Source organism: Panicum virgatum, chromosome 2N (assembly GCF_016808335.1).
Source record: "Panicum virgatum strain AP13 chromosome 2N, P.virgatum_v5, whole genome shotgun sequence".
NCBI lineage: Eukaryota > Viridiplantae > Streptophyta > Magnoliopsida > Poales > Poaceae > Panicum > Panicum virgatum.
The window spans coordinates 54815262-54883924 of NC_053146.1; the positions used below are offsets into that span (position 1 = coordinate 54815262).

Consider the following 68663-nt stretch of genomic DNA (forward strand, 5'->3'; position numbering starts at 1 on the left):
AGAAGCTAATGTCACGTGACGTCTCATGTCTCCTCGTACGATGGCAATAGATCACCAGCATGTCCTGCCTCTATGCATGCAGAGAGCTTCTATTTTATTCTCAAGACAAGATCATGAAACTTTTTTAGAGCACCATACATATAATTTGACGAGCACTGCAATTAATAATCTAAACAATTTTAGACTCGCAGCTTGGAAAATGATCTTGTCCTTACTTGTGAGCATAGATGAAACACACTCTCACGTTGGCTAGTTCCTTTACATGGGGGTACAATAATAATGGTTTTTGTGTTGCAAAATAGAACTCCGAAAGTACAGTTAATCATTCACCAGTTTTGCATGGAGATTCCAAAGGCAAAGCATGTTGTTAGCAGTGACAAATATTAAATGCATGTGGTCATATATGAGTGCATGCAACTCTTCTATTATGTACCATTGCCTAAAATCCTGAAGTTAAGGATAAATCAGAAGTATATAGGAATCATCTCTAAGCTGTAAACTGTTGACCAATCACTCTAGGAAACATCATCTAATTATAAGAAAATCTCGCCTCTTGCATGTTTGGTCTCGTCAAAGAGCATCAAACAGTTCTATTACTAGCCTATATTTCTCGCCTTGACAGCGATATCATCTCCTTATTAGCCTCTAGAGCATGCACGGGCTCGAGCTACTCTGAACTTGTGAGATGATGGATACACTTGGAAAAAATTCCTGTCCTTCTGTTTTAATTACCAATCAGTGGTGGGCGACAGTTCTTCTGCTAATCGAGTGTGCTGACAAGCAACCTTGCTACACTTACGTGCAAAAGAGTCCACGAGGGGTTTCGGTTATTTCTTCGCAATGATAGGTGACATGTGTACTGGTCCGGTCCTTGGTCAATAATCGATCTAGTTTACTTTGTTGCTCGACGTCGACGGATCGGACGACGCGCGCACAAGAAAGCATGCGGTAGTTTTGCTCAAAAACATGACCTTGGTCAATAATCTCGCCAGCTTTTACTACCTACGCATATTACGTGTACGTATGCCTTACAGATGATCGTGTAATCATGAGCATATATATGTTGTTTTCTACTTATTGTGCAAGCTCACGTACGTGATCCTCGTCAAGTTAACTGGCGCGTGGTTTGCGACAGATCACATATATAATTCAACAAGCTAAGCTAGTACTCTTTCTGTTCCAAATTATTAGCTGTTTTGACTTTTCTACTTACGTGAATTTTACTATGCATCGCGACATAACGTATTTCTAGTTACATAGCAAAGACCATGTATCTAGAGATATCAATAACAATTAATAATTTGGGATGTAGGGAGTATTTAATTATAATTTATATGAGTATATACGTGGCATAATGATGTGAAGTACCACCGAGACAGATATAGTACGTGTTTCTCGCACCTACCGTGATTACCAAAATCATACGGTGCACAGCCAAACATCTTTTGTACTGCCCGGCCGGATCGGGAAAATGTCGTTCTTCGTAGATGGATATGGATGCATCGATCCAGAGACGAATGCATGCATGCATATGCATAGCGCGTGGTGGATGCATGGATGGATGCGAAATAATGAAGGCACCTGTTGCCGAGCTTGGCGTGGAGGTCGATAACGGCCTGCTCCTCGGCGTCGGTGAGGAGGCCGCGCTTGAGGTCCGGGCGGAGGTAGTTGGTCCAGCGCAGGCGGCAGCTCTTGCCGCAGCGCAGCAGGCCGGCTAGCTTCGGCACCGCGCGCCAGCAGCAATGGCCGTTGCTCAGGATGAAGCTGATGAGCTTCCGGTCCTCCTCCGCCGTCCACGGCCCCCGCTTCACCCCCAGCTTGTCGCAGCACGGCTGCCGCCCCATCTACCCCACCGGCCGCGCGCCACCTAGATATATATATGTTCTGCCGCCGCCGAGAGCACAGGCAAGCAGCAGCCCGTGAGCTCAGGGCGAGGTGCCGTTTAAAAGGCCGCCGCGCGCGGCGCGCGCACGCGAGGCCGGCTGGGCCGGCCGGCGTCCAATCGCGGTCGCGGCCTGGCCGGGGCAGCAGGGCCAGGTGGTAGACGACGGGCCGGCTAACCAACAAGCAGCTGCATCGAAAGAAAAAAGGAGGGCCGGAGTGACAGGTGCCCGGCAACCGCAGCGGCGAGCCGAGGGGAGCGTGTGCGTGCGCGCGCGCGCGCGGTGGGGTGTTTTTATAGTTCCCTTGAAGCCTGTTCCTTTTATCTGCTGGCGACGGCGACGGCGACGGCGACGGCGACGGAGCGCAAGTGCGCAATGGAAAAAGAGGGGGGCAGGCCGCGCCCACAGGGGAGGCCGGCCGGGCGGGCCTAGCCTAGGGTGTTAGTATTTGCTTGGTCGATCTTGCCAGCTTCGCCTACCTGCCCTTGCGCGGGACAGGTAATACTAACAAACTTGGGCCTTGGGTTTGCATTGGGTGATAACTTAGCCTCTGGACCAAGCATTAAAAGACGCCACCAGCGTTTTCCAAGCACGTCATGAATTGTTTCGCGACTTTTTAAACGATCCTTGTGTCGTGTTTGCTGGAGAGTCCTTATTAGGCACACTGGTCATTGGGTGCCTGCTGCTTTGAATGAATGAATACCAGCGAATTCATAAGAACCAGTCCAGTTCACTGCACATACGGGTTATTGGTATGCAGGGGAAAAAATGTCACATTCTGAATGAAGCCTTCAGATACGAATCTTTACGTGCAACTCTTACATATGAATTGAACCCTATGGAACGCCGGCTGGAATCCCTATGACAGAAAAGTTCAGTAAAAATGACGTTTTCCAACCAAACCTTTCGAGCTTTCTTCCCTGTTTCGCAGGGTAACTAAAGCAGGTGTACGCCCCTGCCTGCGCGCGCGCCCCACCATGCACGATCGAAAGCTACAGTTTGGTGTGCCACGAGGCTTTGCCGCCCCCGTTTCCCACGGGCCGGGGGGGCCCTGCCGGCCGCCTCGGCCGGTTGCATCCTTACGCAAGGATTCCATCAACCATTCCGTCATCCGGCCGCAAGACCCCCTCCGATCCTCGTCGCCCGGGACACACGACACGACCTCTCCCCCGGCCCCGGACGCCGCCATGCCTTTTGCGCGCAAGGCGCTCAAGCAACCCCGCACGGCCCCCTCCCGCTTGCCATACGGTGCACCACCCGTCGTCGTCTGCCGTAGAGAGGGACGAGGGGAGCGCCGGCCGGCGGCGACTCCGTCAGTGCATGGCGGGGCTCACCTTCGGCTGCCCTGCCGACCACCGGCGAAGCTTTGGCCCGGCCGGCGTCGGCAGGCAGCCCCGCCACTCGCTGGTTTCCTCCTCCCTAGCTAGCTAGGGGTGATTTTGCTGGACGTGACGACTGACGAAGGAAGCAGCGAAGTGACATGAGTTGGACAGGGTCTCATGTCAGCCATACCGTCCGTCGCCTTCCACCCATCTGTAGTTACAAATTGACTTGCTGTAACCGGCAAGCCAACCAACCGAGCTCAGAGTCGGACGCCCCCTAGTTCCTGCGTCGATGTCCAGAAACAAACGTAAGATTCGGCAGAACAGTGGTTAAAACTTAGCCGATCAGATATTGGACACTACTGTAGGGAACTATTCTAAGTTTTTTAGCCATGACGTTCCATCGGAAGATGAACAGGATGATGACTGACCGCACCAGGATTAATTCAGGAAATACAGGGCCGGGACACAATTACTACTGATCATTACCATTGTGTGGATGAGGAGCGGAACTCCTGGTATCAGTGTATGAGCAAATCCTCCCCAGCAAGGATATGGGAACAGAGAAGAGACTGGAGCCACTTCTGGACAGATTCAATGGTTTCAGCGTTCATGTCTTGTCAGATAGGGCTGAGACCGGGTGATGTGTCTAAATTCTAAAAATAGTGGTATGTCGGCACTTCTACTTTGTGCCTATGTTTCACTAAGCTTCTGCATAAATATATTTACACGATGGCAATGCCAGCAAGAAGGTGCGAGGGACCATGAACGGACAGGGTCACATATCAGCCGCATTGTCGATTACCTTGCTCGGAACTGTAGTTACTAGTTGGCATCCTGTAATCGGTGAGGCAACCACGGGCCTGGCCTCTGTTCAGCTGTCAACAAAACGATGATAGGTTTATGAGGAAGCAGTAACTGGAAGGATGTATTGAAGAATATAAGTAATTTTTTCAGATAAACTATCCATCGAGGGTGTCAGTCTAGGGCAAAGTCTGTGCCTCTGGCGATCACAAAAGAGTATCGATTATAATGCAACTCACAAGGTGAGGCAGGCAGCTTCATGAGCCAGAAGAAATACAGTGCTCAAGGATTTGCCACTGAAAGAAACTCCTAACTCAATGGCTCGACACAAATTTTCAGAGGGGAAGGTGCGGACAGGCTCACTTCTGGTCAGAAACATGGTCGGCAAACAATGTAGCCTTCTGCAGGTATATGGCTCATTCTGATGACAAGGGGGGACGAAATGACTAGGCTCTGTAACAAAGAAAATGTCAATTCAGTGATATGTGCTTGGAAAATTTAGATGATAAGGCACTCTCAGGACATCCTTGGCACCATCATGGCATCATGTTGATTGATGTGATTCAAGTTCTGGACCAATCTGCAGCTAAAGCCTAAAACTATATACTATTGAGCATCACAGACCTTGGTAATCTTATGTAAGTTGCAAGAAAAATGTAATACAACACAAAAGGATGCAGAACTATTGATTGAACGAGCACTATATCCCTGTTAGTGGCTCTGCCCATCCTTACCAACACTCTTAACTATCTAATGCAATAAAGATGCTTTTGAAGTACAGACAGATAAGTCGATAGATACATTATGAGCCAAAGCCTAACCAAGTTTATGTTGCTTATTCGTACATGTCTATCTACTGTAAGAATTTCCACAAACCATGATACCATTGTACAATTTATTGACTTTCAGAACATACGGATAATACGGTTAATACCCCCTCTTACTGTCAATTAAGGAGGTAGATAAAATGACCATCTTACAACAACAACAGCAACAACATAGTCTTTTTTCCCAAACAAATTGGGGTAGGCTAGAGATGAAACCCGAAAGAAATAAGTTCAAGGTTCAGGCACATTGATAGCTAGTCTCCAAGCGCTCCTATCCAAATCTATCTCTTTAGAGATATTCCAATCCTTAAGGTCTCTCTTAACCGACTCATCCCACGTCAATTTAGGTCTACCTCTACCCCTCTTTACATTATCGACCCGCTCAAGAACCCCATAACGTACCGGCGCCTCAGGAGGCCTTCGTTGGACATGTCCAAACCATCTCAGCCGATGCTGGGTAAGTTTCTCCTCAATTGGTGCCACCCCGAGCCTATCCCGAATAACTTCGTTGCGGACTCTATCCCTCCTTGTGTGCCCGCAAAACCACCGCAACATCCGCATCTCTGCTACACTCAGTTGCTGGACATGTCGCCTTTTTGTAGGCCAACATTCAGCACCGTATAACATCGCCGGACAAATTGCTGTCCTATAGAATTTGCCTTTTAGCTTTTGTGGCACCCTCTTGTCACAAAGGATGCCAGAAGCTTGCCGCCATTTCAACCAGCCAGCTGAAATTCTATGCCTAACATCTTCATCAATGTCGCCATCCTTTTGTAGCACCAATCCTAAATACCGAAAAGTATCCTTCTGGACCACCACTTGCCCATCTAGACTAACGTCTCCCCCCTCATGCCTAGTCGCGCTGAAATCGCACATCATGTACTCGGTCTTACTCCTACTAAGTCTGAACCCTTTCGACTCTAACGTGCGTCTCCACAGCTCTAACTTCCTATTAACCCCTACCCTACTCTCATCAACTAGCACCACATCATCAGCAAAGAGCATACACCAAGGGATCTCACCTTGTATATCCCTTGTGACCTCATCCATCACTAAAGCAAATAAATAAGGGCTCAATGCTGACCCCTGGTGTAGACCTATGTTAATAGGAAAGTCAGCGGTGTTGCAATCACATGTGCGGACAAACGTCGTCGCATCCTTGTACATATCCTTAATGAGGGTAATGTACTTAGTTGGGACTTTGTGCTTCTCCAAGGCCCACCACATAACATTTCTCGGTACTTTGTCATATGCCTTCTCAAGGTCAATGAAGACCATGTGCAAGTCCTTCTTCTGCTCCCTATATCTCTCCATCAATTGTCGTATTAAGAAAATCGCCTCCATGGTTAACCTTCCAGGCATGAACCCAAATTGGATAAAATGACCATCTTACTCTCCAATAATCTTCTCTATAGTTTGCATGCACAGAGAAAGAAGTTAATGATGCAATAAAGGAAGGGTAACACTAGAAACAATTGGCTAAAGTTGCCTAGAAGTTGTAGAATAACAAATGAGTACTCATAACAAATATTTGGCCATTGCCCATCTGTATGAAATGGAGTAACTATCCTCAAGATCATTGAAGACAATTATATACGGGGGTAATGAATCTTGAAAAACCTGCATTCCATTGATGAAAAGGGCTTGAATGCTATTTGTGTATCCTACAATCTTGAGAGATTAGTGTATCCTGCCATCTTCATTGAACCAATCATCGCACCAGAACATGACAAATAGTCTTATTTTGCTACCATATATTATGGGGGCTTGGTCCTGCAACCTACATGTATGGTGTCATTCATTCCTGAAAATGTCTGTTATTAGCCTATTAGATAGGGTAAACTTGTTGATGTCAAACATAAAAGAAACAAATAATGCTTAAAAACATCCATGTCAGGTAGAGATGTTCTTCAACAGGATATTTCCAGTAGTCAGGGTAAATTGCTAGAACTGTGATCGTTATGTGATAGCAGAGCAGATGCCCTTTTAAGCATCTAATAGTATAGCTAAGTCTCAATGCAAACATTAGCAAATGTTCATGAGCACACGATCTGATCATAGTACATGGAAATTAGAAGGCGGAAGTCTGATTATGTTTTCCCTCCTGCATTTTGATTGGACATTTTGCATCTGTACCAATTTGAATTTGTGTGTGTCCGGGAGAGAAAGGGGGAGTGGGGCAGACTCAGCTTAACAAAACGAAATGTAGATGCCAAAAGGGTGACTTAAATTTTCAGAGATTATTCTAGGTGGTGGGTCGATTCCATCCTGTCTGACTTGTACTACAGGATCAATGACAGAGACAAGAAATTCATGTTTACTGTTTGATTCCCTGTAAACCCCACATCTATGTTGGTTGACCATAAGAATAACAATAGCCAATCAATAATGTTAACTTATTCCATCGGTCACTTGACAAGAACTGTACTAGATCACATGTGTCATCATGTAACCAATGATGCAAAGATGTTATCCGACATAAACTCATATTAGCTAATAGCTAACCTGCTAGCAAGTTCTAGGAACTTCATTTGTAAATGGTAAGCTTGAGCTAGAAAGTGACAGGAAACATCTCATAACACCAATTGATATCTCTTGTTCCTGCTCTTACCGACAAGTGCAACAAGATCACAGTGAGATATCTTACAGCTATGCACCAATATTTTTTTAAAAAAGTTTCAAATTAACGCCAAACCTAATGGTTCGAGCCCATGTTGCGGAGATTACCTTTTGAAAAGACTGCTAGATTAGAAATTCTGGACGAAAGTAATTGCCTGGTGTTTCCTCATCAAATTCTGTCAGTAAATTCAACAAAAAACCACCTGGATTACAAACCATCCAGCTAGAAACCGCGTAGCCCGATATGGATTTGACAATGAGAGCATATTTGATTAGAAGAAATAAACCAATCTTGATTCCCTTCCCTTAGCTTATTTGCATCTTCCTCAGTAAGGCATCCCCCCACAAACCTAATCACAATAATTAACTATGCTTAGAAAATGCTGACTAGTAAATATTTGAGTGAACAAACAATGCATTGCATTCCAGGCAGAATCAACACTAAATGAGATAAAAAAATTCCTGAATTCAAGTGGTAATTGCAATAAACTTCAAACTCCGCCCATTTGCATCTGTCGCATGTAGTACAGTACAGCGCAATATCAGTGGCGAAACTGGGGTCGAATAGTGAGTGATAAGCACAGGCAGGCAATAGCCAGGAACAGATAGCTGTATTTCTAGGGATAAACCGAGATACAGATGAAGTTTGATCTCCTCAACGACCAACAAGATGGCCAACTACAGCTGAATGACCAGACTCGGTCCAACACCTATAGCACAATGGCCAAATGATTAACTTATAAGACCAGCTTAATATTCAGTAAACACTGTTTAACAACCGATAATAAGACTTAGGTGCTAAACAGACCATTTATTGAACAATGGCCATTGGATAGCAGGTTGACGCTGCCACCGACTCTACTCTGACGAGCCCCTTCTTGTGAAGAATAAACCCAGGTCTCTGTCGTTGCCTGAATCCTGATAGCTATGTATGAAGAAAAGAGTAGACTGTATATCCGCAACCCAGGAAGGATGGGGCCTCCATAGCAGTCTTCAGGTGAGCACTAAGCTTCCTCTCCAAATCTAGCTTCCTCTCCTCCAAAACCTTCTTTTTGGTCTCCAAAAAAGTTAGGTTAACCTTCCACCAAGCTTTCTGAGAAAGTTTGTCACGGTTTATTGCGGCTGGTCTATCATTAACATTGAAGGCTTCTCTGAATGGTAGGACAGGATTTGGAGCATATTCGTAACTGGGAAACTCTCCATACTGAAAAAAAACAAGCAACGCAATTTAGAAAGAGAAACTCCTAAACTAAAAAACAGCAATTTAAAAGAGAAAAGAATTAGAAAGAGAGGTAAAAAAAATAGCGATTTATAAAGAGAAAACTCTCCAGCAGCAATTTAGAAAGAGAGGTAAGTTACCATTGATGGAAGGTACATCACTTGCTGGATGCCTTGATTCCGCTCATTCGCTGGAGGTCCCATTTGTGGTATGTCCTCGTTCGGAATGGCAAGGCTTCGCTTCAAGGTCGCTATGTGAACAAGGCTTCGCTTCAAGCTCGCTATGTGAGCCTCCACAGTGAGGAGTTCGTTGTCGCACTGCTCCATACAGGCTTTAAACATACGCTCGTAGGCCTCCTCCAAACTTGTTTGGTGCGGCTTTTCCAGTCAAGGAGCTCTGGGTTTACCAACTCAAATCCATGCACTCCTGGACGGGTGATGTTCTGGATTTCAGCTGCATTGACGAGCGAGGTCTGCTCGTCCACTTGGAATGCAACCTCATCGATACTCCGGCCCTGCCTGTTATCCTCGGCCTCGAGGAGGCTTGAGAAAGTCACGATTGGCCGAGCTATCGCTACGCGTGGAGTATCTGGCCGAGGAGGCTTGAGAAAGTCACGATTGGCCGAGCCATCGCTACGCGTGGAGTATCTGTCGCGGCGGCGAAGTAATGTGGATCTGCGCAGGGGCGGGCCAGGCCTAGAATTTGGGAGGTGGTGTTCAAAATTTCAAATGGTGTAAAAAAAATTCATTGTGATACGGCATTGTTGCGAAATTTTCATTAATTTCGTTAATTACAATGACAGTTTATACAAAATACGGACGAATTTCACGATAAGGGCTCGGTTGACCTTGTCACTGTCGGCTTGCTCGGTTGCCCCTTGCCTGCGCCGCTCCCGTAGTCCCGCTCCCTGCCTTCCCTGGTCCCCGGCTCGCCGGCCGTCGAGCAGGGCCGAGGCCGAGCAGCCTCTGCGGCGTTGCCCGTCGCCCGCGCCACGTGGCGGCGCGGCCCCTCCGCGGCTCCGCCTGGTCGCCTGTCCTCGCCGGCTCGCCGCCCAACCCGCCCTCTCCGCCAGCCGCCGTGCCGCACTGCCGCGCGCCGCCGCCTAGGGTTGCTGGTTGGGATGGGGAATTGGCAGGGGGGATAGGGCGCGCGAGTGGGGTGGGCTTGCCCGTGGGTTGGGGATCGATCGGGGGAGGGCGCGCGAGTAGGGTGGGCCGTTCGGTGTGGAGGGGAAGCTGTGGGCTGCTTGGTATTTTTAAACCCGTTTATATTATGCTGTTTTTTTAATTTTTATTATATAGTTAAAATACTATATATAAAAAAGTTATCTAAAATAATAGATATTTAATTAAATATTACTATATAAAAATTTATCTAAAATAATAAGTATTTAACTAAATATCCTTTGAACAATTGGTATTCAGGAGCTTCGGAACGCAACGTGGGCAGAGGTTGCCTGCCCCTAGGAGGATTATGACGTTGCATCCCTTTGCGTCTGAGCTCCACGTCTAGATGTGGTAAAAAGGTCTTAAATTTTAGTCTAAATAATTTAAGAGTCAGATTCTAAAAGAACTTAGCTATAATCTTATATAATTTTAAACCATAAATATATAAGAGCCAAATTAATTAAATTATGAAGAGACCACTGAGAGACCATGATCCGTTTCACCCACGCCGCAGTGAGTCGGCCAGTTCGCTTCTTCCTGCAGCACTCTATAAGGCCCTGTTTAGTTCCTAAAATTTTTTCTATAGTACCCATCATATCGAATCTTCGGATACATGCGTGGAGCATTAAATGCAGTTGAAAAAAATAACAAATTACACAATTCAACTGAAAATGACGAGATGAATCTTTTAAGCCTAATTAGTTCATAATTGAACACTAATTACCACATAACAACAAAAGTGCTACAGTACCCAAACCCAAAAATCTTCATGAACTAAACACAGCCGTGGATTGTGAGCCTGAGATGTAATGCACAGAATTATTGCTATTGCTTCTTCCTCCGATTGGAGCTGGAGGAAACGTTGTAGCTCATTGCTTGAGGGGTTGACCTGATGAATCCAGCTCATGAGCTCTCGTTTTTTTTTGCGGTATAGTAATTAGTAGAAGAGGATTTTGACTATCCGTGTGCTGTCTAGTTGGCAGATGCAATTTTAGGAGAGCCAAGATTATAACTGAACTAGGCTTCGTAGTTTCATGCCAAGAAGAACACTTCGGACTGGAAAATTGTGGCTTAGTGACAAATAGCATGTTTTAAAGGAAAGGATGTATCTTAATCCGAGTTTAAGTTCAGAGTATTGGTTTAACGATAACGCAACTAGTGAATGGTTAGTTGAAGCGTGAATCACGATCTAATAACACTAATACACATGGTAGTTTAAATGCTATCCTTTTTTTCTTCTGATCGAGTTTGAGTGCTTCCAGTTTATTTATGTCATCGCAAACTTTGTACCCTAGACTTTGCTTCTCCTACTTAAATCACATGGTAGTGCTCCTACCACTTCTTTAAAAAAAACAGTAATACACATGGATTCAGCTAGGTCCCTATTTTAGTTACACATGGATTCACATGGTAATGCACATGAATATTTCTGGCAAAAATAATTTGAACTGAGTTGCTATGTCCGATGATCTCTTGAGCTCAAAAATAAACAGGATGGTCCCTATTTTAGTTACACACATAACTGAAAACTACTATTTTAGAATCCATCTGCATGCTGTCGAAGTCCATGCACCGTGCAGATATGATGGTGTGATTTGTGGTTGACCTCTACGTGAAATGACTACTCCACCGGTTGCTTTTCTCTCCTTTTTTGCTATAGTACCAATCACATTGAATCTTCGGACACATCCATAGAGCATTAAATGCAGTTAGATAAAATAATTAATTACATAGTTTAATTGTAAATGATGAAACGAATCTTTTAAATCTAATTAGTCTATAATTAAATATTAATTATCAAATAATAACAAAAGTGCTATAGTATCAAAACCCAAAACTTTGTGAAAACACAGCTTGTAGGGCACTGGCCAAAATCTTAGCGAGACACGCACGACATTAGTTGTATGGGCTTGGACGGGTGGCATGCAGGGCACTGGCCAAAATCTTAGCGAGACACGCACGACACATGTACAATACATTTTTATTGGTTCTGCACGTGCGGCAAAGACGAGAGCTGGCACGTCAAAATACACACCTCCGTATAACGTCACCCGATGACTCGATGGGAACGACCACACGGCACACAGCTATTGGATAAAAAGCAGCAACAGCAGATGGCCTAGGAGGCCGCGGATTTCTTTAGCGATAAGCTGTTGAAGTCTATGCACTGTGCAAATATGATGGTGTGATTTATAATTAATCGCTACCTGAAATGACTACTTCACTAGTTTTTTTTCCTCTCCTTTTTTGCCTAGCACGGGCTTGGATGGGTGGCACGCAGGGCACTGGCCAAAATCTTAGCGAGACACGCACGGCGCAGTACATTTTTATTGGTTCTGCACGCAGAGGCGAGAGCCGGCATGTCAAAATACAACCGGCGTACAATCTCACCCCTGGTGAATGATCACGCGACACATAGCTATAGCTATTGGATAAAAAGCGGTAACAGCAGATAGTCCGGGAGGCCACGAATTTCTTCGCCGATAAAAGATTTACTTATTTTATTCGTGATCAGCTAAGACATGGGGTATGTGGTGGGTTGTCCTCGTCACCAATCCCCTGGCACCTTTGTGATGCAAAGTCTCCGGGTACATTCACGTGCAAGTGGGGGTGGCCGAGAGGACAGCACAGGGGCAGCGGCGCATATAGGCGCGCGAACCGGTGGGAACGAGTGTTCAGACGAATGCTCATCGCCGATACGGCGGATGAGCGAACGGCGAGACCGGCTGCGGCGCGGCGCGGCGCCGAGGTCGTGCACGGTGCCGGGTCCGGGCGTGGGCAGTCGCCAGTGGCACTACGGCACGGCAATATAGATGTCCAAACGTGCTCCCCGATCTGACACTGCACTAATACTATTTGGCACTGACACTATTCGGCACTACACTACTCAACACTAATTCTTAGTCGTGCCGTGCGGCACTGTGTGCTGGCCACTCGGCCCAGGCACTACACTATAGGCACTTAACCGTGTTGTGTTGTGCCGGCGGCACTGTTAGCACGCTGTGCTAGTGTCGGCCCAGGCATTACTACCACAAAAAGTCTCAAAACACTCAAAATTCGGATTTGGGGACGGATTCGAGAAGACTGGAGATGGGAGAGGAGGATGAAACTAGAAGGGGAAGAAGTCCTACGGTAGTGCCGGGCCGGACCGACGATGGAGGCGCAATGCAGCTTCACCGGCCAGACCGCAGCTCCTATCTAGATCTCTGACAGCCAAGTACGAGAAGAGAAGGGGGGTCGAGCAAGAGGACGACAGTGTAGCACAGGAGCAAGACTAAATGGCTCACGACAACGATCATCGGCGGCCAACGGCGCAGATCGGCGGCCGGAGCGGGAGAGGCGAGAAGTGAGCGTGAGAGGCGTCGTTCGTGGCATATATACGCCGATCGCTGTAACGGGTCTTAAGTGGGCTTCCAGTCCAGTAAACCTGTAAAGCTAACGACTAGTAGATCAGATCTAACGGCTAATATCAAATAGGTTCCGTGCCAGGTCTGTGACGGCCCATTATCCGTGTCGTGCCTGTGCCAGCACTGCGTACTGGGGTTACAACCCACGCACTATACTACACCCGTGTCGTGCTGGCACTAACACTAAATCCACCGTGTCGTTCCGTGTTCGTGTCGTGTTTTTAGTGCGGTTTTCCGTGCCGTCCATCTAACCCGGCCCATTTGGACATCTATACACGGCACCAGACATCAGGATAGGTTGCCGTATGATCAACAAAAATCAACGGTCGTCTAATCTAAGGGGGAAAAAATCAATTGCCGCTCGCAATAGGTATCAGCAAGAAGCAGCAGAAAGAATTATGCTCAAATTGCAACTAGATTCATAACCAGCATATAGTCATAGTGCTGCAGTGGACCCTGCAACAGAGACTGCGGTGTGGGTCCGAAGGAATCCAAACTCCAAGCATCAGTCAGATTTTGACCTTTCCACCCCCTGGGTAAATTTCCCAGACTACCAAATCCTCGCATCCCTTCGTCTCCACCCCGGTGGGCGATCGAGGAGGCCACCGACCCGCGCCCATCGCCGATTCGCCGTTCCCCGTTTCCGTCGCGCGTGTTTGGTGCTTTCGATCCCCGCAAAGGCGGCAGCCGGCAGCGCCGAGCGCGCCGCGGGAGGATTTTGGTTGGTGGATTGTTGGTGGCGGCTCCACTCCATTCACTGCGCTGGTCCAATCCAAATGGCGGCCAATAATAGCGACTCGATCCAGGAGGAGCTGGGGGAGGGAGGAGTGGGCGTGAAGCACGAGGCGGAGGAGGAGGCGGAGGGGGCGCCTTCTTCCGCGGCGCAGGCGACCGCGACGACGATGCTGCCCCGGTCGAGCTCGCGGCCGCAGCTGGACCTCAGCGGCGCGGCTATCCACGGGACGCTGGAGGACCGCAACCCCACCATCCTGCTGCCCAACCAGTCCGACGACATCTCCCACCTCGCCCTTGATATCGGCGGTACGTGCGTGCGCCGCGCGCATCTCCCGCCTCCACTTCACTGTTGGATTCACCAATTAACGTCATCAACAGAGTGTGTGCTGCTTGGCACAAGTGTACTTGTGTGTCCAGGTGGTTAGTCAAAGTAAATGAGATGCCAAATAATTAGCAACTTAGCTTGTGAACCCGAAAACCCAACTGGTCGTTGTTAGTGCCTCACTGAGCCGTTCCAGGCTGCCGCAGCATCTCAGAATGACTACGTCACTTAGTGCTGACCGTTGTGAAATGTCAAGTACCTTACTGTTGTTTTCTTCAAAAAAGAAGTACCTTACTGGTGTACCTGCAAATTGATCATGGTGATAACCTGCCATCTGCAACAGTAACACAGTAAACTGTCGTGGTGGGACTGTGCATGTGGCCTGCAACTCCTTTTGTTCCCTGTCAAATTAGTTTTTGAATTGTTATTAAGATACCAGTCGATTTTCTGTATTTGTTTCAGAAGTTATATTTCTCACTGTCAATCTGAAATCCTCCACAGTATTGCCTTCATTATCAATTGTACTGACATTTTGTACTTTGAACTCTGTGTTTTGCATCTAGGTTCTCTTATAAAACTGGTATACTTCTCGCGGCATGCTGAACTTTCAACTGAGGATAAGCGTAAGATATCCACCAAGAGAAGACTTGGGATGTTTAATGGTGGCAGGAGAAGCTACCCAATTCTTGGAGGGAGGCTCCACTTTGTCAAGTTTGAGACTGGGAAGCTAAATGAATGCTTGGACTTCATTTCTTCCAAACAACTACTTCGTGGTGGTATGCAAACAATGCTTTGGATTGTAAACAATTTGAATCTTGTATCATCTTCAGTTTTCTATGATCCTTCAGTTGATTCTGTGCACCTATAAACCATGGTTCACCTGTATTAGTTGTATCAGGTGTTGATTCACCTTCGTGGCGCTCTGGAGCTCAGCCTGATAACATTGTAATCAAGGTAAAAACCAAGGAGACAACATGATTGATACATCTGATGAATACTATATAAATATAAGGCACCTTAGTCATCCTAAAATAAGAAAAAAAAGAACAAATAAAAAATGGGGAAATACCCCAGATTCTCTCATTGATTGAAAGGAAAAGAGAAAAATCCACACCTATTATTTTTTTGGGGGGACCAAACTGCAGTTTGCCTAAATTAGAGTCTTTACAATTGTTTAACATATTGAATTATATATGCAATTGTAGATATTAGATCTGTATAGTGAATAGAAGTGCATTTATTTAAACCTTACTGTACAGATGTGCATGCAACTTGGCTAGTTTGTTAAACGTACTGTTTGATAGTGTTCAATATCATAATACTCAAATACTTTAGCCTGCAATCAAATCTTGTTAATGGAGGTAACTACCAGTAGGGTTTGTGTAGGAGGAAATGATGGCTTGTATTACTCCAACCCTAGAAGGGTGAGTATATATAGATCCTATACATGGGCCTCTAGATGGGCCTCTATACACATGGGCTCAATATACTCCAACACCCCCCCGCAGTCTGAACTACCGGCGCAGCGGTGTTCAGGACTGGACAACAAGAAAGCTAACACCCCCCCGCAGTCTGAACAACCGACGCAGCGGTGTTCAAGACTGAACAAGAAGAGAGTACAAGTAGAGTACAAAGGGCTAATACTCCCCCGCAGCCACAACTAGCCACCGGCTACGTTGAGGCTGGATCGAAACTCCGAGAAGGTCGACGAGGGCAGCCCCTTGGTGAAGATGTCAGCAAACTGGGAGGTAGTCGGGACATGGAGTACCCGAACATCGCCGATTGCGACTCTGTCGCGCACGAAGTGTAGGTCGATCTCCACGTGCTTCGTCCGCTGATGCTGGACGGGGTTGGTGGAGAGATACACGGCGCTGACGTTGTCGCAGTAGACGAGCGTGCTCTTGGCGAGCGGGCTGTGGAGCTCCGCCAAGAGCTGTCGTAGCCAGGACGCCTCCGCCACGCCGTTAGCGACAGCACGATATTCCGCCTCGGCACTGGAGCGGGAGACAACCGGCTGCCGCTTCGACGACCAGGAGACCAGGTTGCCGCCCAGGAAGACGGCGTAGCCGGAAGTGGAGCGACGAGTGTCCGGGCAGCCAGCCCAGTCAGCGTCGGTGTAGACCACCATCTCAGCAGAGGAGGAGCGGTGAAGTACCAGGCCGAGGTCCACAGTGCCACGGACGTACCGGAGGAGACGCTTCAGCGCAGCAAGGTGTGACTCCCTGGGATCATGCATATGGAGACAGACCTGCTGAACAGCGTAGGTGAGATCCGGCCTAATGAAGGTGAGGTACTGCAAAGCGCCGGCCAGACTCCGGTAAGCAGTAGGATCATCCACCGGAGCACCCAGATCAGCAGACAGTTTCGCCTGAGTGTCGACTGGAGTGGAGCAGGACTTGCAATCAGTCATCCCAGCCCGCTCCAGAATATCGAGGGCGTACTGCCGCTGGTGAAGGAGAAGACCAGACGGGCGAGGCTCAACAGTGACGCCCAAGAAGTGGTGGAGCTGACCAAGATCCTTCATAGCGAACTCCCGCTGCAGAGAGGAGATGACACTCTGAAGCAACTGCTGACTGGAAGCTGTGAGCACAATGTCGTCGACATATAGCAGCAGATAGGCAGTCTCATCCCCACGTGGGCCTCTAGATGGGCCTCTATATGGGCCTCTATACATGGGCCTCTAGATGGGCCTCTATACACATGGGCTCAATATACTCCAACAGTTTGCACTAATAATTCTTCCTTCTTTACATCATACTACACACTTGATGTTTTGCACGCACAATTAGTTGTCCTTATTTAATTTATGGCATTAGGATTATTTTTGTTGCTGATTGTAGTATTTTGTGGAAAGGCAACAGGTGGTGGAGCATACAAGTATGCGGATCTCTTCAAGGAAAGATTGGGAGTCAGCCTTGAAAAGGAAGATGAAATGGACTGTCTTGTATCTGGAGCAAACTTTTTGCTTAAGGTTCCAATTTTAGGATTGCATTATCACTATTTAGGATATATTCTACTGTGCAATTCTATCTTGTATGTGATGAAATCATTGGAGATGTATCAAACTAACAAATGTTTCTTAATAATCCATTAAAGCATGGTAATATTCATACATCTGAGTTTCACATTACAGGCAAGTCAATCACACTGTTTTTCTGTGCTTGGCAGGCTATACGTCATGAAGCTTTTACACACATGGATGGCCACAAAGAATATGTTCAGATTGATCAGAATGATTTGTTTCCCTTTCTTCTTGTTAATGTCGGATCTGGTGTTAGCATAATCAAGGTAACTTTGAGGTTAGCTTTGTATTTTATTCTTCTTGTGAGTGTCACTGGATCTTTTCTTACTGTTCTTTTTCAAAGGTTGACGGGCATGGGAAGTTTCAGCGTGTAAGTGGTACAAATGTTGGTGGTGGTACGTACTGGGGATTGGGAAGGCTAATGACAAAGTGCAAGAGGTGCTGTTTTTCTGCTCATGTACATCTGTTTCTGTATACAAGTTTGATTTCCCCTAAACGGAGTAATTTTGTTTCAGTTTTGATGAGTTGCTAGAGTTGAGCCAGCGTGGAGACAACAGCACCATTGACATGCTTGTGGGGGACATATATGGTGGTCTCGACTACTCCAAGGTTTCTGTTAGCATAAAATGTGGAAATATTCTTAAAACATTTTAATGTTTCCTGTAATTTATTGTATGCACTGCTTGAAGCTATTAATCTGACTTGTTATTGGGATGATATTCAGTGTATATAGTGTTGGACCAATTGTTCTTAAACTTCTTGTCTTCTGTGTATTAATTATTCATGCTCCTGCTGTATGGCAGATTGGCCTTTCAGCATCTACAATCGCCTCTAGTTTTGGGAAGACAATTTCAGAAAATAAGGAGCTATCGGATTATAGACCTGAGGATATATCACTCTCTCTGTTACGGATGATTTCGTATAACATTGGCCAGGTATGATAACGTTGTCAGTATGTGCTATGGTAAAGCAATAGTGTATGCCTGGTGAGACAACTGCCCAAAACAAATGGTTTGGTGCTCTTCATCTGAACTTTTCTATAGGTATGCACACTTGGCAAGTTTGTCTAAAGATTTTGAAACTGTGAACAAGTAAGCCAGACTGAAGCTTTCAATAAAAAAAGTAAGCCAAACAGTGAATGAAGCTTATCTAAACATGGGGCTTTTCTTTGTGTGCGCTTGCGCTTCATTTTTCCAGGAAACTTGTGCAGCATTTTTTTTTTTGAAGCAAATTGGCAGGAGTTCTGCCTTTCATTATAGGTAGAAAGGGAGTTCTAAAAACAAAATATCTCAGGTCAAAAACCTTGGTCTGGACGCTCAGGCACCACCACTTGCCCAACATTGAGTGGCTTTTCATGGTGCTTGTTACATAAAGTAATCAGTTATTTTTTTGTGCTTGCTCTTGCATGCTAACTTACTAAAATGCAAATCTTAGTGTTAGATCATTTGACATGTCCTGGATTTTGAATTTATGATTCAGTACGTTTTTTTTTTGTCGGAAGAAGTACACTTGATTTAAAGCGCCAAAGTCCCATTGTTTTGTTGTCTTTGTCACTGAACTCTTGGTCTAAGGATGTACTATAGTAATTTATACTAAGACAGGCGTGTTTCACCTTTCTCAATGGCATAGAGGGAATTGCCCAATTCCCTCCTTGCCATTGAAAAATATAACTCATCCCTTGTGTGCCCCTGAATGGCATATAGGGGAATTTTTTTATGATTCAATTTATTTTCAGCTCCTTTGAAGCTATGGATTCTGTTTCTTTTTTTTTTTGTAGATCTCCTATCTTAATGCACTTCGTTATGGACTCAAGAGGATATTTTTTGGTGGATTCTTCATCCGTGGCCATGCCTACACCATGGACACAATTTCTTTTGCAGTGAACTTTTGGTAGAAATTGGAAACTATTTTTCCTTTCATTTATGCTTTGCTAATTAGTTACATTGATTTTGAAAATAGTGTCCTCCCCATTGTCTTCATTGATAAAGGTCAAAAGGAGAGGCACAAGCCATGTTTCTGCGCCATGAGGGCTTTCTAGGTGCCCTTGGTGCATTTATGAGTTATGAGAAGCACGGTCTTGATGACTTAAGGGTACATCATTTGGTTGAACGCTTCCCAATGGGTGCTCCATATGTTGGTGGAAAGATTCATGGGCCACCTCTTGGAGATCTCAATGCGAAGGCAAGGCATCTTCTTCTGATCAGGGTTATGTTGGTTTGGTCCTTTTTTCTGATTATGCCATCCATTATTAAGACAAATCTGATGCTTGATAAGTTGCACATTTGAAAACTTGAAATGGATGTCACTCTGTCTAACTACATAACTGGCATGTTCAAACACCATAAAAATCATCCAAATTTTTTTACTTATTGAAAAGGCTGCTGGAATTAGTTGATATCCAAAACATTTTCTTATTGTTTGGCATTTGTTTATTAAATCTAGTTCTCTTGGATAACAAGATTGTTTTAAAATTCTACAGATATCATGGATGGAGAAGTTTGTGCAGAAGGGTACCCAGATTATAGCCCCTGTACCTATGGGAGTTCCAGCGACAACAGGTATGGGAGGCTTTGAAAGGCCTACTTCCAAGGGTGATATTTTGCGGTCAGATGCAAGTGCGGCGCTAAATGTCGGTGTCCTCCATCTTGTACCCACATTGGATGTGTTTCCATTGTTGGAGGACCCAAAGACGTAAGACAATTATTTAGCTCAAGTGTTTAATCTCTAGCATGTTTGTCTATTCTAAAAGTTGATGAAATTTCAGATTATATAAAGGGAACTCTTCCTTGATAGTTTAATCCGATTTTTCAACCCAGAAAATATCAGTAATACAAAACTATTGCAGTAAAAACAGTACAAAAATTGGAGTTCAACTTTGAATCCCTAAAAAGCTCCAGAAATTAGTGGTGGATGATTTTTTCCATATCAGATAACCAGTTTGCTAAGTATTTCCTTGTAGTTATGATACCTAAAGTGACTAACGAATTTCTTCATACTTTTTGTCCTAGAATGCAGAAACTTTCAGCATATATCTAACCTTGTAAATTGTTATATTTGGTCTGTTTTTGCAGGTATGAACCAAACACAATTGATCTTGACCAGGATGAGTTTAAGTATTCTTCTATTTCTCCTATTTATAGTCATATAATAGCAATTGAGTCTTTTGATGATATCTGAGATAATTGTGCTAGGTACTGGTTCAAGGTTTTGTCAGACCATTTACCGGACCTTGTGGACAAGGTATGATCTAATTCTTGCAAAGATATCTTCATGGTTCCTTTTGTTTTAGTCTTGACATGGTGTAAAATATGCTTTCTGAATGTCTGTATGTCATTCTCTCTCGCACACTACAATCATCGAGAAATCAGAGACTGTGTTTCCGTACTTGCCAACTTAATTAGATGTATCTCAGTTTCTGAATCAGAGGCTATGAAATGGCACATCTGATACAGTCAGCATAGAGCAGTCTGTAACCAAATCTCATATGGAGCAGAAATTGTATCACCTTCGATCATATGTTATCCAATCCAAGTCACTTTCTAAAAAAATCTATCTGTTTTATTGTTGGGCCCCTACAAGTATATCAGGCTGTAAACTACCCGCTACTTGTAACAATTTTCAGCACTTGATATGCAAGCAGCAGCACCCCCCCCCCCCCACCCCCTGGGCCCGGGGGGCGTAAAGTGACTAATGGTTGCTTCCTTAAGTAGCTAGTAGTTGTTTCCATAGCTTAGACTGTCGGCACTAGGACCTGTAACCGGTCCCTGTCGGTGTTTTACCGCCAAACCTACCGTTGGTATCCCCAAGGTAGTTGATTCCGCGAGGTTAATGCAACCTTCAATGCTGCGAGAGACCCGACCTACTCCATCGAGTAGTTTGGTGTTGCTTATCCTTGGGCGCTTGATGGACTTGAGATCTTGTACATAATTCCCGATTAGATCAGACGTTTGAGTTTTGTCGATAATGGAAACCGACTCATTGTCGGAGATGGGTGCCTCCCGCGAAACGGTGACTTCCTGCTCCCCGGCCTCGAGTAGTTGATCCAAATCCTCCTCCAACTCGAAGAGGGATTTGGATTGAATCGGGTTCTGTATGTGAACCGGAAGTGGGATCTCGTCGAGTTGATTGACGAAATCGTCGACGTTGTTGCATCGAGTTGGAATAGGCATCTCCAGCTCCTCGGGATTGGCTAGGCGGTTGGTGAAATCACCCGAGCCATTGGCAGTGTAGACCCAGTCTCGGTGTTTTACCGCCAAGCGTACCATGGGTATCTCTAAGGTAGTTGATTGTAGGCAGGGACTCGCCAAGATCAGGAACACGATGATGCAAGGAACACAAAGATTTATACAGGTTCGGGCCGCCAAGTGTGTAATCCACTAGGTCCTGTATGGTTGTTTGTATTGCTTTGAGGGTCGATCAATGATCGTGTGCGGGTTGTATGTTTTGGAGGGGTCCCTGCCCGCCCTTATATAGTCTGGGGGGACAATGTTACATGGAAAGTTCTAGCCGAATACTAGCAGAGTCCTACTCCAATGAGGTCGGGTAGTTTCCTTCTATATCGACTAGTCCTACTTCTATGCGAGTAGTTACAGTGTAGCAAGGTACAATAATGCGCTATCCCTTACTTTAGAATATTCTACGCATCCTGGAGGATGAAGATAGCGGAAAACCCCCTGCACCAGAGTACGCTAAACGCAACGGTAAAATAGCGCACGCTCGCCGATCCGCTAGATCCAGCAGAGGTAGAGAAGTGCTACCCACCGACGTGGAACGGGGACTGGGTGGCCCGACCTCCGTTCGCGCCAGGAGGTCCACTTGCCGCCGCACCGGGTACCGGGAGCAGCGTCGGAACGAGCGCCGCCGGCCACTGCGGGCAGGCGAGGGATAGGGAAAATGGGAGGGAATGGCATGGATCTGCACGCTCCGAGGAGGAAGCCACCGCCCGCCGAGGGCTCCGCACCGCACGCTCCGGGAGGAAGCCGCCGCCGAGCCGCAGGCCTCCCTGTCCACGCCGCACGGGAGCTCGCCGAGCTGAGGCGGACCGCGTGCTGCCTATGCCGGGGCAGGAGCTCGCCCACCACCGCGGGGACGCGGGTGGGGTGGAGCTTGACCGTCGCCGCAAGGGAGCGAGGCTGGAGAGGAGCGCCCAGGCGATATCCGGGAGGAGCATGGCCGCCGCCGATGGGCGACGCCACGGGACAGCGAGGCCGGAGGTGAGCGCCACCGTAGCCCCACAGCTTGCGGCGGAGGGAGCAGGGGAGGGGCGGCGCGTGCGGAGGTGGCGGCGCAGGGAGGCGCGAAGGGGAGGGGGTGGCGGCGGCGGCGGCGCGCAGGGAGGTGGGGGTTGGGGAGGCGCGAAAGGCGCAGAGGGAGAGCTGGGGAGGGGAGGTGGAGAGGATGGTGGGAGTAGACAGGGGTTGGAAGGTGGGCCCCACTCATTAGCCACTATAGAAGGGGTGGGTAAAATAGATTTGAGTAGAAAATGTTGATGACTAGGATATAGAGGATGAGATATAGAGTATGACAAGTGCAGGAGAAATGAAGATAGAGTAGAGAATCTCGATGATTAGGATGGAATATTCTTTTTAGAGGATGGATTTAGAGTATGATGAGTACGGATAGCCTTAGCTCCTTGGCTGTAATTAAGGAAACATTTTCCACGTGTGCATGTAAGTATGATTCACTATTATCACAGTCAAATTTACCCTGAGATTGCAAATTTTAGGCTGAGACAGTATATGCACAGTTTTGCATTTTATAGTAACTATTTACGAATTCGGGATCCTTACATTTCCTGAATATGTATTTTTTGTCTGCTAGGGAGTATATGGAATCCTGAGTAGTATATTTTTTTAATACTTTGTGCATTTTATCATTTGTAGGCAGTTGCTAGTGAAGGTGGGACTGATGATGCCGAAAGGAGGGGAGATGCATTTGTGCATGCCTTTTCTGCTCATCTGGCGAGGTAATAAATTGCTTGCATGGCACTAGTTCGTAGGCTTTTTCTTTTTTTTTTTTCTGCTGTTATTGTGCATGGATAGAATGCTAATCTCTTTACATGTCAACTGCGCTCTATCTCGTTGCAACCTAACTTGTGTCTAAGTCTAGATTGATGGAGGAGCCTGCCGCTTATGGAAAGTTCGGTTTGGCCAACCTGTTGGAGTTGAGAGAAGAATGTCTGAGAGAATTTCAGTTTGTTGATGCATATATTAGCATCAAGCAAAGGTTAGCCTCCTCTCTCTCAATGTGCTCATGCACAAAGACATGCTCCTATTTATCTATTGTTCTGATTTTTTCTGCATGAAGGGAAAATGAAGCTTCACTGGCTGTTTTACCTGATCTTCTGATGGAACTTGATACTATGAATGAGGTATGTGACATATTGGCTTCTTCCTGCTTAATTCTGCACTTAACAGAAGGCATCTTAATATATGTTTGTATGATATCTTGGGTTATCATACTTACAATCATGCCATTTTTCTATTGGCAGTGCATGTACATAAAGCATCAGAAACTAGGTTCATACCAGAATCATAAGTCCTTATTAACAAAATACCTCTTAATGTGTTACTGGCAAAACTGGCCACTGTCACAGTTAGGATATTTTGTCATTGTTGTTGTTTTCTTTTGTCAATGTAGTCAAGAACTCTCGAAATTCATCTAAGTGTACATTTCATGCATGATATCCAGGAAGCTAGGCTTCTTGCTCTAATTGAAGGTGTCCTTGCTGCAAACATATTTGATTGGGGGTCTCGAGCTTGTGTGGAACTTTATCACAAGGGAACTATAATAGAAATCTATCGCATGAGTCGCAAGAAGATGCAACGTCCTTGGCGGGCAAGTATTCCAAGTCTGAACATTTAAAATGTTACAGTTGCATTGCAACTTATGCAAGTTATCCAAATTGTTTTTACGAGTTGTGCTAGCACACACTAGATCAACCACTGTATATACTTTTCTTGCAGATTGATGACTTTGATATGTTCAAAAAGAGAATGCTTACTGATAGGAAGGACCAACCATACAAAAGAGCACTGCTTTTTGTTGATAACTCAGGTGCTGATGTGGTTCTTGGGATGCTTCCTTTAGCTCGGGAGCTTTTACGCCATGGAACAGAGGTATAAATTGAAATGCTGATAAAAAAAGTTTGTGCATTGTCAGGCTTAATCCAGATTTAATTTAAATAGATAGAGCAGATGAGATGTTTTTTTAAAATAAATTCGAGGCCAACCCATTTCCATTACTTATAATGGAAATACAAAGGAGTTTTGGGGAACAGACGGAGAGCGAGGGAAAAGTTTTTTCTACACCCAAACCTGATTCAAGCAAGAGCCTAGGAAACAAGCCTCATAAGGACGGAAGTTTAAACTGTTTATTACAGACCAGGGATGAACTACAGAATCCATCCAACAAAAGGGGAGGAGTTTTCTTCCCATCAAGGGGTGAAATATGATATTACTTGAAGAGATTCAATCAAGGGACGATATATTACATATAATGCATAAGTTGCATTTATGTTTATTGTTTTCCTTCATTTGCATGACAAAAATGAAAATCATCTTTCTTGGCGCATGTTGTGATGATGGTTAGTTTTCAAACAACTTATCTGTGACAAGACTGGTAATAGAGATGATTTTAGCTGTCTGATCTTCCTTCTTAAATAACCATGGAACTGAAGCAGACATTTAATATTGCCCCATTTTGTGATTACATACTGAATATCCTATTGCCATAAATCTTCTACTGATATATTAAAATTCAACATGATCTGGTAATGAAATATGGATCTACAGGTGGTTCTTGTTGCAAATTCATTGCCAGCTTTGAATGATGTTACTGCTAATGAACTTCCAGAAATTATAGCTGAAGCCTCAAAGGTACAATGTAAATACAAATTTGCACTCCTTTGCAATCTAGTTGTATTATCTGTTCTTCTTAGCTCTAAGTTCACGTAACTCAATGTATCACAGCATTGTGGTATCCTTCGGAAAGCTGCAGAAGCTGGTGGATTGCTAGTCGATGCAATGGCTGGCATCCAAGATGATCTCAAGGATGCACCAGAGTCGGTGCCTCTAATGGTTGTTGAGAATGGATGTGGCAGTCCATGTATTGATTTCCGGCAGGTTAGCTCAGAACTAGCTGCTGCTGCAAAAGATGCAGATCTGGTAAGAAGGCTATATTTTGAACTGGATGCACTTTTTCGTGCAATGATCATTTGCAAAGTCCTGTGGTTGTAATATTGGTTTGGTTTATCACGCAGTTAATTTTAGAGGGCATGGGGCGAGCACTGCATACCAACCTCAATGCACGTTTTAAGTGTGATGCTCTAAAGGTACTTGTTTCTGCAAACTCTACTCACTAGTTGCTTCACAGTACAACCTTGATCGTTCTGAGGTAGAAATTTCCTCATTTTTTTTTAAAAAAAAAGAGAAACTGTATAGGTTTTATTCAAGAGGGGGAAGGATGTGCATTAGTCTCCGTGTCATACTGCACATAGGGCTGTATTGTCATGTCCAGATGCGCGGTACAAGAAACGAATGATTTAAATGCCATTGCAGCTTAACTCTACAGTAATTATTAAATTTAGCAAGATTAAAACATTGATGTAGTGACGGTTTGCATGTTGCATATACGACTTTGGCTGAGCTGGAACAAGCTAAAGAGCAAAATCTTTGACCAATATTTTTACACCTAATCATGTATATTATCGAAAAGCTTACAAGAGCTTTATATGCAGCTTGCTATGGTGAAGAATCAGAGATTGGCAGAAAAGCTTTTCAATGGAAATATATACGACTGCATCTGTAAATTCGAACCCATTTCTTAACAATATGGCAATGACTGCGGAGGATTTGGTAACTCCCACCACATTTTCTCACGACATTGCTAAAATTTGGTAGTATTAGTAAAGTGGAATCTGTTCTTCTGGCCGGGTAATATATAATAGCTGTTTCTCACAATTTTTTAGTTTTATCATCTTGCAGCAACTTGCAGAAGTGAGTTGGTTCATCTGCACCCAACTGGATGAAGAAACATGCATACGCCGAATGATCCGTCCAATGTACCAGGAAACTTCTTACCATATCTGTGATAGTCTTGAACAAGATAATTAAGGTTTAAAGGTCATTCCCAGAAAGATTGGATAGAGGTTCGACCCAGGTAAGCTGGAGCCTGGAGCTCTTGTTTAAGGAGGCTTGAATATGCACCCTCTTTAGCATCATAGCTGGGCTGAAGTACATACTCAGATCCTGGCGAGCTATTGTCATCAAACTCGAATCAATCCAATAAAATGTTCTCTGGGATAATGACATATAATCCGAAAAATCAGTTATTAATCCATGTGTGTGATGATATTAGTTTCCCACCAGTTTTTTCACCCGTCAATCCTAAGGAGATTTCACAATAGTAATTTACTCGCTAGTTAAATAGAACAGGCTGACAGAGTAGACAAAGCAATCCAGCAGAACGAACAGCAGCTCTTACATCCAGAGGTTGGCGAACCATGATTGGGCCACGCCACCTCAATTTATTGGTCGTTCGTTTTACTGCTCTGTTAAATCGGGGCGGTTAGTCTAGGATCGAGCTCTAGCATCCTCCCGACTCTTCTAGAGCAGGTCAGCTCCTCCATTGTTCCTCGTACTTGAATCACATGCTCACAAGTCACAAGTCGCAGCGCAGAGGCCAAAGCTTGGCTCACTCTTCTCCTCCTGTCGCCGTTCCCCTCTCACTGCTGCAGCCATCGATGGGCTCGCACACTCCGTAGCCGACCTGACCCTCCTGCTCGTACTCACCGTCTCCACCTTCGTTTCCTCACCGGCACCATGGGGCCAACCTTGTGCCCCTCTCCCATGTCCCTGATAATGATGATAGCAGCCTCGCCTTCCTCTCCAAGAGGGTAGGCACTAGGCAGAACCGTCGGGATTGCTTTGATTAATTGATTCTAATGCTTTGATTCCAAGGCTTGCTCGGGTCTTTCTTCCCTACCACAACCAGAAGGCAAGGCATTGGACGAAACAGAACTGTGATCCTTTTGTTTCATTTGTTTTGATTCCAATACCATAGTCCTCGATTATCTTGCAGCAGCTTGATTAATGATGGCCTTGGCCAATTGTTTTGCTACCAGAACAGTCAACTAAAATGTCTTACATGTGTTTGATGAAATTTGCTCAAGGAGCATCCACTGTTATGCTCATGGCTGCCAAAGGTCATATTCAAGTTATTGCAGGTCTGGTAATATCGTTGCATCACTTAGGGTGTGTTTAGTTGGTGAAAAAGTTTGGGTTTTGGTACTGTAGCACATTTCATTGTTACTTAACAAAATTATAGACTAATTAGTCTTAAAAAATTCAGCTCGTGCTAATCAGTTAGACTGCATAATTAGTTATTTTTTCAACTGTATTTAATGCTCCATGCACGTGTCCGAATATTCTATGTGACGGATACTGTGCAAATTTTTTTGGGAACTAAACATAGCCTTAAGCGCTCAAGTGCAGAACAACAGCAACCAAATCTGCAAATAGATGATGACAAGACAAGATAGTACTCTCTGTCAAGGCTGCGGCCAAATCTGCAAATAAATCGGTAAGGGAGCTCGAGGTAGTGCTGTGTCAAGAAGTTCACCAGACACCAGCCATTATGTTTTGTGTTGATTGAATCCTTTTAAGGTGAATCCTATAAAATCGCTTGCTACATTTGTAATATAAAAGAAAGAAGTTTACAGTTTGGCTTGCAACTCATATCAGATCCTGATGATTTTTTATAATCAAATTGGCTTCATGATTGAAATTCTAGGCTTAATATATCCGCAAAGAATCATTAGTTATTACTGTATGGATAATGAAATTTAGGATTTCATACATTGATTTCCTTGTGTCATGGTGTAAACATCCTATTTGCCTGACAAACATCCATGTGGAGAGTTGTAACTTTTGATCAAGAGTTACAACTGCCAGTTATGTCATTCTGATATCATTTCTTTGTTCTATTTATCCTGAGGATTTTCCCCCAGAGCTGTCCTTAGATTAATTTCCCAAATTAGGAGCTCAACATTTCAACAAGGAATTATGTTTCTATCTTTGAATAGAAATAATTAGCTAGTATATGTTTATTTGCAACACGCACAAATATATTTTCATGTTCTGTTTGTTTATCTTGTAGTATTAACAGCATTGCTTTCCATTTTTGCCACTAACCTCTTGAGTGCTGCTATTACCATGAACTTTAGTAGTTTTGTCAATTTACCTACATGGTCGCATTATCAAACCTGTTTGGTTAATTACCCATGAGACTTTGTATTTTTCCTATGGCTAGGGGTGTTGCTGCCAAAAAGTTGAAAGTATAAGACAGTTATCTATCGCCACTTTGATTTGTAACAAGGCAAATACAATTAAAGATTATCAATATATTGGATGTGATTGAAATATAATTCAAGGATAGTGACTTATAATTTAGGTTTATATCTAAGTTCAATATCAAATTCTTTACTCCTAGGACAATTTGTGAGGCCATCAAGCTCACGCTACCATTTTCTTTGTATGCTAAATCTAAATGGATTTCATACTGCTTGAGTAAGCATATGGGGACCAGACTTAAATAGTAAGATGTTCAATTGGATTATATTATCTTAAAGTTCAATTCATGTTGCTTCCCTCGCTGGCCTTCCTCTCATATACTCCGCGCAAACGCTTCTCTTCTCAGCATGAATTAATCATAGCAAGCACAACGAAAATATTTGAAGTGATGAAATAATGCGTGACTATCAACATATTCAGTATACACATACTGCTATACTAGAAGGACCCAATGCAAATATACTCCAAAATGCACCGCCAGTAGAAACACTTGGCTCCCTCCAATGTTGGCGCGGCAAGGCCGCGCTGTGGTTGCTAGTCGATCCACGAAATGCGACGTGGTGAGAGCCGTCCTGGGCTCTCTCGCTGGGCCCTTTGTTCCTGGCTCTTGGGCCGAATAGATTGGATAGATAGATAGATAGATAGATAGATAGATAGGAATCCCCTAGCCCCTCCGCGCGGGCCACATGTGTGCCAGCGGCAAGCCGTCCACTGCCGCCGAGCGGCGTCGTCGAGTTTGCGACCCGAGTCCCTGATTTTCGTCCGGTCAACGCACCGTCGCACCGGGACGCCTGCCTGCTCACGATCAGCAGGCGCGTCTGGTGCCGTGGTGTCGATCGCCACCCGGTGTTGACTACTCCAGTAGTAGCATGACTGGAGAGATGGAAGGCCGAATATGCCCCGGGGGGGATTCCTCCACTGTGCCGCGCAGTCGCCGGTCCACACGCGCGCCCTAGTCTTCTTCGGCAACAACTAATCATGTCACGAGAGACGACCGATCGAGTCCTTCATACCGGGCGTATCGAACGTGCCGTCGGTATGGTCCCCTTCGCCGGCGCCTCGTACGCGCACCGGCGAGGAGCCAGGACGAGCCCGTCTGCGCCAGGCTCTGGCGTGCTCGTCCGTCTGCTCCGATCTCGGCGTGGGTTCGCGTCCCCGCACGCCGTTCTTGTGCCGAGCCCGCCGCCTGCGATAAGAAAATCAAAACCACCCTCCTATAAACAACCCAACGACCCCCCGGCCCGGGCCAGCCACCAGATTCCTTCCTCCTCTGCAAAGCCGCCGAAATCGATCTCACTGGTCACTGCATCCCTCCGATCCCAGTCCCACTGCAATACTGCATCACTCCCAAGTCTCCAACGCCGCACCGCCGCGCCAGCATGGGCGGCGGCCTCGGGCTCCGGCCGCTGGCGGTGCTCCTGGTCCTCGTCGCCGCGGCGGCCGGCCGCGCCGCTCCCGCCGAGGGAAAGGGTAGGGGGAGGGGGGCGCACGGTAGTACCAGCACCAGGCTGCGGTTCCGGCGCGACAGCGGGACGTTCAAGGTGGTGCAGGTGGCGGACATGCACTACGCCGACGGCCGGGCCACGGGCTGCGAGGACGTGCTCCCGTCCCAGGTGGCCGGGTGCTCCGACCTCAACACCACCGCCTTCCTCTACCGCGTCTTCCGCGACGAGGACCCCGACCTCGTCGTCTTCACCGGTGGGTACACAGGCTGCTCTGCGGCTCTGCCCCCAATCCATTGCCACTTTCATCCGGATCAGTCTCGCTATTGCTCGTGGTTAGATTGGCGCTGCGGTTTAGTTGGATAGAGTAGCTTTTCAAATTTAGTCGGATAGAGTAAGTGACAAGATTACTCAGTCAGTGTGTGCTTGCTGATGATTGATGAGAGAGATCTCCAGCGTGTTGGCGTTAATTATTCGAGATCCCGTTATGAAAAAAAATGAAACGTACCTCCAGTGGCTTTGATCACAACAAGACACATGTCACGGGTTTCACATCTCACAAGCGACAGCACGTGAGGGGCAGGGCAAGTGGAAGCTTGTGTGCTTCAGAGTTCAGACTGGATTCAGGAATTCCCTATCCTATCCTAGGGGCCCCGGTCGCATGGCGCCATGCCCGAACAGTTGAGTTCCCCGTTGTTGATTGGCCTGGGATGACCACAGTCGGCAACAGGTCTTATGATGGCTGTGTCCATGTCTCCATGAGGGCGATGAGCACTACTGCATCGAAATATCGAATGGAGCTGAAAGGATCCGAGAACAGTACAATGCATCCCCCTTTGTGATCTTCTCTAGTTCCTGCCATGCTTTATCGTTAGCTGGGTGCAGATAATGTATTTTGGGGAAACCAAAGTTGCAACGAACAACTGGCTTTTATATTAATGTTTGCTCAATTATGTCAGAGCAGTGATGTCCATAGTTCATACATTTCACCGTAATAAACTACTAATCAAATTTCATTGTGCAGGTGATAACATCTATGGTGCGGATTCAAGTGACGCGGCCAAGTCTATGGATGCAGCGATTGCCCCAGCCATTGACATGAAACTTCCTTGGGCAGCTGTGATTGGGAACCATGACCAAGAGGGTACGCTGTCGCGTGAGGGTGTAATGCGTCACCTTGTGAGCATGAAGAACAGCCTTTCAGGACTCAACCCCGAAGGAATTGAAATTGATGGCTATGGTAATTATAATTTGGAAGTTTCCGGGGTTGAAGGAACATCACTGGGTGAAAAATCAGTGCTCAACCTGTATTTCCTAGACAGTGGTGACTATTCTACTGTACCGTCAATCAAAGGTTATGGTTGGATCAAGGCCTCACAGCAAGTCTGGTTCCAACAAACATCTTCAAGCCTACAGGTAAGTTGGTGATATTCCTTTAGAAGAAAAACCTAATTTAGCTCTTTGTTTTGTCTTGTACAATAACTCAAACAGGTCAGGACTATTGCTCCTAATATATAAATTGGATCACTTTTGTGACATCTATTATATTTTAGAAACAAATCATTGTGAATCAGCTGAGAGAAAATGATGAATTGGAGGGCAGCATATCTTATATTACAAGCTTCCTAAAATATGTACTACTGATTTGTATGATGTACCAATTTTAACTGTGCAAAGTTTTATCTTTAGTCATTCAGATGTCTTAAATCAGTAAGGGCAACTCCAACGTATAGTGCAGAAAGATGAGCTATCCTCTGACACGTCAGGTGGTGCTAGCTTGTCACATTTTACTCCAATGTTTAGCAAAGTCTAGCACTGCTCTGAATCCACATTAGAAAATAAAATACTCCCCTACTCAGCTTTTCCCCACGCCATGTGCTGCTCATCGATGGGAATGAATGATTTTTTTAACGTTAGCACCGGGTGCTCAGTTAAGCTACCGGTGCCAAAAAAATTTAGACTAGCACCACTGCTCCACCGTTTAGCCAAGGTGCCAAGGCTTTCTCTCACCTGCTAGCACCTCCTTGGCAACCCCGTTGAAGCTGCCCTAAGTACATTGCTAAGTGAAACAATTTTAATTACGGTTGGTGATGATATAGTTCCCAAAATTCTTTGTTTCTAAATGTCAGATCAATTTACATTAAATGTAACCAGATAAAGCCTCCCGGAGTTTATCTTTATACATTGATTTCTGTTCAGAAAGATCATTATGTTAGGTTTAATTCTACTCATCACAAACGGTCATCTAAAAAATTGCAGAGAAAGTATATGAATGAAAACCCGAAGCAGAAGGAGCCAGCACCTGGCCTTGTGTTCTTCCATATTCCACTGCCGGAGTTCAGCAGCTTTACCGCAGCCAATATCACTGGAGTAAAACAGGAGGGAATTAGCTCAGCATCAATCAACTCTGGGTTCTTTGCCTCCATGGTGGAGGCTGGAGATGTGAAGGCCGCCTTTATTGGACATGATCACATTAATGACTTCTGCGGAAAGCTCAGTGGTATTCAGCTATGCTATGCTGGCGGATTTGGTTACCATGCCTACGGGAAGTCTGGGTGGTCAAGGAGAGCAAGGGTGGTGTCTGTGCAACTTGAGAAGACAGACAACGGTGAATGGCAAGGAGTGAAGTCCATCAAGACATGGAAGAGGCTTGATGATCCCCATCTCAGCACAATTGACTCTGAGATCCTCTGGAATAAAGGCACTAATGGTAAGACAGGGTCAGAGGCTATGGGTGCCTTCGATCAATGATTATTGTAAAATGAAAAGGGTTACTGGGACAGTTAATATGATGTTAGATGTATCATTTGTGTCCTGATGACACAAACTTATTTCTTTTTGACACGGCAACTAATTTAGGAATTACCAATTGACAGGGAGGCGCAAGAAGAATACTGACGGTAGTTAACTCATGTGGACAGCAAATGGAGCACCGTATTGGACTCTCTGGCCTCTGCATAGATGTGTATCGTTGGATGGCCAATTTAACAGAGTAGCAAAATGCAGAAATGTGCAGGAGGAAAAGGAAGATTATATACTACACGTACACAAGTTTCCCGGTTGTATTTTTTTTCCCTAGTTAGGAAATAACACGTCGTGGAGCAATTGTAATTCAGTGCAGATGTCAACTATTTACAAGTGTCCCCAACTACAGTGCAGTGATCTAAGGTAAACGCGAATGCAATTCCGCTGAGGTCCCATCTCATATATTGCTACTGGCAACATCTTTCAAGTGCGATCCAAACTACTGGTCTCTCATCTCATGAACTCGTTTTGGCATGATGTCTGAACGTGGGATGTTCCAATACGGATTCACTTCCTTGAACTTGACCTTATATGTTTCTTGCCACTTCTAGCCTCTTGCCCTCTTTCGACGCAGAGTTGTTGTCACTGCTCATTCCGTACTACTCTAAACTGAAACCGCAAACATATCCACCCGAGTTGCAAATGTGGACAAGAAACAGGTCATATATAGTAACTAACGAGCCCAGATTTCTGAAAATCTCACTGATGAACACAGATCACAAGCCACGACGAAATTAGACCAGAACACAACCCATCCACAAATCTAAACACCAACATGTTACACCACAGTGCTACTGGAGTCTCTACTGTCTAAGCCTTCTTCGGGGATTTGGCGCCCTTCTTGGGCGACTTGGCCTCCTTGGCGCCGCCGCTGGCCGCCTTCTCCGCGGCCTTCTTGGGCAGCAGCACCGGGTTGATGTTGGGGAGGACGCCGCCGTGGGCGATGGTGACGCCGGCCAGCAGCTTCCCGAGCTCCTCGTCGTTACGGATCGCAAGGAGCACGTGGCGCGGGATGATGCGCGTCTTCTTGTTGTCCCTCGCCGCGTTGCCGGCCAGCTCCAGCACCTCGGCGGCGAGGTACTCGAGGACGGCCGCGAGGTAGATGGGGGCGCCGGTGCCGACGCGCTGCGCGTACCGGCCCTTCTTGAGGTAGCGCCCGATGCGGCCTACGGGGAACTGGAGCCCGGCCTTCACGGACCGCGACACCGACTTCTTCCTGGGGCCACCCGCCTTGCGCCCGGCCGCCCCCTTCTTCACCTTCCCGGTGGCTCCGCTGGCGTCCATGGTCGCCGCTGCCGCGCTTCGGGAGAGCTTTGGAGGAGGGAAAATTGGGGAATCTGAGCGCGAGAATTCGAGTGGTGTGATGCCGCCCAAATGCCAAGAGGGGTTGTGTTTAAAGGGAGTGGCGGGGGTGGGGAGAGGTGGTGGGCCCGGTGATCCGTGGGCGAGGAAATGGACGGCCAGCTCGGGAGGGGTTTGGACGGCAGGGATGAGTTTCTGAGGGGCGATCCGCGAGAGGGACAGCACAGCCAATCAGGTGGGAGTAGCAGTGTTTTTGAACAAATATACACTCGGCTCCCTCTCCTCTCCTGCCAGATGTTTTCGCCAATAATGAATGATGATTCTGCCTGTGTTCACTTCGGGTGTGTTTAGATGCCCCAAAAACCCCCCAAAATTAAAATTTTTCATCACATCGAAACATTAAATATAGCAAATGACCCATGCATAGAGTACTAAATGTAGGTAAATAAAAAAACTAATTGCATAGTTTTGTTGTACGTTGCGAGACGAATCTTTTGAGCCTAATTAGGTCATGGTAAGACAATATTTACCACAAACAAACGAAAAGTGCTACAGTGTGCCACAGTTTCCGATGTGATCCTTTTTACCAATATTTTACGGATCTAAACACAGCCTCTAAAATTGTGGTTTGTAGAGTACAATGTAGTAATGTTCTTGGGCGCTCACATTTACATTGACCATTATAAACTTCAACATGTATATTATGATATAAGAGCAGCTCCAGCTTACTCCCTCCGTTCCAAAATAAATGCAATTCTAGGATCTAACACGTAAATCAATGCTAGGTGCAAATTACCAAATTGCCCTTTGTCTTTTGTAAGAAAAATCTATACATTGGTTTGTCTTTTGTATGAGAAGTTTTCGGAGGCTCTTGTCTTTTGTAGTTGCTACGTCAAAATTGCATTCTTTGTGAGAAAAATTTTGAATTCTAGAATTGCACTTATTTTGGGACAGAGGAAGTATGTTTTTGTCACACTCCAAAATTTCAATTTTGGGATGTGAACATCTTTTCGAATATATTTGTTCATCATCTTTATATTTTGAGAATTATCCAGATTTTACTGACTTTTATTCTCAACTTTCTATAGCAATTCCTTTTTTTGAAAACATCTAGACTCTTTCACGAGCACTCTAAATATTTTATTGGAGTTTCTTGTGTTCTAAATATTCTGTGGAATTGTTTTTATCTCTCATACTTTTTTTTGGATATTAACAGAGCTTGGAGGAGGCCATAGAAGCCCGGTTGGAGGAGGAACGGGCCCGTTGTGCCCGCGCGAAGGCCGACTTGGCGAACCAAGAGACGGGTCGCCAAGCGATGGAGAAAGTGCTGGATGGTGACTTCCCTCGCATTCCTTTCTTTTGATTATGTTTGCAACATGGCCTCATAGTGTTGTGATGTTTCTTTCAGAGATGACTACTCGGAACCGGACCTTGTGGCGCGAGTTTGACCGACTACGGTCGTCGGCCCAAGAGATTTGCTCCTGCGTCCTTGGCTCCCCGCCTTCGAGCCCTCTGCAGGATGATCTTCGGAGAGTCCCCAAGGAGCTGGCCGCGTTGACGGCCATAGCGGCTTATCACGGGGCTTCGACTGCGTTGAGCGCCGTAGTGTTGTGGCATCCAGAGCTGGATTTGGCAGGTCTTGAGGATGATCTCTTTGTTGGGAAGCCGTACGACGACGTTCTTGTGGTGGCCAGGAGGCTAGAGCCCATTGCCGACAAAGGTTGTGCGGGGTCTGACCTTCTCGGCGGTGAGGAGAGTCCGGCGTGCGGAGCGGGAATTGGGTGTGAGCGGTGGGAGCGCCGGAGCCATGGCGGACGCGTCGTCGACTGGCGGATCTGCCGCTCCTTCCTCGAGTGTGGATCCACCGTTGCAAAAATAAACGAGTTTATATTAGTTTTCATTTTGCGTGGGATTGGTGCTGAGGGAAAGAACATCTTGCGCTTCGTGGTCAAAGTAAGCTTTTATTTTTCCTGAAAAGAATTCTACTATTGGCTTTTCCGCTTGCTCGTGAACATTTTTTGTCCTCTGCATTCCTTTCTTTTGGAACTGCGTGCTGATCGTAGGCTGCGACGTATAGCCGGGAGCTGGCCCGGAGGCATCATTCGCTAGTCGCCGTAGATCGTTACATGGATCCAATTGATCGGATAGTTCAGAAAAAAAAAATGCTTGAGTAGGATGGAAAACATGCGAATTAGTAGAAAGAGTCGTGTGTTGTGTGACAGGAGAGACCAGTGTGCGTGTGCTGCACGGTCCATCCTAGTGAGGCCCCGGAGTGCCTTGGCTTGAGAATGCTCAGGGCAAGGGGCTGTAGAGGCGAAAAACAACATAAGGTAGGATGGTCGAAGACCATGGTCTGGCCCCCGAGCGCTCCGAGCCAAATGTGGATGGGTCCGGGTGCTAGAAACCAGAGAGCTTGTGTGCTGTGAGCAGGTAAAAATGTAGGTGTCCGGCCCCGAGTGATTTCGAGCTGGGAGTGGCCGGGTCGGGACGCCGGGTGAGTGCACTGTGCTGTGCGGGAGAGAGAATCGACAGGTGTCGGGGCCCCGAGTGCTCCGAGCCGGAAGTGGCCGGGTCGGGGCACTTGGACTGAGCCGCTAGTGCTTTTACGGGAAGAAACGCCATAACTGTTCTATGTTCCAAGAGTTGGTCAGAATGTTACCGTCGGAGTCTTTTAGCTTGTAGGTGCCTGGGCGTATGACCTCTGCGATGTTGTAGGGTCCTTCCCATGGCGGCGAGAGCTTGTGCTTGTCCTTTGTCGACATGGCTCATCGCAAAACCAGATCTCCGACCTGCAGCGTCCTCTCCCGTATGCGCCTTTCGTGGTACCTGCGTAAAGTTTGTTGGTAGCGGGCCGATCGGTGTAGCCTTGCTAGCCTTGCTTCCTCTAAGACTTCCATGGCGTCCCTCTGGGCTTCGACTGCCGTTTTCTGGGTCAAACGCTTTGATTCTCGGGGCACCGTAGTCCAAGTCGGAAGGGAGCACGACCTCTGAACCGTACGTTAGGAGGAAAGGTGTTAGCCCCGTTGACCGGTTAGGAGTGGTTCGCAAGCTCCAGAGCACTGCCGGCAGCTCCTCCACCCAACGACCCGCGAACTTTTTGAGCATGTCAAAAATGCGCGGTTTGAGCCCTTGGAGGATTAGACCGTTAGCTCTTTCGACTTGCCCGTTTGTGCGCAGGTGTCCGACCGATGCCCAGTCGATCCGGATCCCGTATCCTTCCGCGAACTCTTGGAAGTAATGGCCTGTGAACTTAGTTCCGTTGTCGGTGATGATGGAGTTGGGCACGCCGAACCTGTAGACGATGTCCATGAAGAACTTGACGGCCTCCTTGGAGTCGATTGTGGTGATCGGCTTTGCCTCTATCCATTTGGTGAACTTGTCAATTGCGACAAGTAGGTGGGTGAACCCTCCTGGTGCCTTCTTGAGCGGCCCGACCATGTCTAGACCCCACATGGCGAATGGCCATGTTATGGGAATTGTCTGAAGGGCTTGGGCTGGCAGGTGGGTTTGTTTTGCGTAGAATTGGCAGCCTTTGCATGCACGGACGATTTCTTCCGCGTTGCGCAGTGCTGTTGGCCAGTAGAATCCTTGTCGGAAAGCTTTTCCGACCAGGGAGCGTGGCGCAGCATGGTGTTCGCAGATTCCGACGTGTATCTCGAGAAGAAGGTCCTTGCCCTGTGCAATGGGGATGCACTTCATGAGAATGCCAGTTTCGGAGGGGCTGCGTTTGTAGAGCTCGCCGTCGATTACGGTGAAGGTTTTGGCTCGTCGGGCTACCAGGCGGGCTGCGTTGCGTTCCTCTAGGAGGACTTCGTGTAGGAGATAAGCAGTAGATCGCCTCTCCAATCTGTATTGTCTGCCTAGCCTGGGTCGGGTTGGCCCGTTGCTAAGCAGAGTGGGCCCCCGGGTATCTGGTCGGGGGCTGGGTCGGAGGGAGCGTGCTCTGTTTTTCCTGCACGCTCTGTTTCCTCTGTTTTTGTCCACTCTGCGGCCAGCTGCTTCTCTCTTGCTGACGGCGCGTTCAGGTCGTTAACGAAAATGCCACTAGGCGCCGGCTTGCGCTCGATGGCCATCTTTGTAAGAGCGTCCGCATCGGAGTTTTGCTTCCGTGGGATGTGGTGGAGCTCCACACCCCGGAATCTCCCTTCTAGCCTACGGACTTCCTGGCAGTATGCGTCCATGAGAGGGCTCTCGCAGTTGGAGTTCTTCATGACCTAGTTGATTACCAGCTTGGAGTCGCCGTAGATGTACAGGCGGGTTGCCCTGATGGCGATGGCTATGCGGAGGCCGCTGATGAGCGCCTCATACTCGGCGACGTTGTTTGACGCGGGGAAGTGGAGGTGGACTGCGTACTGGAACTTGCCTCCCTCTGGGAGACCAGGACAACCCCGGCCCCCACGCCGGGTCCCATGACCGACCCGTCGAAGTAGAGGGTCCAGTACTCGTGAGAGATTTCTGGGGTCGGGGCTTGAACTTCCGTCCACTCGGCAATGAAGTCGGCCAGAGCCTGAGACTTTATCGCCGTGCGTAGCATGAACTTGACGTCATAGGCCATCAGCTCGACTGCCCATTTAGAAATCCGCCCCACGACGTCGCGGTTGCGAACAACTTCACCAAGTGGGAACGAGGTGATGACCGACACCTCGTGCTCGGTGAAATAGTGTTGCAGCTTCTTGGCCACCATGATGACGCCGTAAAGAAGTTTCTGTGTTTGCGAGTACCGCGACTTGGTGTCAGTCAGTACTTCGCTTACAAAGTACACGAGGCGTTGGACCTTGAGGGCGTGTCCCTGTTCTTCCCTTTCAACTACCAGAGCGGCGCTGACCACATGGTTAGTGACTGCCAGGTAAAGCAAAAGGGGTTCACATGGATTCGGTGCCACGAGCACCGGTGGAGAGGATAAGAGGGTCTTGAGGCGGTCGAGGGCCACATGTGCCTCCTCCGCCCAGACAAAGGTGTCGGATTTCTTGAGGAGCTTGTACAGCGGCAGGCCTCGCTCTCCCTGCCGGGCGATGAACCGACTGAGTGCTGCTAGGCACCCGATTAACCTCTGGACGCCCTTGACGCCGCGGATGGATCCCATGTTGGTGATAGCCGCGATCTTGTCGCGGTTGGCTTCAATGCCACGCTCGGACACCATGTACCCAAGAAGTTTGCCCTTAGGCACACCGAACGTGGATTTCTCAGGGTGGCGACTAGGTCGTCCGCGCGCGGCGTTTTGACGACGATGTCGTCAACGTAGACCACGACCGTCGCCCGAGGTGGATCTGGCCGGTCGGGGTCGATCGGCGGTTCAATCTGGTCGGAGAAGCAGGCTTGCATGCATCGCTGGTATGTTGCCCCTACGTTCTTGAGACCGAACGACATCGACACGTAGCAGTATCAGCCGAACGGCGTGATGAAGGAGGTCGCGAGCTGGTCGGATTCCTTCACCGCTATCTGGTGATAGCCCGAGTAAGCGTCTAGAAAGGATAAGATCTCGCATCCAGAGGTGGAGTCGATTATCTAATCTATTCTAGGCAAAGGAAAAGGGTCTTTGGGGGCAAGTCTTGTTCAGGCAAGTGTAATCGACACACATCCTCCATTGACCAGTTTTCTTCTTTACAAGGACTGGGTTAGAGAGCCAATCGGAGTGGTAGACTTCTTTTATGAAGCCAGCGGCTAACAGCTTAGCAATTTCTTCTCCTATGGCTCTACGCCTCTCATCGTCGAAGCGGCGCAGGCGTTGCTGGACGGGCTTGGATCGTCATGCATATTTGGATCTGGATCTTGGTTATTATCAACAAGAGGAATGAAACAAATCAGCTCTAGGGTAGCAAATTCATCAATTTCTGCAATTGTTAACCCAACCCTAGCAGGAAACAATTCACAAAAAAAGCTATCGTTTTTCTGAATACGGATGTCAGAAATTAGTTCTCTAGCAACAGATGGGTGTATTTTCTGAACACTGATGCCTGGAATTGTTCATGGACCGACAGATCAAGTAGGCTGTGTGTTAGTTCCTGAAATTTTTTGAGTTTGAGTACCGTAGCACTTTCATTGTTATTTAGTAATTAATGTCCAATTATGAACTAATTAGGTTTAAAAGATTCATCTTGTCATTTCTAGTTGAACTGTGTAGTTAGTGATTTTTAACTGCATTTAATACTCTATGCATGTGTCCGAAAATTCGATGTGACGGGTACCGTAAAAAAAAATTTGGAACTAAACAGGGCCGTAGTATTTTCTTGATATTAATGTCTGAAATTGATCCTCAAGCAGCAGATAAAGTAAATAAACGGTTGTTTCATTCTCACTTGATTGGGAAAAAATAGCAAATCGGATTTCCAGCAGAAAAATGACGTGTTAAATGTTAACGAGTGCACATATAGCTGAGACCATCAATTTCCAGCGCAACTGATTCAGCGAAACTTTGAGTGACAGATCCACACACTTTGCATGCTCGCATGGACATATACAATTTTGAAGCTGAGAAGGTTGGACCTCATGTTTCAATTTCTCAAAAAAAAAATCACAAATAAACACTACTCTCTCTATTTTTATTTACTTGTCGTATTAGGTATGTTCTAAATCAATCTTGGCAAACTTTAACTAAATTTATAGAAAGAAATAATAATATTCACAATACCAAATTTGTTTGATTGAATCCACCATGGAATATACATTGATAGTGCATATGTTGAATAGTATAGTTGGTGCTAGATTTTTCTATAGATTTGGTCAAAGTTAGTTAGGTCTGATTTATGATAAATCTAATACGATATGTAAATAAAAATAGAGGGAGTATGTACATCATGACAATTTTGCTTTTTGTGAAATTTGCTATGGTATATATTATCTTTTGATAATTCCAGATGATATTATCTCTTGGGTGCATTACTTTATCAGTTGGCTTCATCCAAAGAAAAGAATATTGAGTTTGATACTATTTACATTTTAACTAATAATTAACCGTAAATGACTAGCCTTCTATGACACATAAAACGGTGCATTAGATTCTTAGAGCCGCTTTAGCGTATAAATTTTGTGAGGATGCTCCAAACTACAACGTCAAGAAGACGCTAAATTTTAAAACCTCTCCAGCGTATGGCACCTTCATTTGGTCAAAGATGGGTCCCACAACTTCTTAAAAAAATCTCCACCATCTCTCTTCTAGAGGAATTCGGTGGACACGCATGCAGCCTATCCTTGTTGAGATCTGACAGATGCTATTTTTTCTATTCCTTAGCTTGGGTGCGCAAGTAAGGCCCCGTTTGGCAGGGCTTCGGCTCTTCCAAAAACAGCTCCGGCTCTGGCTCTTTAGATGGAGCGGCTTCTCTGGTGGAGTTGGAGCCGTTTTAGAAAATGTTTGGCAAAACAGCTTCACTTGTTAGATTGATGTGTAAGCCACGTGAAGCCACGATTTCATGGCTTCACCTTGCCTGTGTAAGCCGCCGACGGCTTCAGAACCGGCTTCACGTGTGAAGCCGGTCCTGAAACAAACGTTTGGGAGAGCTTCACGTAAAGCCGCTCGTGAAGCCCTCCCAAAAGCCGTGCCAAACGAGGCCTAAGCTTCGGGTTCTAGTGGAGCACCGGTGAAAATTTTTACTGTCGGTAGTGTCCTCAGCTTACTCTCTCTCATCGTAGCACAACAAAAAAAAAAACGTACGCTGGAGCTGCTCTTATATCATAATATACACGTTGAAATTTATAATGGTCAATGTAAATGTGAGCGCCCAAGAACATTACTACTCCACAAACCACAATTTTAGAATCATCATTCATCATTGGCGAAAACATCTGGCAGGAGAGGAGAGGGAGCCGAGTGTATATTTGTTCAAAAACACTGCTACTCCCACCTGATTGGCTGTGCTGTCCCTCTCGCGGATCGCCCCTCAGAAACTCATCCCTGCCGTCCAAACCCCTCCCGAGCTGGCCGTCCATTTCCTCGCCCACGGATCACCGGGCCCACCACCTCTCCCCACCCCCGCCACTCCCTTTAAACACAACCCCTCTTGGCATTTGGGCGGCATCACACCACTCGAATTCTCGCGCTCAGATTCCCCAATTTTCCCTCCTCCAAAGCTCTCCCGAAGCGCGGCAGCGGCGACCATGGACGCCAGCGGAGCCACCGGGAAGGTGAAGAAGGGGGCGGCCGGGCGCAAGGCGGGTGGCCCCAGGAAGAAGTCGGTGTCGCGGTCCGTGAAGGCCGGGCTCCAGTTCCCCGTAGGCCGCATCGGGCGCTACCTCAAGAAGGGCCGGTACGCGCAGCGCGTCGGCACCGGCGCCCCCATCTACCTCGCGGCCGTCCTCGAGTACCTCGCCGCCGAGGTGCTGGAGCTGGCCGGCAACGCGGCGAGGGACAACAAGAAGACGCGCATCATCCCGCGCCACGTGCTCCTTGCGATCCGTAACGACGAGGAGCTCGGGAAGCTGCTGGCCGGCGTCACCATCGCCCACGGCGGCGTCCTCCCCAACATCAACCCGGTGCTGCTGCCCAAGAAGGCCGCGGAGAAGGCGGCCAGCGGCGGCGCCAAGGAGGCCAAGTCGCCCAAGAAGGGCGCCAAATCCCCGAAGAAGGCTTAGACAGTAGAGACTCCAGTAGCACTGTGGTGTAACATGTTGGTGTTTAGATTTGTGGATGGGTTGTGTTCTGGTCTAATTTCGTCGTGGCTTGTGATCTGTGTTCATCAGTGAGATTTTCAGAAATCTGGGCTCGTTAGTTACTATATATGACCTGTTTCTTGTCCACATTTGCAACTCGGGTGGATATGTTTGCGGTTTCAGTTTAGAGTAGTACGGAATGAGCAGTGACAACAACTCTGCGTCGAAAGAGGGCAAGAGGCTAGAAGTGGCAAGAAACATATAAGGTCAAGTTCAAGGAAGTGAATCCGTATTGGAACATCCCACGTTCAGACATCATGCCAAAACGAGTTCATGAGATGAGAGACCAGTAGTTTGGATCGCACTTGAAAGATGTTGCCAGTAGCAATATATGAGATGGGACCTCAGCGGAATTGCATTCGCGTTTACCTTAGATCACTGCACTGTAGTTGGGGACACTTGTAAATAGTTGACATCTGCACTGAATTACAATTGCTCCACGACGTGTTATTTCCTAACTAGGGAAAAAAAATACAACCGGGAAACTTGTGTACGTGTAGTATATAATCTTCCTTTTCCTCCTGCACATTTCTGCATTTTGCTACTCTGTTAAATTGGCCATCCAACGATACACATCTATGCAGAGGCCAGAGAGTCCAATACGGTGCTCCATTTGCTGTCCACATGAGTTAACTACCGTCAGTATTCTTCTTGCGCCTTCCTGTCAATTGGTAATTCCTAAATTAGTTGCCGTGTCAAAAAGAAATAAGTTTGTGTCATCAGGACACAAATGATACATCTAACATCATATTAACTGTCCCAGTAACCCTTTTCATTTTACAATAATCATTGATCGAAGGCACCCATAGCCTCTGACCCTGTCTTACCATTAGTGCCTTTATTCCAGAGGATCTCAGAGTCAATTGTGCTGAGATGGGGATCATCAAGCCTCTTCCATGTCTTGATGGACTTCACTCCTCGCCATTCACCGTTGTCTGTCTTCTCAAGTTGCACAGACACCACCCTTGCTCTCCTTGACCACCCAGACTTCCCGTAGGCATGGTAACCAAATCCGCCAGCATAGCATAGCTGAATACCACTGAGCTTTCCGCAGAAGTCATTAATGTGATCATGTCCAATAAAGGCGGCCTTCACATCTCCAGCCTCCACCATGGAGGCAAAGAACCCAGAGTTGATTGATGCTGAGCTAATTCCCTCCTGTTTTACTCCAGTGATATTGGCTGCGGTAAAGCTGCTGAACTCCGGCAGTGGAATATGGAAGAACACAAGGCCAGGTGCTGGCTCCTTCTGCTTCGGGTTTTCATTCATATACTTTCTCTGCAATTTTTTAGATGACCGTTTGTGATGAGTAGAATTAAACCTAACATAATGATCTTTCTGAACAGAAATCAATGTATAAAGATAAACTCCGGGAGGCTTTATCTGGTTACATTTAATGTAAATTGATCTGACATTTAGAAACAAAGAATTTTGGGAACTATATCATCACCAACCGTAATTAAAATTGTTTCACTTAGCAATGTACTTACTGATTTAAGACATCTGAATGACTAAAGATAGCACTTTGCACAGTTAAAATTGGTACATCATGCAAATCAGTAGTACATATTTTAGGAAGCTTGTAATATAAGATATGCTGCCCTCCAATTCATCATTTTCTCTCAGCTGATTCACAATGATTTGTTTCTAAAATATAATAGATGTCACAAAAGTGATCCAATTTATATATTAGGAGCAATAGTCCTGACCTGTTTGAGTTATTGTACAAGACAAAACAAAGAGTTAAGATAGGTGTTTCTTCTAAAGGAATATCACCAACTTACCTGTAGGCTTGAAGATGTTTGTTGGAACCAGACTTGCTGTGAGGCCTTGATCCAACCATAACCTTTGATTGACGGTACAGTAGAATAGTCACCACTGTCTAGGAAATACAGGTTGAGCACTGATTTTTCACCCAGTGATGTTCCTTCAACCCCGGAAACTTCCAAATTATAATTGCCATAGCCATCAATTTCAATTCCTTCGGGGTTGAGTCCTGAAAGGCTGTCCTTCATGCTCACAAGGTGACGCATTACACCGTCACGCTACAGCGTACCCTCTTGGTCATGGTTCCCAATCACAGTTGCCCAAGGAAGTTTGTCAATGGCTGGGGCAATCGTTGCATCCATAGACTTGGCCGCGTCACTTGAATCCGCACCATAGATGTTATCACCTGCACAATGAAATTTGATTAGTAGTTTATTATGGTGAAATGTATGAACTATGGACATCACTGCTATGACATAATTGTGCAAACATTAATATAAAAGCTGGCCGGGAGCAGAAACATTAGCGTATCAAACAAAAGAATTAAAATATCAAACAAAGGAAGGATTAAAAACAAAAGAATAAAAAAATCACTGCAACGAATCTGGCCGGGAGCAGAAACATTAGTGTATCGTTGCTTTTCCTTTTGATGAATCTCATGCATGCAGTCTAATCATTGTTTTTCCTTTTACATTTTGGGCTGAATTAAGTGCTGGACCGAATTGGTAAAATATACTCCCTCTGTCCTAAAATGTAAGACATTTTGATTTGTCCTAAGTCAAATTGTTACAAGTTTGATCAAATTTATAGAAAAAAGTACTCCCTCCATCCAATTATGCAAGACCTATTTTTGCTTGGCTCAAAGACCAAGAAAAGCACTCTCGTCATTAGCTTTTCTTGGAAAAAACAACCAGCGTTTATTGCGGATTTGATTACTCTCTGCATATGCTTTCACTCCCGAGGCATGCATGCGATGAATTACTGCCGCACCGATTCCCGAAGCGTCACTCATGAGGAAAAACCAAAATAGGCCTTGCATATCTAGATTTTTCAGATTTGCTAATGAGCCTTGGATAGTTGGATGGAGAGAGTAATAACATTTTGAATGCCAAATGAGAATAATTAGATATATTATGAAATATACTTTTTAATTTACTTATTTGATGTGTTAGATGTTAGTATTCTTCTCTATAAAATTAATCAAATTTAGACTATTTTAATTTAGAACAAAGCAAAATGCACATTTGAGAACGGAGGAAGTACATGAAATCATCACGCCTGATATATAGCCTTTCCGGTCGTGGTGCGACCCTCTACCCGTGGCTTTGGACTAGATGCAGACGCTAGCAGGAGGCGGATCCGCCGGGACCCATGTCCCTGGACCCGTCAGTATGAAGAACCCAGCTCGGATCCGCCGGGACCCATGTCCCTGTACCCGTCAGTATAAAGAACCCAGCTCGTAGATAGGTTATTGCAATATTTAATATTTTGAAAATAAATTAGAACAATTTTTACACCTCGGTAAACTAAGGACAAAAAACTACAACTTTAGGTTTCAATGGGAAAAAAACCCTGCACACTGTTAGCCTTTGTGGCATGCATCAGGTGGGCCCACAATATCAGCCTCTAGCTTCGTGAGATAGTTTGTAGTTTTCAAAAATTTTACTCTAATATACCCCTACATCAGCATTTCTACTGCACCTACACGACCCCCCCCCCCGCCCCCCCCCCCATAAATTTCTAGTTACATGCCAACAAAGAGTGCCATGGAATGGCAAAGGTGGGAGACGGTTTATTTATTGGAACAAGTCCGTTTTACCCCCTGAATTTGTCAAGGAGTCTAAATTACCCCCCTAAACTACAATACCAGGAATAGAGCCCCCCTCAACTCTCAAAACCAGACAAATCACCCCCCTGGACTATGTGGAGGCGGTTTCCCATCATGGGCCCCACCTGTCAATCTCTCTCCTCTCTCTCTATCCCCGCAGGGCCGGCGCCTCCCCTGCACCCTTCGCCGGGCGCCGCCGGGAGCTCGCCCTCTCCACTGCGGAGGACACGGCGGGCGGCCGGCGCGGTGGCCACGGCGGCGAGGGCCCCTCCTGCTCCCGGCGCACGCGATGCGAGCAGGGGGCACGGAGCTGCGGCGGCTCGCTCGTCCCCGCGCCGTCCGCCGGCCATGGTGCCGTTGCTCCCTCCGTCGGCCGTTGCTCCCCAAACCTGGCCGGCGCGCCGGATCCCGCAACCAGGCCACGGAGGTGTGGCGAGGCGGAGGCGCGCGCGGCGAGGGCGAGGCGGATCCCGGCGGCACCAGCAGCGCGCGCGGCGAGGGCGAGCCTCCCCTGCTCCCTGCATGCCCCTCCCCTGCTCCGGCTGGCCCGGGGCGAGCGGATCCGGGCGCCGGGGGGGGGGGGGGGCGGCGAGCAGGGCCGCACGCCCCGACCCGTCCGCCCCTCCTCCGCCAGCTCGGCGCCGCCGACCCGCCCGCCCCTCTCCGCGCCCACGCTCCACCGGCCGCCAGTCCATGCCTTCTCGAGCTCCGTCTCCGGCCGCGTCTCGTCCCGCATCTCGAGCTCCGCCGTCAGCAGCCTCGCCCTGCAGCTCAAGCTCCACCTGCTTGCCGCGTCGCCCCGTCGATCGAACCCTGCCGCTCGAGCTCCGCCACTGGGCCCAAGTCCTCGTGCCTCGCCCCGAAGCAGACGCTGCCCAAGCTCGGGCAGCGGGGCGAGGTGGAGAGCTCGGGCGGCGGGGAGGAACCGGCGGCGGGTGGAGAGGCAGGTGCGGAGGACTCTAGCGGCGGTGGGGGACGCGACGCCGGCGTTGACTCCGCTGGTGAGCTCGGGGGAGAGAGAAAAGAGAGAGATGAGAGACTGACAGGTGGGGCCTACAGTGGAAAACCTCCTCCACACGGTCCAGAGACTGACAGGTGGGGCCTACAGTGGAAAACCTCCTCCACACGGTCCAGGGGGTGATTTGTCCGGTTTTGAGAGTTGAGGGGGATTCTATTCCCGGTATTGTAGTTTAGGGGGGTAATTCAGACTCCTTGACAAGTTCGGGGGGGGGGGGGGGGATGGGCTTGTTCCTTATTTATTTTAAGTAGTTCATCGTATATACACTGAAGGTAAAATGCGTCCAGCAAAATACGACTTCGACGGAGTAGTTCCACAACCGCGTATTATCCATATTTCCACTGGAAAAGATTGCAACACCCATACTAACAACAGAGTAACCAACAAGTGGACCTCCCAGCTTTGTACCCCATCTATGCATGATGATCAATAGCTGGTATCTCTATAAAATATGCAGGGAAACCCAGTGGAAGTGTCTGCATATCTCCTTACTGCTCTGAATTCTGAACAATATACACATCCAGATGTGAACCTTAACCGACAACGAAAAGGGCGTGCCAGAACCTGCGGTGGCCAGAGAGCTAAGCCCTCATTGTCTCACAGCATTGCTCGTCCGTGGATACCAGTACCGTGATGATGATGATTCACCAAATAAAATACCCATATCAAATGCAGAGTTGGTGCTATAACTTGGAGCGCGATCTCAACGGGCATCCATCTTCGAAAGCGTGGCCAAGTACTTCCTCGATGCGCTTCACAAGCAGAATCTGCCAGCAGCAAAATAAATATAAATCAGCACCCAATGTTTGAAGAATGTGATAAACTTCTTCCATAACTACCTTACTCGTACGTTCTGTAGTGTTAGTCTGTTAAGAGTACACACGAGTACGAGAAAAATGCACTTTGACACAAGTTAGTAACTTAGTATCTACAATCAACACAACATTGGCGAAACTACAAGTCTACAACAAACAGGAGGCCTGAGCAATGTCAAGCAAGCAACAATGCAACTGCGTACCTCCATGCCAGACAGAATGGGTGATGGAACCTCAGTCAAGTCCTTCAAGTTCCTTTCAGGTAAAATTACTCTCTTGATTCCATAACGGTGTGCCGCAAGTACCTGTATTCCATGAAAAAATTGAAGTTAATAAAGCAGAAGAGTACCATACGAAAATGACTAAAACTTCCACAGTTTTAAAGTAAACAAGAAATTAAGGAAGCGATATTAATGGCCACAAACCTTATCTACAGTTTTAAAGTGAGAAAGAAACTAATGAAGCGATATTAATGGCCACTCACCTTATCTTTAACACCACCAACTGGCAACACAAGGCCCCTTAGAGTCATCTCTCCAGTCATAGCAGTATCTGCTCTGACTTTTCTGTTACTAAAAAGTGATACTAGTGATGTTACCAATGTCACTCCTGCAGAAGGGCCATCCTTTGGCACAGCACCAGCAGGAAAATGTATGTGAATATCACGGCTCTCCAATAAGTTGATATCAGAAGTAGGTGACAAGTTCAGGTCAGCAGCTCTTGCTCTCACCTGTAAAAGATCAAGGTTGTTTTTGTAGTTGCACAACAAAAATGGCGTTTGAGATGCTCCAATAAACAAAACTACTAATTACAAAATGTAGATTCTCATGTTTCCTACAAATAGTTTTTGCAAAGGAACATACTGTCAAGATTCCGCAGGTTCTGCTAACAGAGTTTAAACAGACATAGCAGTAGAATTTCATCAATGCATATAAGTGATAAGAAGATCCATACCCATGTCAAAGCTAGCTGTGCCGACTCCTTAATAACATCACCAAGCTGTCCAGTCAAGTGCAAGTCACCCTTACCCGCCATGGCTGTAGCCTCCACAAATTGAACTTCCCCACCAAATGAAGTCCAAACAAGCCCAACAGAAACTCCTGGGCTTGCTACACGATCTGCAGCTTCTCCATCATCAAATCTAGGAGGCTGTAGCACAATATCAAGTACAAATTCATATACCACAAAAAGAAGGTCAGGAATTTGAAGTTGTCCATGAAATTAGACTTAAACCATGTGTAAAGATAATAGCATACCCCAAGCACTTTTTCTAGCATAGCTTCATCAACAATCATAGGAGATGGATTTTCATAAGTATTTGATATATCATGGCCCATAGGAATAACTTCCATTTCAACTTCACCACCATCAGCAAGCCTTGAATCCAGAAGAGTTGTAGTAATTGGTTGTATTTCCTTGCCAAGTCTAAGAGTGTTAGCTTGCTCTGCAACCTTGACAGCAGCTGCTCGGGCCAATGAAGCTAGGTTCCGCTCAAGATTACGTACTCCAGCTTCTCTCGTGTATCTCTCAATGATCAGTCTGACCATAGCCTACACACATGATGGCAACCATGCAATCAGAATAAGGGATGCATGAGATCAAGAATTCCAATTAAACAATAAGAAGCAGATGTGACATATAAATCAACCATGCAGAGCAATCCATTGCAACAGCAGCTGTAAAGTACACACTGGAATCAGTTATATCAACTAGTTAAGTGCAAGTTCATTTGTTGCAAACATGTCAAACAGGTAGAATATAGCACAATTTCCAATTTGTGGTCAATGAGCTAACATAATGAAAAGATATCTCAAGATACAGCAAAATTTTCTAGCATCAACTGATATTGCTCATATTTTATCACCACAAACAAAATAGCATGCCTCCATACATAAGCAAAGAATAGCATCTGAAGTTGTCACTATTAAGTGGCCATAAACACCCTTATTTTTGCCATCAAAACACTACATGTTTTATAGTGAAAAAGGTGCAGCATGAATATTATGTTTGCAATGAAGGCATTTTGGCATTCATTACTTTTATGGACACAAAATCAATACAGTACAAAGAGTGCAGAATGGGAAAGGTGCAGCGAAACTGCAGCTGCTACATACCTCAGGAATCTGAAGATACGCCGAACTCAAGCCATGCTGCTCCAATACCCTTGGTATGAGATGTTTCATGGCTATTCTGAGCTTCTCTTCAGGTGTGTAACCTGGTAGCTCAATGACCTCCATCCTATCTAACAGAGGAGGGGGGATAGGTTGCATCCTGTTGGCAGTTGCAACAAATATGACCTTTGACAGGTCGAACGGAACATTCAAATAGCTGGTGAACACGTTAAGGAATCCTAGTATTGTCCACTAGTCTATAAGACTACAGGTCAAGAAAGTACAATCTCAAAGAATCTAGCGAGTACTGAAGTTACAAATAAGCCATCTCAGCACACTCTCAAAGAATTATGTGAGTATTAAAGTCATAAATAAACTATCTCACAGGCAAATTGTAATTATTTGACTAAATCTCCAACCCTCACACTAAGTGGCATGGAGACATGATGAGTTCGAATAACTCACACATGCCAATTGTAAACATTGTCTAGAAGTACACCTGTCTAATTCGTTCAAAAATGAACAGACATGTCATAGCTTCACTTTGAAAAGACAAATCAAAGGATACTGGTCATTGAATGTTTTGTTCTGCTCAGGATCAAGAACTTCTAGTAGCGCTGATGCTGGATCCCCACGTACATCAGAACCGGTCTTGTCAATTTCGTCGAGAAGCATCACTGGGTTGCTGACAGATACTCTCTGCATTTTTATTTAATCAATAGCATATGAGCATGGCATCACCTGAAAAATGTTTATTCAAATAGTATCTTGAATATTCCAGGTCACATCTAGGCTTCTAGTTGATACTTTGTAAACTGTGCTACCAACCATTATTTAATAGACTGAAAGAGGGACCTAACACTGACAGCAGTCAGCAGATCTTTTTGAAGTAGCTGTTGAGTATACTCCGTAGAATATAAGTATGCTAGATGAGCATCTCTCAAAAGGTGTAGGTTAGAAGAACAGATAGTTTAGAGAGAAGAGGTATTAAAAATAAGCATAATTACAGAACTAATTGATTCTCCCAGTGGTATTGCCTTTATAGCTACTCAACAAATGGGAAGAACAGGACTGAACCTTTAGTCCATCAATAAGTCTCCCTGGCATGCTTCCAATGTATGTCCTTCGGTGACCCCTGATATCAGCTTCATCCTTTACACCACCAAGAGAGATTCTTATGAACTTCCTGTTCAGGGCCTTTGCAATGGAGGAAGCCAAAGATGTCTTCCCAACACCAGGTGGCCCCACAAAACACAGCACTGGACCCCTGGCATCAGGTTTAAGCTGCAAGCAAATTGATAGATCTCCATAAGACATAAACTATATTAACCAGATCCGTACATACGAATAAGATACAAGTCAAATTACCAACCTTACGAACAGCCAAATACTCAATAATCCGCTGCTTAACTTTTGTTAGCCCATAATGATCCCGGTCAAGACTCTCTTTCGCAGCTCTAAGGTCGAGCTCCCTTTCTTCACTGACCTTTTGCCAAGGAAGGTCGGCAAGAAGTTCTAAGTAAGCTCGAGAGCTACTGTATCCAGGTTGCTGAGGTTGCATCTTTCGTAGGCGCCTGTAAAAGAAAGCTGGCTAAATATACAAAGCTCCAGTAGCATATGCGTATGTGAAAAGAGAAGGATATGACAGGATAGGTTACCTCAACTCCCTTTGAGCATGCTTCCAAATATTAGCAGGCATTCCTGCGGTCTGCATCTTCCTTTCCAGTGCAACCACGTCATCTTCATCATCATCATTATCACCAAGTTCCTCTTTAATAGCCCTCATCTGCAAATTAGCAGGCTCATCACATCAGAAGTAGAAGCGTATGCTGAAAATAAACAGACCTGAAAACTAAAGCTACTAACATCCACTTGCAAACGTGCAGAACATACAAACAGCCCAAAAATTCTAGATCTTCAGGCATGGATAATGGAGCTTAGCTAGCGAACCTGTTGGCGCAGTAGAAATTCTTTTTGCGACTTCGACAACTGCCCCTCAACCTTCTGCGTTATTTTCTCAGCAACAAGAATCGACTGCCATAACAAGCAAAAAATAAACAAATTAATGAATACCTTATACAACAGAAGTCAATTACAACATTAATCAATAAACAACAAACTACAAAGCATCTTCACCTGCAGGTGTCTGTCTACAAGTTCAGTTGCCTTTGAAAGTCTAACTTTCAAGTCAACTGAATCCAGCATGGAAAGCTGCTCCTCAAAGCTTATTTCAAAGCTAGCAACAAAGATATCAGCTAGCCTATAAACAGGAACGGTATCAAGAAGCACCTTTGTCCTACTAACTGTCTTCTGCTTCTGCAGTTAGGGGAAAAACAGTATCATAGTAAGTCAAAGATCAATCATAATTTCAAGTATTTCACTAGCATAGCACACAGGCACCATGGATCACATAAAGAGGCAGCTGGCTGCATTGATAAGCACTAGAGAAATATTTCTCTTAGAATTATTGTTTCACCATCTCATATGGATCCAGATGCACAAAAGTTAATCTGTCACTACCCACTACTTCCATTGAATTTTCAATTTTTTCAGTAAATTGAGGGACCAACCAAGACTTGGAATCTGATACAAGTAAATAAATATGTAAAGTTCTGCTCAAATTATTTACCTGTTCTAGAACAGAAATTAGTTCCATGGCAGTAGCTTTAAATTGTCTAGAAAGAGCAATGAGATCTGGGTCTTGCTCCGCCTGCTCCAATTCTTAACATATTAGAGATGTAAAAGTCAGTTTCATAAATAGTATATTTGAAAAGACAAAACAGATAAAAATCACAGAAATATTTAGGAAAGAACTTTTTCTAGATACGCTAACTGCACTTATGATATGGTTGTACTTTCTAGAAAAAATAATATGGTTCTACTAGCAGCCACAAACTTATGATTTATGATGATGCTTGTTGATTAATTGTGAGAATAAAACAAGTTTTTTATTTGAAAAATTTACCAGTCTTTGTCATGTCAAGGCGTGAAACACGGGCAACATGGTATGATCCTCTTGTACTCAGTTCCTGAACACTGAACCTACATAGACCTTCAAGAACAACAATGTATGTGACCCTTCCACTTGGCTTCTCTACCCCTCTGGAAAGGTGTAAAGCTCTAGCAGCAACTCCCCTGAACATGGAGGGCAAAGAGAAGTTAAGCCTAGATTGAAACAAAAAATAAATAAATCATAAGGTGTATAAATCATAAGGTGTATCAGAATAGATAAAAGATGCATAATGTAAGTTATCTATAAGCCATCGTATTTCCTCTTATTATGTAATCATAGGTTGAACATAGCTTAAGTTATAGCTGGAAATGACAGATATTCAGAGTTCAACTAATCTTATGTAGGAGGAAGTAGGTTGAGCACACATAAACATGGTGTTAACCTATGATTAATTGTGCATGAGTGGAATGCAACCTCCTCTGATTAAACTTGTTAACAAAAACTGTGCAAAAAGTTCCTGGGAGAGATAACCATGTGAAGAATATTGTTCACTGCCAATCCATTCAATCAATTTACTTTATCCTAGACCACTGCAGGATAATAAAGAAACAACAATTTGCCTCCATCTAAATGCAGCATAACACCACATAGTAATATCTACCAACAGTCAAATGTGTTCATAACCTAGTTCATGATAAAATACATGGATCAGATAAGTAAAGATACTGATGTCACACACTTGCTGTGCCAGTGAATGGGCTCCTTCCCATTCTTTGTGTCCTGCTTTGACGTCTCTCCCGGAGAACCGCCTGCCTTACTGCTTCCCTCACCTGAATCACTGCCCACACCTGCAAAAGTAATAACAAAATAGTAAGTAAATGTATGTCCACAGTGCCCACCACTTCGCACATATAGAAAAATTCGAAGCTTTAGTCTATATCTCACCAGGAGACAGCAACGATCCAACAGCTCCAGCCTCTGAGTCCCGCACAGGAAGTACCCCGATCAGGCCCTTCTCCTCCTTCTGCCAGAGTTCTTGCTCCACTAGCTTCACACTACAGAGCGGAACAATCACGCATATGAAGTCTCAAATACATTACAGAAACCAATTCAAAGTCCAAAACAACCCGCATTTCCCCTCTCCGTGTGAGTCAATACATTACAGTAATACAGTAAGCTGCCTCCCAAAAGAAGCTCAACCACAAGTGACCAAACTGCACCTAAAAAAGTCGGGCAATAACCGAAAGGTGGAAAACTGGACGCAGAATCTGCCAGTCTCAAAAGCAACAGCCCACTGAAAACCCAAACTTGAATTCACGAGAGCATGCAACAAGGAATTATAATTTGGCCCCTCTCAAACCAGAAAACCAAATTCTACTTAATTCACATACTGCTCCAAAATTGAAGCATAACAAGTCGCAAATTCGTAGCAAGAGGAGTTAATTAGATGCCACACCTGACACATGCCTATAAACAGTTCCGACGGGGAGAAAACCTAGCGAGTTTAAAACAAAAGTCCCTGAACTGAAAACCCTGCGCCCGTACGCTGAGAGCAGAGCGAATTAAGCCCAGAACAAAACTCGAATCGCACACCGCGGCTGATCGGGCGTCTCTAGAAGCTCTCGACGGTTGGTACCGGTGCGGGCTTTGCGCGCTCACCTGCTGGGGTTGGTGCAGCGGATCCGCACGATGGCGCCAGGCAGGAGCACCTTGTTGCGGAACGGCAGTATGGCGAGCCGGCTCGGCAGCTCCACCGGCGAGTCCGCCATGGCGGGCACGCGAATCGCGTCGAAGTCGAGGTGGGTGGGGAGGCGCACCGGCGTACGGCACAGCAGAATAAAAAAACGGAAGAAAATTTGGAGGGTCAAGCTCTATTCAGGCTGGGTCAAGGGTTGCTTTGCGGTGCTGGGGTGGGCCCGGCCGGCGGGTCGTTAGGCCGGGCAGGGGTGGTGCCGGCGGGCCCGGATGTCAGCGAAGGGCGTCGGCTCGCGTGTGGGCGTGGCGCGCTGGTGGAGATAAGGGTGGCGCCGCGGGATCGACTGCGGGGAGGCGAGGACGTGGTCGAGACGTCGTCGCGTTGGATTGGCTGAGCCGGCCTGGGAAAGGGATCCGCTGCAGTTTGGCAGCCTGCAGTTGGGCCACTGCCAGGTGGGCCTGCATGTGTAGAACCCACGTGTCAGGGACACCACTGCAGGGCACTCAACTGCAGCGGATCTCGTTCCGCCTGCCTGCACTGGGGAACTGTAAAAGTTCCTCCGGTACACGATGGCGTCCGCAACAGCTCCCGCTATCGTTGCGGAAGCCGGCACCCACGCCAAATGTGGCGCAGGCAGCGGACGCCTGCTACCCGCCACCGTGGCGCGGGCCCGTGCGCCTCCCAACCGCCGCGCGCTCGCCCGTCGATGCCCAAGCTTCGCTGGCGACCTCCGCGCCGCCGCGCGCGCGCCGACCGCCGCGGACGCCGTCGTGGCCCCGTGCGGGAGGGGGCCTCCACGGCCGCCGCCGCCACAGGCCCCACGCGGAGAAGGCCGCCGGCGTCGTGGCCCCGCGCGAGGAGCCGAAGCCGAGGACGACGAGGAGTAGCTCGGCTCGGCCACGGACCACGGACGGGAGGGAGCTCCGTCGCCGGCCGCGGGGGCCCTGCAGCCGCCGTGACGGAGCGGAAGGGGACGCCGCCCCTGTGCCTGCGCCTCCCCTGCGCGAGCCTTCGCCGCGGCCCGACCACCGCGCCGCCCCTGCTCCTCCCCTGCGCGCGCGCCTCCGCCGTAGCCCGGCCGTCGCCCCTGCGCGCGCCTCCGCCGCGGGCCTGCCGTCGCCCCTGCGCGCGCCTCATCGAGGGAGGTGGGCCGCCGCCGCCGCGCCGCGCGGCAGTCCCGCCGGAGCCCGCCGAGCACCACCACAGAGGCGGGAGGAAGGGCGTCCACGCCAGCGACCTCAAGCCCGGCCGCCGCTGCAAAGGTGGAGCTCCAGGGGGCGGTGGAGGTGCTCCGGAGGCGGCGGCGCTGCAGGAGGGCCGGAGGGGGCGGAGATGGAGGAGGAAGGCCGTCGTTGCCCCGCGCGGAGGAGGCCGGGGAGGGAAGCAAGTCGCGTGCCTCAAGCGTGAATAGTGTACTCCCTCCGTTTTTTCGGACAAGTCTATTTACAACCTCGAACTAGTTAAGAAGTCCGTTTTTCAACCTCCAACTACGAAACCGGGTAACATAGGCCCTCGAACTGGCAAAACCGTCCGAATCACCCCCTTAGCAAGCTGTTTTGAGGGCGGTTTTGCTACAGTAACATTTCCGAATTTCTGGAATTTCATACCTCTCAATTAAATAATAAAGAAAGCATAGTTAATATTGTCTAAAAATCATGATATTTTTTTGGGAGGTAGATAAAAAGACAAGAAATCTATTTTGGCTAGATGTGCTACAATAGACATAAAGGAATTTGAATTATAAAATTTTAAAAATAGATAGAATTCAAAATTCTTTGAATTTTTAGGTCAGCTAAACCTATGATAAAAATACATTAAAAATATGATAATTCATAATTTTTTATTTAGTTTAGTTAGGTACTTTTTATTGGCCCAAGTTCTATAGAATATTCATAAATTAAAATTTGAGGAATCAAATTTGATTCAAATTTGAGCATTGCGAAGGAATTCAAAAACTTTCATAAAAACTTGGGCCAATAAAAAATACCTTATTAAACTAAATAAAAAATTTATGAATTATCATATTTTTATTTCATTTTTATCAAAGGTTTAGCTAACCCAAAAATTCAAGGAATTTTGAATTCTACCCATTTTTAAAATTTTATAATTCAAATTTCATTATGTTTAATGTATCACATCTAACCAAAATAAATTCCTTGTCTTTTTATCTACCTCCCAAAAAAATATCATGATTTTTAGACAATATTAACTATGCTTTCTTTATTATTTAATTGAGAGGTGTGAAATTTCAGAAATTCGGAAATGTTACTGTAGCAGAACCGCCCTCAAAACAGTTTGCTACAGTGATCGAGGGGTGATTCGGACGGTTTTGCCAGTTCGAGGGCCTATGTTACCCGGTTTCGTAGTTGGAGGTTGAAAAACGGACTTCTTGACTAGTTCGAAGTTGTAAAATAGACTTATCTTTTTTTTAATGTCTTGGTTTGGGTGCAGAGATCAAGAAGAAAATTAATTGACACTGCCTCTCTCGCATGGCTGCATGCAAGCCACTCCCACTTGCATTCAAACTTATAGTAATTGTTTGGAAGGAATCTAGGCATGCAGACCAAAATAGGACAGTTATTTGTGACTTGACATAGTTATCAAAACTGGAAACTTGAGAACTGTGCCACTCTTCTCACATTTTATGACACTCCTCTCACATTTTATGACACTCATCTCTCATCTCTTCTCAAATTATTGGTACATGTTATCATATTTAATGTCCATCACACTCACTTCCACTTAGATTGGACTTAAAAAAACGGAGGGAATAATAAAGTGATGCTACGGCCACGATTATTGAATGGAGGGCGGCAGCAAAGCGCATCATGTTTAAAGCATGCACGGCTGTAGATCCATCCCGCGACATCCATTCATTTCGTTGCCCCTAGGCCCGGCCGGCCCTCCCCACGGTCCTGTCCATGGGCGCCGGCCATGTCCATGGGCCCTGTCCTGGCGAGGCACAGGGTGGTCCTGAAACCCCTCCTGGAAAGCGGAAGCAGCCTCATCAAAGCTCTGTAAGGATCACTGCTCCCTCTGCCCTAAAAAAACCGTCATTTTTTGACTCTTAGAAACTGCGTTTGACTGCTCGTCTTATTCAACTTTTTTATCAAATATTATCACTTTGTTATGACTTATTACATCACTAATGATATTTTAATAATATTTTATTTATCTTATAATATACATAAAAAATTTGAATAAGACGAACAGTCAAATGCAGTTTCTAAGAGTCAAAGAATGACAGTCTTTTTTGGACGGAGGGAAAATACGCAAAAAGGAAGACCGAAAAAAATGGGACAAAACTTTTGCACTGTGTATGCGCCTGTGTGAGGTTGTTAGGCTTTCAACGCACAGCTTGTTAGGCTTATGCAGACAGGATTTTCCCTTGGAAAAGGGTGATAAAATCAGGTCTTTGTTTGGTCCATTTTTATAATTCTTTTTGGCGGGTTTTGGCATGTGACATTGACACGATGAGGCGAGAAACTGACTCCGCATCATGTGAAAGATCTCAGCCTGTGTGCTTGGCAGTAGAAAAAAAGCTAGTGATAAATTATGACCTCATGCAGATTCCGTTCATCAAATTTTCAACCATCAGTTATTTCCCAACTCTCTAAGAGCAAGTATAGTAATGCCAATTAGGCAGGCTGAGAGCGTCACACGCATCAAAAATCCTCGCTGGCGGAAAGAGAATCGAAGAGAGAATGAGACGGGCGATTCGCGAATCGCCGGCTCAAAGCGGGCGTAAAGGCCTGTTTCTCTGATTCTCCAATTCTCATTGTCATTGGCTTCCCATCAGAGTATGCATTGAATGTTGGCGTAGATCCCACCACTATCGTCAATTTTTTACTGCCCAGCTGGATGACATGGCGTTTCTCTACGCCGGCAGCCAGTTGATCCATTAGCCCTGCTCTAATCTGTGGTGTACACGACATGATTACTGAGTCATTGTCACCATGGTACCCATACAGTACGCTTTACCTAAAAACAAATATCACTCATTGTGACTGATGCCTAACTCCTAGAAAATTTACTCCTTGGTATGCCAAATGAACCAAAATAATTTAAAGAATTGTGAGCCGTAACAATTGACAAATGGCCCTTTGCTGGAAGGAACAGGAAAATGCGGTGCAGGTTCCTGCATTCCTGCACCATTATACGATATGCAGTCAAGTCTGCATACATCACCCATATCTGGCTTATCTGCAAGACTCACTTCTACTGCAGTTTCCCGCTTGACTCCAAGGATGATGTCCGTATCCGATCTCCCTTTCTTTCAGTTTCGTTAATCAAGCCCTTGTTTAGTTGCAAAACTCAAAATTCAAAATCTATCACATCGAAAAAGGATCTTACATGCATGAAGTATTAAATCTAGATGAAATAAAAAATAAATTGCATAGTTTGCTTGTAAATTGCGAGACGAATCTAATGAGGCTAATTAGACTATGATTAGACACTAAATTGATACAGTAATTGCTACAGTACACATGCTCTAATGATGCATTAATTATACTCATTAGATTCGTCTCGTAATTTACAGACAAATTCTGTAATTAGTTTTATAATTAGTCTATGTTTAATACCTCAAATGTGGAAAAAAATTCATTTCAAAAAGTTTATAGGCGCAACTAAGGCCAAGTTCCTCATCTCCCCTTGAGAAAGCAACTGTTCTCAGTTTTCGTAGTTTGGTCCAATCAAACTATTCTCTGGCAGTAAAGGCACCATTGGACGGGACTTGTTTAATTCGATTCAATTTTTAATGCTTGCAGTACTGATGACCTAGCCTAACAGCAATCTTGGTCAGATCGCAAAAACGATCGTAAAAACGGAAGAAGAATATCGCAAAAGGAAACTCTAGATCTCGAACAAATGCTGACGGGACCGGGCCATTTTCTAACAATTCGGTATGCTTTTAGGTTTACTGAAAACGATGGATCAAATGGAACTAGTATCTTAGATTAGATTAGAGGTTAGAACAAGGTATTGGCGAAGGAAGGAGGAACCATGCCGCCGAAGAGAAAGACGCCGGCGAGCCCTGCGGCGGCCGCTCCGCCCCGGATGGTTGCCGTCGACGACAGCAGCGACCAGCCCCCGGTAGATCATCTTCTTGGCTTCTCGCCGCGTCTTTTCAGCACACGGCCACGACTCCGCAGAAAAAGCTATTCATCTTCCGCAAGATTTTTTCCAACTTACTTTTCAGTGTTTAAGATTCGTGCAAACAATAACAACCATTGGATCTACCTCAAACCCTAACCTCTTCTCTCTCACAACCTTCTCTCCCCACAGCCCGCATCGACGCCGCCCCGTGCGGTGCCCCGCGCCCGCACCCCGCTCCGCTGCCGCCCACACCGGCCCCGCCGCCACGCGAGGAAGCGCCGCCGCCGCCGCCGCCTGCCGCACGCTGCGCCGCCGCCGCCTCCCGCGCGCTGTGCCGCCGCCGCTCGCGCCGCCGCCGCCGCCGATGAAGAAGCTCCATGATATTCGCCGTTCAACATTCCAAATTCAACATTTCAACATTTTATCTATACAATTTCAACATTTTGATGGTCAAATGTTGAACTAGTTTAATAACATGTTAAATTAATTCAATCAAAATGTTGAACATATTTATAGTAGATAATTGGACATAAATAGACTTTAAAAATGAATATTTTATCTATCTTTCAGAAGATACATAGGAGCACCCCACGACTCCGCCCTTCTCTCACTTCTCTTCCCCTGCGGGAGCAACAACCCAAGTCCAACTGAAGCAGAGCAGGTTCAGCAGTCTCTTTTCATTCGGCCTAATGGGCCTAAGGTCCGTGGGCTTTTCGAGATGGCGCCCGTCGTGATTGCGCAGGCCGTCCGGGGTAAAGCAGCCGGCACTCGACGAGTTCCTGGGCCTCAAAAAACCGAGCTACGGGCTCCATATGGAAGCAGAAAGCCGAGACGGCCTGTTTGGTCAGATCGCCGTACGCCCGTGCTCACCGAACTGTCGCTGAAGCTCACGTCACCGGGTGCGTTTGGTGCTCCAATGTTCTGCAGATGGTCGAGGCGTCGAGCACAAGTCTCGAGCAAGCTTGGAAATAGCGGGCTATGAAGTTTAGCGGTAATTTTCTCTAAAAACTATAAAATAGCTATAGCGAAGCTATAGCGTGCTATAGTGAAAACTAAATCATTTAGCAGAATAATAAAATAATAAATAATCTCATACAAATTATAAGTATCGTTGGTCTAACACCTAAAATTTGAGTCTAACACGTCTCTTAACTACCCAATAGTACCCAATTGACATTTAGCGCTGCTAAGTCTCACAAAAACCTATTTAGCGGACATTTAGCATGGCTAAATCTCGTAAAACCTCATTTAGTGTATATAGCGGACAAATGTTGTATAGCGTAGCGGTAGATCTCCTAAAAAAGCTATTAGCGGGCTATAACGAGGCTATAGCGGGCTATTTCCAACCATGATCTCGAGTATACAGGTTCGAGTTCAAGAGCACCACTGGAATAGGGATTGACGGTCGTGTGTGTGCAGCTCAAGGATGATAGTCTCTTGGTGGAAGAGTTCGAGTTGCCGCTTTGATTTGCAGTGCTTATGTACGAATACTTCTTCTTATATGACGTGGCAGTGCTCTTGCTTTTATTTTTAAAAAAAGAGCAGGACGACCTGTTTGGTATTCAGAGCTGTCTATTCGTCGCCGTCACTGCTTCATTTCGAAGCACAGGCCATCAGAAATTGGGTGGTTTTCGAGTTCCCACCAAATTCATTTTCACGAGAAAAAGTGCACTTGTTATGGGTGGACTCTACCTTTTCACCTGTCTTTTGTCACAACTTTGTATACATCAAGAGAACAAACCCAGTGCAAAATTCATTCTTTTTTTAGAGCCGGTGCAAAATTCTTCTAAAATTCTCACTTTCGAAAGGGAAAGGGAAAAGAAAACTAAAACTTCAATCCGCCGAATCGTCTCTATTTGTCCAAGTAATGTGCCAGAAAAATATTTGTAAGCCCCCGCCACTCACCGACACAGACCCAAAACTAACATTCTCTGTGTGCTGTCAGTGTCACGTCTGACGACAGCCGCATATCAGTCTCCCTTCCATCGTTCCATGACCAGCTAGCTTCGACTCAAGCCAACCAGAGCCTTTGCCGGCGATGACACCGTGGCATAGCAATAGCAATCACCTCCTGGACGGCGCGGCCGCGTCGCCTCTCCTCCCCCTGACGGCGCCGGCACCGGGTGACCGGCTATCCGGCTCGGCCGCCTGCACGGCGCGCCTGAGCACCTCGACCACCTCGCCCATGGTGGGCCGATCCTTGGCGTTCTTGAGCAGGCAGCTGTCGGCCAGCTTGGCGATCTCCCGCGCGGCCTTCGCCGAGTACTCGCCGCGGAGCCTGGGGTCCATGATCATCCGGAAGTTGCGGCTGTCCGGCGGGAACTGGGCCACCCACTCCAGCATCTTCTGCTCCGCCGCCGGCTTGTTCCGGTCCAGGGACCGCCGCCCCGTCAGGATCTCGTACAGCACCACGCCGAAGCTAAACACGTCGCTCTTCGCCGTCAGGTGCCCCGAGTCGACGTACTCCGGCGCCGCGTACCCTTGCGTCCCGACGACCTGTGGCACCAAAAATCACGCCACGGAGCTGTCAAAACCAAACAGATTTTGTCGCGGTAGGCAGCAGATTTGACAGATTCGTGCTATCTTCACGTCCTGCGTCAGCATGGCGTCTAGCTTATAGGTTGTTTTCAGAGTCAAATTCCAGTGCCGTGCATGGAACGCGTCGAATGAAAGCGAAGGCGCAATTGACACTGGAAGCATAGGTGCATTGTGTTGCCAAAGTACTGTACTAGTATTGACTAACTTGCAACTAGTATGTGTGCCTTCAGTGCCTGATCAAACTGATGGACGAGGCGAGGTTACTCCCGATTAGACTGGGGGAGACATACCGCAGTCGAGACGTGGGTGTTTGCTCCAGTTGGTCCTTCCCTGGCTAGCCCGAAGTCTGACAGCTTGGCTCTGAAGTCCTTGTCCAGTAAAATGTTCGACGTCTTGAAGTCCCGGTAGATTACCTACCAAAACACAAAATTGGGGGTCGACATAAGGATTAGCTTTTCTGAGTCAAAGACTCGTCAGTTGTCAGCAAGCAAAAAAAGAACAGAGGTATTGTGGCCCACGTTACAAAACAGGAGACAATGAGGACTTAGCACTAATGTTAGCCTGAAAAAAAAGGGTGATATTTTGAACTTGCTTGATGGCTGACAACAATCAGCTGGAGAACTCGCTTTACTAAGGCACTTGATGCTAGACAAGGCTGGAACTTTTGGTACAATAGCACAGCTAGAAGAGAAATTGGATACGCTGGCTGCATCTAGGATTCTTGAGAAATTGGATACGCAAGGCTGGAACTATGCCTTAAGAAAATGAGTTGGCTGCCTGGAATCTTTGAGGCAGGTAGACAGGATGGCTTTCGCTATCTAGGACGCTTTTCGATTTCAGAAACCATGGAGGAATGAAGATAGACTATTCTTTGCAAGCAAAGCAATGGTGCAGGTTTGAAGGATACCTGAACTTCTACCCCTTCATGCAGGTAGGCCAATCCTTCGGCAGCACCCAAGATAACTTGAAGCCTTTTGTTCCACGATAAAGGAGGATTAGCTCGCCTGAACAAGTGGTCTTCCAAGCTCTTGTTCGGCATAAACTCATACACCAACAATCTTTGTGGCCCTCTTTCGGAGTCAACGGCGCAATATCCAAGTAACTTTACAAGATTTGGGTGCTCCAGAACACCAAGAAACTGTACTTCTGCCAACCACTGCTTATGTCCCTGGTACAGCAAAATTCAGAGAAAATGCAAACTATTAGAAAACACAAGGATGTGCAAATAGATATAGTATAACCATATAAACATCCAACGAAGTAAATGAATCAGCAGTGTACAAATATTTTCTAATAGTCTAAGAACATTAGATACTAGGGCACTAAATACTCAAAATAGTGCTTCTTTCCAGAGAATTATGTTTAATTTATATATGAACATCGTCACTTTCTTTGTTCAACATAGACTATATAGCTTGAAATAGTCTTGTATTCTAAAGGCAATCCTTTGATCGATTCCCATTGACAGCAGTGTCAGTTGCAACTACCTCAGGAGGAATCAGCTTCCTTTCGGGAAAGTATATCCTTAACACCTAAATGGGCATATTATTATTTCACCATTTTGTGTTGCTGAAAACATCCCAACACGCAGAATAAGAAAGGAACAAAACAGATCCATTAACTTTACCAAATAAATAGCTTAAAGTCCCCTGTGATGATATATTTTACTATTGATCAGTCAACAATCAGAAATCAGGTGCTCATCATTTGCAATGTTAAACAATGAATAAAGAGGCATCATGCGCAATGATAGCTGACTTTTCTTTGCAGATTGGTGTACCGAGATTTGGTCTCTTAGTAAGTATAGTAGTCAATTATGATTAGCATCATGAACACATAGGTTGCCCAGCAAAGAGCTCCATTCTATCCACTGGTCTCCTTTGATTGAGTAAATTCAATACTGCAATTTTGAATATGACTAGATCGTTGGTTGACATCATTTTCTGGACATCATACTTCTCCTCTGAAATATGAAAAAGTACATCCATGGTTTATATGGTTACTGCCAGCTCTTTATTGTATGATCGTGTATATTCAACATTCAGATTTGTCAAAGTACAATTATTTTTCTCCACGGCTGGAAATCAGAGTAACCAAATAGTTATCTATTTATTTCCCCTCCATTTAGTTTTCCAAACAAAAGCTATGAGGTGTCCTCATTGGTCCTGTATCGCAAATATTACAATAGGCACGGCAATTTTCTCCCAGCTACTTAACAATTTTTTGCAAATTGACAATTAGAAAAGCCATCTGAAGTGGACTGAAGTTCATATGGGATCTAGTAACACCCACTGAAGGGGCCCATGAACTCTAAATATGTTTTCAACAAGCATCAATCAATACTACAAAATATCGTTTCGTACGTTCGCCTTATGTGTACACATTGTCCAAATGCAAAGCAAACAAGTCTGTTCTAGTCAATACGACTCTAAGTGATCCTGGAAAGTTCTTCTTTACACTTCTTTTTCTTTCCTCCTAAATTGTCTGTATCTAGAGAAGTCCAAGTATCCTAACAATGCATACCAGTATCAACAAACGCCATATTGGAAAATGCATAAATCAAACTCTATGTACTTATGCATCTTTTTTCATTCAGCTATTTTAAATTTTCTAAAGATTGTTGCTGAATCTGGCAGAAATATGCACTGCTCCTGCAGATAAACAGGTTGAAAGAAAAAATAATAATTGCCTAAAACCATGGCCATGGAAGCTAAACTGCTTAAGAGCATATTTTCTTTCTGCCCGCATATTTATCATCTTCTCAATGCTCTCAGCAATGGTTGGACTAGCCAGCCATTGAAGATTACTATCAAGAAAAACATGAAAGTCAGTTGCCCCCCCCTTTTTTTTTCCCTGAAACATGCAAGAGATCTCCCCCATTCTAATTCCCGCGAATTATTTCTCTGATCCCACCTCTTCTCCGACAAAACGTACACGGAAAACCTGCCTACAACAACACCGTAAATGTAGTGTCCACTTCTGAATATTGTTATCTAGCGACACAAGTTATCACGGGAAATAGACCAGAGTGGTATGGAGAACTGACTTCAGAGTCGCAGATGGCATGCGCACGCCCTGGGAGATTAGGCAACAAGAGGAGAGAGAACAAGCAACCAAGCAGAACACGTACGCACCTGCAGGCCGCGCTGGTTGAGCTTCTTGACGGCGACGGGGATGCGGTCCCCCTTGCCGTCGGCCGCGCGGACGAAGCCCTTGTAGACGCTGCCGAAGCCGCCCTCGCCGAGCTTCTGCGCGCGGCCGAAGTCGGCGGTGGCGGCCCGGAGCTCCTCGTAGTCGAACACTCGCAGCTGGCCGTGGCCCCGCTCCTCGTACAGCGACGAGATGCTCCGCTGCGACTGCGACGAGGCGGCCGACCCCGCCGACTTGCTCACCGGCCGCACCGCGCCGGAGTCGTCCGACCGGCTCGTGCTCACCCCCGACACCGTGGTCGTCGTCGTGGTGGTCGCCGGGCCCGACGACGGCGGCGCCGACGCCCCGCGCTTCCCCGACGACGCCCCGCCGCTCCTCGACCTCCGCTTGAACCAGCCCAGGCAGCTCATGGCCCCCCGCGGCACAAGCTGCTGCTGCTGCAGCAGCAGCAGCTCTGCGAAAGCCGGCGGCTTTCGAATCGAGTCGCCGACACGAGCAGCTTCTCGCGCCGCCGCCGCCGCTCTCTCCGCCGTGCCGCCTCTCAGGGGGATCGGAGGGTACGCACCTGCGCCTCTTTGTAAGACGCGAGGCTGAGCAGGCGGTGTGAACGCCGGAAGGGGGGACGGACGGAGCAGCGCAGGAGAGCGCGCGCGGCGACAGCGTGGAAAGGATTGGAAAGCCCCCGGGGCACGGGGCGCGGCGCGTACGTGCGTGGGCGCAGCTGGTGCGGTGTCGAGTTGCGCTGTGCCGTGCGGGAGAGCGAGCGGGCGCGCGTCCTCGGCTCCCCTTTTGTGCAGCGCGGGGGAGGGGGCGGGGGTTTTCTGGTGGCTCGTCACGTCCGGTTGCGGGGCGACGCGGTGTGGTCGTGTTGACGGGTCATACCTACGCATGGATGGCGACGGCTCTGGGTAGAGGGGGCACATCCGGACGCGACGAGCTGGGACTTGGGAGTTGGGAGGCCTGTTCAGTTCTTCTTTTTTTTTTTCTGAAATTGAGGCCTGTTCAGTTCGGGGACCGGAAAGAAAAATCTTGCGTTACAATGGGGTCCAGCTGTGCTTCCGGGTTCTGCTGAACTCTTGCGTTACGGATCCGTTGCACATTGGGTTCGTTCCGTCTCGTCGGTCAGTAGCTTGATTCGTTCTTCTGATCCCGGAGTCTTTTGGGTGTTTTGGCAGGTGGGAACTCTGAATTGTTTCTTGTGTTTTTTTGTGTTTGTGTGGGATCCTAGAATTGGTTTGCAAGTGGAGATCTCTGACGAATGATGAGACGTCAGTGGAGGATGGTGAGGAAAAGGAGATGCGACTGGTTTGCTCAATCAATTGGGCCCTGATTAGTTTGTTTTACATGTTTTTGTAAAAAAAAATTGTATGAGAATCTTGTCAATTTGGAGTACTAAATAAAATCTAATTACAAAACTTTTTGCACAGATGGGTTGTAAATCGCGAGACGAATCTAATAATGCTAATTAATCCATGATTAATCAATAATTAGTGGATGGTTACTGTAGCATCACTGTTGCAAATCATGGATTAAGTAGGCTCATTAGATTCGTCTCGCGATTTACACCCCAACCATGCAAAAAAATTTGTAAATAGACTTCATTTAGTACTTCAAATTAGTAAGATTTCTTTGCATTTTTTTGTGTTTACGGTTTTTTTGTGTTTACGGGGTGGAAACTAAACAGGGCCTGAATCATCTCCAACTAGTCAGAGGGTGCACGTTTGAACAAAAATAAAAACAGAAGTAGGATAAAGACCGAGCAGGCCTTTGTTTGCCAACAGCTGGCGTGGCCGGACGACATATCTTGGACTTCCCTACGACTTCGTGATCCATGAGATCCATGATCGACAATTCGACATGTTCCAAAGGTACTTTTGATCAGCTTTTGATGCCGCACCTGCTCACGACAAAAAAAAGTTCAGTTTAGTGTTTAGACCGTGCAAAATTGCTGAACGAACTAACTAAAGCACACACCGGAACCGTTTTCTCCTGCGCCATTTTCCAGTGAACTCAAACAACAGAAAGAGAGTGGGGAAAAAAAAGGCGCGGGCAGACAGCCGGTGCGGTTTTCTTTCAAAAAAACAGCTGGTGCGGTGCGGCTTTCTCCTCTTCCTCGGAGGGAGGAAGACGACATCGACGCATCCGAGCTGAGCTCTGAACAGGTACACGCGGGACGGTCAAAGCACAGATGACGGCTGCGTTTGCGAGGCGTCGCCGCGCGCGGGCCGTGGGTGTGACCAAACCGGCAAATTTTGATGGCTATCATTTGAATAAATCGGGCTTATTAGCTTAACGGCTTAATTTGGCGATCCTTTCTCAACCCATGGCTCGATCGAAACATCACCGGTAGTCCCACGCGAAGGTGAGCGCAGATGGTACAAGCACGACACGCATTTGAAAATACAACAAATATGCATAAGATTTTACCTTAAGTTTTACAACTAAGTTTGAATAAATACATAATTTACAAACTTTTCATTACTGAAATCCGGTTCAACTAGAGGAAAGGGGCCCACATCTATCAAAAGTATACCCTAGGGAGATCCTTAACTAAACGTCTGGCTCCACGACCTCCCATCCCCCCGCATCCCGGCGGATGAACTTAGTGCAGCAAGGACAGAAGTCGACATCCGGGGGTCCTGAAATAATAATTGTGCCAACAAACCCTGAGTATACTAATACTCAGCAAGGCTTACCCGACCTGGGGTATACATAGCCCCTATCTAGATATGCACGGCTTTCTGGCTGGTAGATGTTTTGCAGAAAAGCATCTAGGGTTTAATTCTTACTTTCAATGTTTTTGTTGACAGCCAAATTTGGC

The 68663-nt window shown here is 46.4% G+C and overlaps 8 protein-coding genes, 2 long non-coding RNA genes and 1 pseudogene across 13 annotated transcripts in view; 4 read left to right on the plus strand and 7 right to left on the minus strand.

Annotated features, from left to right (window-relative positions):
- The window catches only part of LOC120661355 (MYB-like transcription factor ODO1), a 4720-nt gene extending 2573 nt beyond the window's left edge, over positions 1 to 2147 (minus strand). Inside the window, exon 1 of the mRNA XM_039940204.1 lies at positions 1582 to 2147. Within this exon, the coding sequence (XP_039796138.1) occupies positions 1582 to 1844 (263 nt within the window). The 5' untranslated portion in view covers positions 1845 to 2147. The remainder of the gene's footprint in view (positions 1 to 1581) is intronic.
- Positions 2148 to 3669: 1522 nt separating this feature from the next.
- Positions 3670 to 4981, minus strand: LOC120661357. Its single transcript, XR_005669870.1, has 2 exons — positions 4249 to 4981; positions 3670 to 4083 (listed from the first exon to the last, which is right to left on the minus strand). It is a non-coding gene; the product is annotated as an uncharacterized LOC120661357 (long non-coding RNA).
- A 2937-nt stretch (positions 4982 to 7918) lies between these two features.
- Positions 7919 to 9884, minus strand: LOC120661356. Its single transcript, XR_005669869.1, has 3 exons — positions 9522 to 9884; positions 8815 to 9369; positions 7919 to 8659 (listed from the first exon to the last, which is right to left on the minus strand). It is a non-coding gene; the product is annotated as an uncharacterized LOC120661356 (long non-coding RNA).
- Positions 9885 to 13782: 3898 nt separating this feature from the next.
- On the plus strand, positions 13783 to 26663 carry LOC120661358 (pantothenate kinase 2-like). Of its 3 annotated transcripts, none has more exons than XM_039940206.1 (23): positions 13783 to 14288; positions 14868 to 15080; positions 15194 to 15258; positions 17159 to 17275; positions 17473 to 17592; positions 17670 to 17764; positions 17842 to 17935; positions 18130 to 18261; positions 19104 to 19216; positions 19315 to 19507; positions 19806 to 20017; positions 20398 to 20439; positions 20518 to 20566; positions 23209 to 23291; positions 23435 to 23551; positions 23633 to 23696; positions 24017 to 24163; positions 24292 to 24444; positions 25120 to 25203; positions 25297 to 25491; positions 25587 to 25658; positions 26064 to 26181; positions 26295 to 26663. In XM_039940206.1, the coding sequence occupies exons 1-22, from the start codon at positions 14024 to 14026 to the stop codon at positions 26151 to 26153; spliced, it is 2715 nt and encodes a 904-aa protein (XP_039796140.1). In that variant the 5' UTR covers positions 13783 to 14023; the 3' UTR covers positions 26154 to 26181; positions 26295 to 26663. The 3 variants fall into 3 exon arrangements, with proteins under 3 accessions (XP_039796140.1, XP_039796139.1, XP_039796141.1); XM_039940205.1 differs by having other exon boundaries at positions 26311 to 26663; XM_039940207.1 differs by having other exon boundaries at positions 13792 to 14288; positions 15203 to 15258; positions 26311 to 26663.
- Positions 26664 to 29715: 3052 nt separating this feature from the next.
- On the plus strand, positions 29716 to 33341 carry LOC120661359 (probable inactive purple acid phosphatase 29). The gene is made up of 4 exons (XM_039940208.1): positions 29716 to 30375; positions 31144 to 31535; positions 32379 to 32829; positions 32996 to 33341. Exons 1-4 carry the CDS (start codon positions 30057 to 30059, stop codon positions 33025 to 33027), a joined length of 1194 nt encoding a protein of 397 aa, XP_039796142.1. The 5' UTR covers positions 29716 to 30056; the 3' UTR covers positions 33028 to 33341.
- A 228-nt stretch (positions 33342 to 33569) lies between these two features.
- On the minus strand, positions 33570 to 34302 carry LOC120661360 (histone H2A-like). The gene has a single exon (XM_039940209.1). The coding sequence runs from the start codon at positions 34206 to 34208 to the stop codon at positions 33735 to 33737; it is 474 nt and encodes a 157-aa protein (XP_039796143.1). The 5' UTR covers positions 34209 to 34302; the 3' UTR covers positions 33570 to 33734.
- A 7918-nt stretch (positions 34303 to 42220) lies between these two features.
- LOC120661363 (histone H2A-like) lies at positions 42221 to 42956 on the plus strand. Its single transcript, XM_039940210.1, has one exon. It carries the CDS (start codon positions 42318 to 42320, stop codon positions 42789 to 42791), a length of 474 nt encoding a protein of 157 aa, XP_039796144.1. The 5' UTR covers positions 42221 to 42317; the 3' UTR covers positions 42792 to 42956.
- Positions 42957 to 43184: 228 nt separating this feature from the next.
- Positions 43185 to 45448, minus strand: LOC120661362 (annotated as a pseudogene).
- Positions 45449 to 46403: 955 nt separating this feature from the next.
- LOC120661364 (lon protease homolog 2, peroxisomal-like) lies at positions 46404 to 55236 on the minus strand. Of its 2 annotated transcripts, XR_005669871.1 has the most exons (18): positions 55021 to 55236; positions 54307 to 54416; positions 54101 to 54209; positions 53374 to 53543; positions 53038 to 53129; positions 52545 to 52724; positions 52359 to 52442; positions 52067 to 52194; positions 51781 to 51982; positions 51486 to 51692; positions 50977 to 51107; positions 50412 to 50625; positions 49554 to 49847; positions 49252 to 49446; positions 48782 to 49027; positions 48501 to 48602; positions 47721 to 48249; positions 46404 to 46432 (listed from the first exon to the last, which is right to left on the minus strand). XR_005669871.1 is itself a non-coding variant. In XM_039940211.1 (17 exons), exons 1-17 carry the CDS (start codon positions 55128 to 55130, stop codon positions 48166 to 48168), a joined length of 2658 nt encoding a protein of 885 aa, XP_039796145.1. In that variant the 3' UTR covers positions 47720 to 48165. The 2 variants fall into 2 exon arrangements, 1 of the variants encoding a protein (XP_039796145.1); XM_039940211.1 differs by lacking the exon at positions 46404 to 46432 and having other exon boundaries at positions 47720 to 48249; positions 55021 to 55130.
- Positions 55237 to 55763: 527 nt separating this feature from the next.
- On the plus strand, positions 55764 to 56468 carry LOC120662785 (translation initiation factor IF-2-like). The gene has a single exon (XM_039941862.1). The coding sequence runs from the start codon at positions 55764 to 55766 to the stop codon at positions 56466 to 56468; it is 705 nt and encodes a 234-aa protein (XP_039797796.1).
- A 5423-nt stretch (positions 56469 to 61891) lies between these two features.
- Positions 61892 to 66603, minus strand: LOC120661365 (probable serine/threonine-protein kinase PBL19). The gene is made up of 4 exons (XM_039940213.1): positions 65827 to 66603; positions 63600 to 63860; positions 62983 to 63105; positions 61892 to 62650 (listed from the first exon to the last, which is right to left on the minus strand). Exons 1-4 carry the CDS (start codon positions 66250 to 66252, stop codon positions 62219 to 62221), a joined length of 1242 nt encoding a protein of 413 aa, XP_039796147.1. The 5' UTR covers positions 66253 to 66603; the 3' UTR covers positions 61892 to 62218.
- Between the last annotated feature and the right edge of the window lie 2060 nt (positions 66604 to 68663).

Bases quoted from the DNA above. Each gene is read 5' to 3' on its own strand.
- LOC120661358 (XM_039940206.1), top strand. From the start codon at position 14,024: ATGGCGGCCAATAATAGCGACTCGATCCAGGAGGAGCTGGGGGAGGGA. The intron at 24,445-25,119 runs GTATAAATTGAA...ATGGATCTACAG, and splicing joins TTTTACGCCATGGAACAGAG to GTGGTTCTTGTTGCAAATTC. The intron at 25,492-25,586 runs GTAAGAAGGCTA...TTTATCACGCAG, and splicing joins CTGCAAAAGATGCAGATCTG to TTAATTTTAGAGGGCATGGG.
- LOC120661359 (XM_039940208.1), top strand. From the start codon at position 30,057: ATGGGCGGCGGCCTCGGGCTCCGGCCGCTGGCGGTGCTCCTGGTCCTC. The intron at 30,376-31,143 runs GTGGGTACACAG...TTCATTGTGCAG, and splicing joins CGACCTCGTCGTCTTCACCG to GTGATAACATCTATGGTGCG. The intron at 31,536-32,378 runs GTAAGTTGGTGA...AAAAAATTGCAG, and splicing joins AAACATCTTCAAGCCTACAG to AGAAAGTATATGAATGAAAA.
- LOC120661360 (XM_039940209.1), bottom strand. From the start codon at position 34,208: ATGGACGCCAGCGGAGCCACCGGGAAGGTGAAGAAGGGGGCGGCCGGG.
- LOC120661363 (XM_039940210.1), top strand. From the start codon at position 42,318: ATGGACGCCAGCGGAGCCACCGGGAAGGTGAAGAAGGGGGCGGCCGGG.
- LOC120661364 (XM_039940211.1), bottom strand. From the start codon at position 55,130: ATGGCGGACTCGCCGGTGGAGCTGCCGAGCCGGCTCGCCATACTGCCG. The intron at 54,210-54,306 runs GTGAGATATAGA...TTACTTTTGCAG, and splicing joins TGGATCGTTGCTGTCTCCTG to GTGTGGGCAGTGATTCAGGT. The intron at 51,108-51,485 runs GTTCAGTCCTGT...ATAAAAATGCAG, and splicing joins GACTTATTGATGGACTAAAG to AGAGTATCTGTCAGCAACCC.
- LOC120662785 (XM_039941862.1), top strand. From the start codon at position 55,764: ATGCCCAAGCTTCGCTGGCGACCTCCGCGCCGCCGCGCGCGCGCCGAC.
- LOC120661365 (XM_039940213.1), bottom strand. From the start codon at position 66,252: ATGAGCTGCCTGGGCTGGTTCAAGCGGAGGTCGAGGAGCGGCGGGGCG. The intron at 63,106-63,599 runs GTATCCTTCAAA...GTGTTTTGGTAG, and splicing joins ATGAAGGGGTAGAAGTTCAG to GTAATCTACCGGGACTTCAA. The intron at 62,651-62,982 runs GTATGTCTCCCC...TTGGTGCCACAG, and splicing joins ACACCCACGTCTCGACTGCG to GTCGTCGGGACGCAAGGGTA.